This window comes from Hyperolius riggenbachi, chromosome 6 (genome assembly GCF_040937935.1).
Source record: "Hyperolius riggenbachi isolate aHypRig1 chromosome 6, aHypRig1.pri, whole genome shotgun sequence".
NCBI classification, from domain to species: domain Eukaryota; kingdom Metazoa; phylum Chordata; class Amphibia; order Anura; family Hyperoliidae; genus Hyperolius; species Hyperolius riggenbachi.
This window is the reverse complement of record NC_090651.1, coordinates 280,872,074-280,944,162: the sequence shown is the minus strand read 5'-3', so window position 1 is coordinate 280,944,162 and position 72,089 is coordinate 280,872,074.

The window sequence follows — 72,089 nt, the reverse complement described above, 5'->3', positions numbered from 1 at the left end:
GTGGTCCAACTACACGTCGCCTCCCAAGCTAGTTAGAGGCCGCACAGGACCATGTGATGCTGTGACATGCATATGCTTAGCTGCGCATACCCGAAACTTAAACCCAAAATAATATCCTACAGTGACTTGTACCCAGATTCCAAGAATTCATGTGTTTTGGAACCAGGCGAGTTTGTTTATGTTCGGCCAGCCTGAATGTCTGTACATAGAGTATCTCTATCTTGCACAGTGGCCTTCCCCACAGGCAACATGTTCTACTAAAACCCAGCACTGTTTCTTAGCTAGAATGTCTTTTATAGCAAAACTTTGCATATACAGTCCTCTTGCTGAAACAGTAAATTAGGGATTCTACTGTATACTGCTGATCCTCTCCCTCTAATACTTTTAGTCATATATTCTGAACAAGCATATCAGGTGTATCTGACATTATTGTCAGATCTGACAAAAGATAAGTAGCATGCTTGTTTCTGGTGGGATACAGACACTACTGCAGCCAAATAGATCAACAAGGCTGCCAGGCAGCTGATGTATTGTTAAAAAAGGAAATACATGTGGCAGCCTCCATATACCTCTCACTTCATTTGCCCTTTAACTGAAGAACAGTTTACATAAGAATCTCAAGAACCTCATATTACCTCATAACATTACATGCTGTTGCATAGTCCTTTGTTCATTAAAGATGGTCAGTGATATGCAAATAATTCTTAATTGCATGCAATTTTCATACATATCGTATGCAGCTTGGAATTGAAACAATCAAGAAAAGCAGAAAAGCAGGGGGCCGCATACAATTTGCATGGCATGCAGTCTGGAACATCAGACAATCCAATCAGCAACAGTATTCATTATTTCTGCTGTCAGCTGACAGGCCACAATGCCTGAATGTGACTAGAATATTCATAATAGTTGAACTTACTGGACAGCAGAGTCCAGTAAATACCTTGCTTGCAACAAAAAACCAAAACATAAATGGTTGAACACCCAGGTTTTTAAATAAAAGCTGTATATAAAATTTCAAGATTGTTTTTTTTTTTATCACAGACCTCCTAAGGGCTTGTACACACTGGGGCCCATATGCAATTACATGTTTCTCTTGAGTTTTCTCCTAGTAGATCATTTACATCTTCTATTTAGAATAACTTTTCAGCACTATGCAATTGAAAAAAAAACAAAAAAAAAAAAATAGGTAGAAAAGTACTGTCAAAACTATTTTAAGTATTTTCTTCTTTGCTGGTAATTTAAAAAACATTGTATTGACTGGTTTGCAAATATCACTTATGAAAAAACTCAGGAAAAAAAGTTAATTGCATATGGGCCTGGCTGTGTTGCACTGCATTTTTAAAATCACATGCATTTTTTTCTCCTGATTTTTCTCCTAGGAAAAAGTATTTCATCTTTTCTTTAACTTCCTTGCTGGTTCAATTCCTCCGGCAAGGAGGCAGCGCAGAACTTTTTTTTTTTTTCATCATGTAGCGAGCCCAGGGCTCGCTACATGATAGCCGCTGAGCGGCGGCATCCCCTACCAACTCCGATCGCCTTCGGTGATCAGAGTAAGCAGGAAATCCCATTCAGAACGGGATTTCCTGCAGGGCTTCCCCGGTCGCCATGGCGACGGAGCGGAATGACGTCACTGACGTCATGGACGTCGGGACGTCATAGGGAATCCCGATCCGCCCCTCCTCGCTGCCTGGCACTGATTGGCCAGGAAGCGCAGAGGTCTGGGGCGGGGGGGCCGGCTCAGCGCAGCGGGTAGCAGCAAATCGGCAGGTGGCGGCGGCGGTCGCGAAAAAAAAATATGCAAATCGGCCCAGCGCGGCCTGAGAAATCCTCCTGCGCAGGTTACCCCAAGCTGAGCTCGGGATAACCGGCAAGGAGGTTAAAATAACTTTCCATCTCTTTTCAACTGAAAAAGTACCAAGAAGTAGGTGAAAAATTACCATCAAAATTATTTTGAGTATTTTCTTGCTTTCTGGTTGCTTAAAATGCATTTTATTAACAAGTTTAAAAATATCACCAAGGAGAAAACTCAGAAGAAAAAGTTAATTGCATATGGGCCTTTTTCAATACAATGCCCCTTAACTCACCAGCAAGCAAGAGAACACTCAGAATAATGTTCACAGTACTTTTTCACCTACTTTTATTACTTTTTCAATTGCAGAGTGCTGAAAAGTTATTTTAAACAGAGAATGAAAACTTGGTCCCTATTAAATTAACTTTTGTCCTAAGTTTTCTCTGAGGAGATAATTTGTCATCTTCTCTCTGTCCTCTGCTCTTCCATCCTAGTCTGGTATGCCAGCTCCTCCGCTAGCGACAGACACAAATTACAGAGAGTCATCAGATCAGCAGAGAGAATCATCGGTAAACCGCTACCTGCTCTGGACCTCCTCTACCACTCAAGGCTGCGCTCCAGAGCTTTGAGGATTGCAAATGACCCCTCACACCCAGGAAACCGGTTATTCAGCCAGCTCCCTTTGGGCCGGAGGTATCGGTCCATCTACACCAGGACCACCAGACACAGAAACAGCTTCTTCCCCTCAGCTGTGAACTCACTGAACTCTCTCCACGCACTCCCCACTATAACGTGATTTTGTAATTATAGGAGAATTGCACGTTTTTTTCGATTGTATGCTTTCTCTGTATGTAATGTGTGATATAGTGTTGTTGATCCTTCTGATGTTTTCTGTGTGCCCTATCCTGCTTTCTCTGTATGTAAATGTGTGATATAGTGTTGTTGATCCTTCTGATGTATTCTGTGTGCCCTATACTACTTGCATCCTGTACGTGCCAAAACCAATTCCGGGCACGACCCAGTCGTGCTTGGCGAAAATAAAGATTCTGATTCTGATTCTGATTCTTTAAAAGAACTTTTTGGGTACTTTGCTATTCAAAAAGTACCAAAAAGTAGGTAATAAAGTACTATCAAAATTATGTTCAATATTTTTTTTTTGCTTGCTGGTAGTTTAAAATGCATTTTATTGAGAAGATGGGAAAATGTCACCTAGTAGAAAACTCAGGAGAAAAAGTGAATTTCATATGGGCCAAAGGTATAGTAAGGCAAATGCCTATATCTGCATAGCAGCCTAACATCCTCTTTAACTAGAATTAGTCTCATATATTTTGTGTTTGTCAGTAAATATATGCATCGTTTTAAATACAGGATCTTACTTGGATATTTTCTTTGCAAAGGAAAAACAGGACATACGTATAATTTAATCCTATAGAACATCTTGCCACCAATACTTGTTCACACTTTGTGCTTCAGCATACAGATAAGGTCAGATTTTTTTAACCTGCAGTGTCTTAATGCATGTCATAGCAGGTTTATTGTTGTTAGTGAATATTCATCACTATGGTGACCCAAGCAATCTGATCTGTGAACAAAGACCATAACGTTCTGTGAGCATAGCAGGGAAGAACAGCTACCTTTGTCAGGAAGAACCCATCACAGAGGTTATCTCATTTCACCACAATCTCCAAGAGCTGTGTCAAACTCAACAACTTCCATAGCAACCCTGCCAAGTGTGCTCAGCAGAAGACCTCACCTGACCCCTTCCCTTCACATCTAGCCACTCTCTGCTTCACAGGAAAAGGCTAAAATATATCTTCAAAGAAATATTATAAATTGTAAAAAGCCAACTTGCCGATTGCAACCCCGAAAACTTTTCTTGCTTTACATAAATTCCTCTCTGCAGCATGAAGAAAAAATGAGGAAATACAGTATAAGATGCGTAATAAAATCTTCAGATGTCTCTTCATCCTCCTCATGCAGAATGAAAGAAAGTCAGTGTTTTTGGTGTTAAGCAACACATGTGACAAGTGGCAAGAGCTGGATTTTCTTAGACTGTTGTACTGCTGTAAGGTATGAATTGAAGAATCTAAAACTAAGCAATGTTTTTTGCATTTCTCTGAATGGCAGGCAATGCAGAAAAGGTTTGTGCACACTATGACATTGCTGTACAATGCAGGTGACTGTGCAATTTACAGAATCACACATCTACATTGTCCAGCATCTCAGGGCAGGGCAGGACGGGGGGCATAGGGCTTAGCACTTTCGCCTTACAATGCTGGTTCCCCTGGTTTGAAACCCAGCCAGAGCATGATCTGCACAGAGTTTATATGTTCTCCCTGTGTCTGTGAGGGTTTCCTCCGGGCATTCTGTTTTCCTCCCACATCCCGAACACATATAGATAAGTTATATGGATTCCCCCTAAATTGGTTCTAAGCGACACTAGTGATGGGCTCAGGAGTAGTTACAAGAAGTTACCTACTCAAATTTGTGATTCAAATGAGGCTTATTTGCCTCAGCTGTGTGCATGGGAGACGGGGGTTAATTACCCAGAATTCCATCAGCTTCTATGCTTCCTAAACGTCTTGACCATGGGACACGATGCAAGAGTCCCTACCGCGCACTTACTCCTTCCGTGTCCCATAGGCCACATGCAAGATGTTTGGGACGCATAGAAGCAGACGGAATTCTGGGTAATTAACCCCCAGTCTCCCATGCACACAGCTAAGGCAATTAAGCTTCATTTGAATTATGAATCGAGTAGGTAACTACTTGTAACTACTCGTGAGCCCATCACTACCATACATACTGTACACTACATAATACATACATAGACATATGACCATGGTAGGCATTAGATTGTTAGTCCCTTTGAAGGACAGTTAAGTGACAGGAAAATATACTCTGTACAGTGCTGCAAAAGATGTTGGTGCTATATACATACTAAATATTATAATTTCAGTGCTGACCTGATTCAATGGAACAGAGCTGTATTGTGCACAGGAATGTATGCAGGTGAAATCAGCTCAGCAATGAGAGAAGCCTCAATTTAAAAAGACAAAAAAAGCAAAAAAAAAACCAACATTTTTTTCCGGAACAACCGATCATTTTTATCGATAAACAGAAATATTGAATCTTTTATTGTATCATGTGTGCCCATGTTTTGACTTATACATATCCCATCCCTTTCTAAACATGGTGAAACCAATAAGGTAATCTAATTAAAGGCAACCTAAACTAAGAGGAATGTGGAGGCTTTTGGTTGTACAGCACCGCGATCTAGCGCAGCGCTGTACAGGGGACAGCTTAGTGACATAGCTGTTTCCTTGAGTGGCTCACAATGTGATACCCTCTCATAAGCTGATGCCTATGAGAGGGGATCAGTGATTGGATCTTGGGGGGAGGGAGGGAGTAGGGAGGGATGTAAATAAAAAGAAAATAGCGACATTTATAAAAGAGAAAAAAAGGAATGCGATTTGAAGAAAAAATAATTTGCAGCAGCAATCAGATGCCACAAACAGAAAGCTCTGTTGGTGGCAAGAAAATGAGACAAGATTCATTTGGGTGGTAAGTTGTATGGCCGTGCAGCACACTGTTAAAGCTGCACTGTGCTCAATTGTAAAAAAAAATCATCTGGTCACTAGAGGGGTGTAAGCCTATGATCCTCATTTGGTTAAACAATACCAGATGCCTGGCAATCCTTCTGATCCTCTGCCTTTAATAGGTATAGCCTTATGCTTTGAACAAGCATGCAGATCAGATATTTCTGACAAATCTGACTGGATTAGCTGAATTCTTGTTTCAGGTGTGTGATTCAAACACTACTGCAGCAAGAAAGATCTGCAGGACTTCCAGGAAATTGGTATCACTTTAATAGGAAATGAATATGGCAGCCTCCATATATGCCTCTTGCTTTAGTTTCCCTTTAAGACCCCACCATATTTTACTGCAAGCCTAAAGTCACTCAAATTTTGAAAAAAGAAGCAAACTGGTCTAGATCAGAGAATTGACAGTACATTACTCGTTTTGTGTCCCAAATGTTTGAGTTCTGGGTCACCATGAGCTCGCTGGTTAGTCTGTACCGCTTTATATCTTCGCTAAATGTTTCACTTTTATTTACTTTCAAATTCAAATACCAGACTGAATTATTTATGAACTGGGGAGTCATAATTTTTTTCAGATGACACAGAAAGTAGTTGTAAGAGGAAAATATATACTGTGTATATTTCAATATATAATATTTTAGTTTATAGAATAAAGCTCCCCACTGTTGTTTCCCTGGTAACACCAAGTATTTCTTGCACGTTTCTAAGCAGTATTTTTAGTGTGGGTAAACCCCTTGAAAGTCATTTGGGTTTTGAATTTGGTGTACGTATGACATGTTTATTTACTGTGCATAAGTGTATCTGTACATTTAGTCATTTTATTACAGTATATGAATGCCGAGCCCAGCATTGATTAGTGCCCACACAAAATTGTATTCATTTAATTAAGCAGTTTAATGGTGTGAAATGCACAGAGTGAATAAAATGTTATTACCGATCATCTACTATTGAGTAGTTACATTTATTTTGGAGGTTCCTCCATAAAAGATTTAATTATATCAAACATTTTAATCCATTGGGGCACACTATTGAATTTATAAAAGGAAACGATTCTTAAAACAGATATTACTCATCACTATGGCTACTCAACTGGCAATTTCATAGCTTTTCAGCAGTTTGCAGTGTATTCTAACATGACCCAGGCAGTGGTTGCAAACCTTCTAATAATATACACACTTTTTTTTCTTTTTAAAAAACCACTTAAGGACCAGGGGTGATTTCGCTGATCTGTGCAGCGTGGGCTCTACAGCCCACAGCACAGATCAGCAAGGAGGCTGGGCGATCAGACTTACCCCCTTTTTCCCCATTAGGGGGATGTCCTGCTGGGGGGGTCTGATCGCCGGCGGCTCTGTTCGTTCGGCGGGGGGGCTCCTCAAAGCCCCCCTCCGCAGCGAATTTCCTCCTCAGTCCCCTTCCGTCCCTCCCCTTCCTCCTATGGGCAGCGCAGGACGGAGATCCATCCTGCGCCGCCTAGAGTCAATGCCGGCGAATCAGAATGCGGCGATCCCCGGCCAATCAGAGGCCGGGGATCGCTGATCTACGTCACGGCGCTGCTGCGCAGCAGCGCCATGTGATGTAAACAGCGGGGAATTCTTCCCCGCATGTTTACATTATGCGTGCGAGCCGCGATCGGCGGCTCGCACACTGTTCACGGAGGCAGTCTCCGTGAACTAGCATGGAAAGATCCATGCTATACCACTAACGACCCGCCGACGCCTATCGGCGTTAGGCGGTCGTTAAGTGGTTAAAAGTTCATTCTACTTGTGGGGTACCCTGGTACACAGGGCCGCTTATGTGAGTCTATTGGTTTAAATTTTTCTGGTACTTATGTATTATCCCATCTGAGAAAGTTTGGCAGCTTTTTGTTAAAGTTCTGTTTGATCCCCTAGCCAGATCTAACCATTTTTGGAAAGCTGAAAGTCCCGGCTTTCCTTTGAAATGGGCCCCGAGTCAATGCAATGCCCTATTCCTAAGTTAGAGTGTCCCCTGCACTTTGCTGCAGAGAGCACAGTGCAATTGAGTCTCCTGTCCATGCCAGTAAGACAGAGAGGAGATAAGGGTGCATAGCTGTGCTGCTCCTGCATCTGTAAGGAGAGACCCAGGGCCAGGGCTGGATTTACCATAAGGCACTGTGGGCATGTGCCTACAGGCGCCTGATGATGGAGAGGCAGCTCACTCTCCTCCCCTATTGCCTCCCTCCCTTCTTCCTTATGCAGAGTCCAGAGCAGAGCGTAAACTAGGTTACTTACCCAGCTCTCGGCATTCCACTGACAAGATCTCCTTTCAGTTGGGGGAACGAACTACTAGCTACTTAGCATCAGGTATCCAGAGGTACTCTCAGTGTTAAGGGATGCCTGTACCTATGACGAGCAAGGGAACTAAGGGAGAAGTGACAGCTGGGCCAGCCAGTACACTTGCAGTGTGGTTTGGGGGGGAGGGGGGTTGTACGTTCATGGAGGGCGATGTCTAGGCTGCCAGGACATCTTTGCCTATAGTCTCCTGAGAGGTAAATCTGGGCCTGTGTCAAGTGGGTCAAAACACTTGACATAAGTTTTGAAGACACAGATTTATGCTGTGAAGGAAGAAGGAGACCTACCGGGTGTGCTGCTTATCATCATGTCGGGTTTGTCTTGTACTTTGGTAATTGCACTTTCTGCAGCCAAGTTCAAGGGATGCCCCTGCTTCAAAACCCCATAACTTGGGAACTGAGCATCATACCGACTCGGGACCTGTTTGCAACAGAAAGATTGCATCTTTTGGGGTACCAATAATAAATGTATTTGTTTTATTCAGACAGTATTTTGAGTCTGCTTTCCGGAGGTAAGTCCACCACTGCCTCCCAGCAAATTTTAAAACTTTTATTACCTTTTATCCTGCTGGCGCCTCTGTTCACTTACTGTGTCCACCCCTGGTGGAGGGGTGACCTACCCCTACTTTTCTGATCTACAGAGAGCGACATCTTATTCCTGAGTGAGGACAGGTCTGATCTCCTCACCTGCATCTACAGTGGTTGCCTAAGAGGTAACCCATGTTTGTGAGTATATTCATCTCACACTTACATTTATCCACGGTTTCCAATACACACTACACTATATTGGGCTCTCCGTGTTTCCTAATTATCTCTCGACATATAGTATATATATTCAGCAATAGAGGAGAGCTGAGTGAGAGAAGATAGGTAGCTCTCATTAAGTGGAATGGACCCAATGAAATCAGTGATTTCTTGTATTGCATTTTGGTATAACAAATCCATAATCTGATAATGACCATCAGTGTTGTTTGCAAATTTTTGCCCAAATCATTTTAGCATCAAAAATCCTATTTTCGATATGAGAATTTTTTTTCCAAAAAAGCTTGTATTTTTGCTTTTATGCAAAAAAAAAAATCATTATTTTTTTATTGTATAAATGCAGAAAAATTATATTTTTACTGGGGAAAATTGTGAAAAGCATGAAAATAAAGAAAAACAATATTTTTACCGCAACTTTTTCCACAAAAACTCACTATTTTTACCTCAAAAATCCTAAAAAAATGCAAAAAATAACAAAACTTTTTTTCTATAGAATTTTTGCTCGAAAATAAATGTAACATTATTTTTTTGTGAAAATGAATGCGAAAGAATATTGTCATTTTTGCTCATCAGTGGAAACCATCAGTAATGAGCAAAAATGTTGATATTCTTTTGGTATAAATTTTTGCGACAATAAAATAAAATTTGACTTTCAAGTGAAAAATGCCATTGAATTTTTGCATTTTTCATAATGCAAATTTTCTTGAAAATGTTTTTTTGATTTTTCGCAAATCTTCACATTAGAAAGTAACATTTTTTTTTTTTTTACCATATTGGAAAAATACAGTTTATATTGATTTTCCACCTGTGCTTAGATGGACAGCTGGATCGCATACAATGTTCGCTTGCCATTCGCATTTACCACAAAAGTTTATTATGCAAATGTTCATGTGCACCTATACATGCTAGGATAAATCAATTTGCAACGAACACGGTAAATCCAGCGCTGGAGACTTGGGCGCAGCAGCGCAGGAGACTTGGGCGCAGCCGGCGCCACCATAGGCCGTAATAGGAACTACGGCTATCGCAGGCACATGGAGTAACTTCAGCGCCGTCAGAAGACGGATCTGAAGTTGCTTTTAAAACAATAATTCGGCTTCCAGCTATTGCTGGAAGCCGAATTATTTCATTCCCCCACTATCCATGTCGGCCTGGAGGGGGAATAGTAATTAACACGGCCCGGACTTGTGCGGCAGCAGGATTAGCCATATACTGGCTGTGTCCTGCGCCCAAGTCTCCGGCGCCGTTCTCTCTCGTACGCATTTGCAAGGTATGTTAAGGAGAACAATGGAAAAAGAGGAATAAGCTTTCAAAAAAGACTGTAGTTTTTGAGAAAATAATTTTTAAAGTTCCAATAGGAAAACAGCATTTAAAAAAACAAACAAAAAAAACCTGCCGTAACTTTAATATCCTTTTTCTCAAAAACAACAAGGTATTTTTGACCTTGTTTCCACTGTTCTCCTTAACATGCCTAGCAAATTTAGTGATCCTAGCATGTAAGAGGCTTTGCAATCAACCGCTAAAGTTTGCCTCAGCCTGCCATCAAAGTTAATCAGATCTGCCACAAATGCTTGGTTTGCAAAGTTTAGTGAAAAAATTGCAAATAGTCCTTAAATGTTTATTCACAAGGTTCATCAATCACTACAGCACAGATGGCATACCAGCACTGGTATACTGTCTCTGCTTTGGCCAAGCATCATCTCTACATAAAACAGCTGTTAGCTTGCTGGGATGTTCACTACTATCATCCTCTCATTTCCTTCTCTTACCTGGCTCCTTAACCAGTTCAGGACATTAGGCTTACACCCCCCTAGTGACCAAGCTATCTTTCCCAATTTAGTGCGCTGCAGATTTAATTATTATTATTATTGTTGATTTATATAGCGCCAGTAGTATCTTTAAAAGCTCGCTGCAGAGCCATACAACGCAGCACACATGCGAATCCCCCTCCCCTTTCTGCCCACCAACAGAGATTTCTGTTGGTGGGCTCTGATCGCTGCTGCTATTTTATTAATAATGTGTTTGTTTATTTTTTATTAATAAATATTGCTATTTTTTGTTTCTTTCCCCTCTGCCTCCCCCATCAGCCAATCAGGGTGATCGCAATTTGACCCTCTCCAGGGGACAGCCAAGTGACACGGCTGTGTCCAGTACAACGCTGCAGTAGATTTCAGTGCTGTACAATATAAATAGAATAAACAGTCTGCTAGCGTTGATAATGGAGACTGATGATGGAGCTCCGTCACTCAAGCAGGGATACGCGATCCCCTGTTAAACCCCACCCCAGGAGTTGACACCTTTCGGCGTTACATGGTCCTAGGGCTGCCTCCTTCCCGACGCGTATCGGCGTTAGGCGGTTGGAAAGGGATGAAGAGGGTGGAAGGGAAGGGTGATAGGAGGAAAATCCTTGTAAGCCTGCCTCTTGCTGTCTGAAAATTTTACTTAAAGCGGACCCAAACCAAACAATTTTTTAATTCAAAATATTTAGTTGCACCACTCTGACACATACAAAGATAAATAAACACTCCTTCAAGCCTATGAACATTTCAGTGCATGTTTTTTACCCTTCTCTTTCCATAACTAGGGTTATACAGGTGGCAGCCATTAGCAATTCCTCCTTTGCCGGACACCACCTACTCCACCAGTTTGCCGGATTCTGTCCCGGCAATATGAAAGGAAGGGAGGGGTTCCTCCAACAAATGTAAAATATTTTATATTTGTCAACATGCAGCTGAAAAAAAGGCTGCTATTTATTAATATAATTTAGAAAATAGATTTTATTTCTGAAATCTTGTATTTTTAATCTGGGTCTACTTTAAGCTTAAAAGTTAAATTTTTCACAGAGTTTTATGGGAACTGGGGTATTGAGGAGAGAAACTGAAAGTGCACAGATGATTGTGGATCCAGCATGACCATAGCTTTATGCTTATGTAGCTTTGCCTTGGTTCAGGTATACTTTGACAGTTAGTATTAAAGTGTACCGGTAGTGAAAAAAGTTGCCCTAGAGGCTACTTTCCTTTGGGAGGAGGAAGCCTCTGGATCCTAAAGAGGCTTTCACATTCCTCCTTAGCAGAGTGGATCCAGCGCTGGGACACCCTGAAGATCCTCTTGTCAGGAGCCTCACACAGGTGCACTAGCAGCGCTCCACTCGGGCTCTGAAGATGTTTGTGTTGGGGTGAAGATTAATTTCAAGGGTTAAGAATCATGAATTAGGATCAGCACAATGGGGAAAAGCATTCAAAACTCAACAAAGTTACCATTGCAAAGCCACTAGCAGGATATGGGTAACAGCCTATTACCAATATTCTCTCTATCGCACACAAAATATGAGGAGGCACCACAATGTGGTATGTAATGGGTTAACATGATTAATGAAATATTCTTACTTCAGGTGGAAGGTTAAAAGAATTATTTACTGGACACAGGAAAAGAGGAAGCATTTCACAGGACCTGCCCGCTTCCTCAGGTCTACAGTACCATATCTGATGCAGCCGTATGCACAGGCTGGAAGCACCTCCCACCTGAGGTAAGATTGTTTCATTACCCACGTTTACTCATTGCACACTACATTTGGGCACCTCCTCCCATTTTTGTGTACCACTTTCCCCTCCCCCAGGGGTGTCCCCTGTGATGATTATTCAGTTGTCCTTTTTTCTGGAGTGCGACCCAACCTATCCTAAAGGGTACCCAATCCGTGTGGAGAACGAATTCTCCACTTGCCTGATACTGTGGTTACCTCATAGCAACCCAGGTTTGTAAGTAGTATATATTTCACACATTAATTCTTTGGGGCTCCTTTTTATTTCTGTTTCCTTTTTCCTCCCCCAGTTCCTGAGGTTAGACACCTGAATTTCATCAACTGGACATTCCTCATTCTCTCTATTAGGATCACCTGGTGCCCAGGTTAACAGGTGCCTCTTATAAACATATGGATTTGACTATTGAGGTTACATCTCTGTGGCCATGATGCCTATTGATCTGCCTCAACAATTCAACACACAAATAAAGGCTAAAGCGCTGTACTTTGAAATCCCTTTAGTATTTCTTGTATTTGAAGATAATTGTTCATGTCTGACATCCAGCCTTGTTCAAATGAGCACAAAACTAGTTAAGTAAGCACAAGAGAACTAAGCTTTGATTCACCTTAACTGACTTACATTAGTTGTAGAACACTTGGAAACAAATTATGTACAAAGTGCACTAACTCTGAGACATCAATTGTATTAGTCAAGAGCAGTCAGAAAAATAGTGATAAATAATTGCTCTCTTTATGCATTTTACAATCTGTTGTTATCGTTACTGTGAAAAAACCTAAACATGTATCTGAAATGTTAAGTGATAGCTAAATATATAGAAGGCTAAAATGTAATGTAGAATAAGAAGGTGTAGAAGCTGAAATTATCAGAATCAGAATTATTTATTTCACCAAGTACAACAGAAGCTTTACCCGGAATTGTTTTTGGAACACACAGGGTCGGTGATGGTGCAGTTCAAGTAAGAAAATACATACAGTTTATGTACAGTATGGATATGCACAAGACATGCTGGAGAATTTAGCTGAGTAGGAACAGAGGGATGGCCTGATTGCTATGTTGAGCTAAGCTTTGAAAGTGTCAGGGATGCTTTAGACAATGGCATTGGGGCTCGTATTCTATATAGGACTAGTAGGAGGGACTGGAGGGTAGGGCCATCAGGAAAGACCAGAGGGCAGGACTGTCAGTACAAACTTAAAACCTCTTCCCGACTGCCTAACGCTGATAGGCGTCAGAAAGGTGGCAGCCCCAGCTCCGCTCCATCATCACTCTACCAGTGGCAATCGCCGCTAGGAGACTGTTAGACGGCAAAACTCTATTTAAATTGTACAGCGCTCTGATCTATGGCAGTGCTGTATTGGGGACAGCCGTGTCACTCGGCTGTCCCCTGGAGTGGCCCACAGAGTGGTTGTTCTCATAGGCTGATGCCTATGAGAGACGATTACAGGGATTGGCTGGCGGGGGGAGGGTTAAATAAATAGTGAATTTTATTATAAAAATAATAACAAGTAAATTAATAAAAAATAAGCCTGCAGCAGAGATCAGAGCCAAGCTATTAAAGCTGCAGAGCACTAAATTGTAAAACATAGCTTGGTTACTAGAAGGGTTTAACCACTTCCTCTCCCCTGGGATGAGTAACTGCGTCCCTGCTAAATGCCATAACTATGTGCAGGGACTAAGCTACTACATCCCTTTCCACCACGCGTTGCAGCTCGCCCCCCCCCTCCCCTGTGTGTGTTACCACCGCCGATCATTGCCCACTGGATCAATGAATGGGAACACAGTGCCCATTCATTGATCTAAGTCCCCGTGTGAATGAACGCAGCCATCTATTAGACAGCACCTTTGATCATAAAGACCGTCATCACAGTGTTTCCGATTTGCGTACTAATAGTATGCATACTGAAGACACCTACGAGGACATTTTGTGGCCAAACAGTAAAATTACATCTACATTTTTTTTCTTCAATAAAGGATCTCTTTTTACCTTATTTTTACATTTTAAATTAACCCCTGACCTCCCACACTCCCCAATAGTTACCATTTTTTTGTTTTTGAAAAAAAAATTACAAATTAAAAAAAATACATACATAGTTACCTTAGGGACTGAACTTTTTTTTATAATGTAATAATAATCTATAATATATATAATAATAAATAAAGAAGGTATATTACCATTACTTTATAAATTATGGGCTTGTAATTAGGGATGGATGCAAAACTGAAAAAAAATGCACCTTTATTTCCAAATAAAATATTGGCACCATACATTGTACTAGGGAAAAATCTTAAATGTTGCAATAACCGGGACAAATGGGCAAATACGATGTGTGGGTTTTAATTACATTACCATGTATTATATTAAAACTATAATGTCCGAAAACTGAGAAATAATGATTTTTTTTCATTTTATTCCTATGTTTCCTGTTAAAACACTTTTAGAAAAAAAATTCTTAGCAAAAAGTACCCCCCAACGAAAGCCTAATTGGTGGTGACAAAAACAAGATATAGATTGTTTCTTTGTGATAAGTAGTAATAAAGTTATAGGCAAATGAGTGGAAGGAGTGCTGACAAGTGAAAATTGCTCTGTTTTTTTACGGGGAAAAACCCTTTGAGGTAAAGTGGTTAAACCTATGGTCCTGAAGTGGTTAAGGGTAAGACGAGCAAGAAGGTAGGATTGATAAGATGAAGTAGTGGGTAGGGCTGGCAGAACTAACTAAAGAGTAGGGATGGCAGGACAGACTGAAAGGTAGGACTGGCAGAATGGATGGACTGGAGGATAACTGAAATAACTTATTGGCCACTGACAGGACTTACTGGCAACTGACAGGACTGACTGGTGACTGACAAGTTGGATGGAGCTATGTGAAAACAAAACAGCACTACACGCTGGTTGGCCAGGCTTTCAATAAACCTGGCCTTTGTGCCAATGCCCCAGTTTCACCCCCACCATCTGTACAAGAAGCAAACCCCAGCACCCTACCACAACAACAGGGTGTGACACCAGCAGAGGGACTGGAACACCCAGAAGGTGAGTGTTATAGTGTGATATTTGAACATCTGATCTAGTTGGCATTTCTGTCATCAATAGTCACATTTACTGTGCATTGCAGTTTTTAAATCAGTTGAGGGTAGCTTTTCAGTTTTTTTTAAATCATAGGGCTTTATAAACTAGAAAACCTGTTAATGTGGAAGTTTCTTTGTTAAGGTATTTTGCTTGCCATATGACAGAACAATTTTATTATTATATTCTCTACACCAAAGAAACTCACTTTTGATTTGCCTCCCAAAAATCTGATGACAGGTTCCATTGCATCCTTACATCTGCCGCATGTTCAACACTATTGCATCACTGATGATAGTTAAAACTATTGTACTTTATCAAAGGCTTGTTTGCCACCAAAGTAATACGTTTTCATCACAACTGTGGTAACAATCTGCATTTGGATTTAGCTTTGCAATGCATCGTATCATATGACATGTCATCAGGCAATCAGGCACACCTTCTGGCAGCTTTGATTTAATCCTCAGGTCTGTTGTGTGCTGATAGCTTCACCAGTTAAGTGAAAAATTCAGACACTTACTTCAATTATTGGGTATCTGTCACTCATTCACTACTGTACAACTTAACGGTATGACTATAACCTATAATTTGAGGTTACTTAGATGCATTTTTTTCAATGTGCAACATACACTCAAGTTGTGAACATATACAGCAGGACAGGAACATTTGCAATGGAATACAGGGTACAATGTACAGTCCAAATACCCAAAATTGAATGTATGCACTGAAGAACCCTATGCCACAGTGTTTTATGGCCTAGCATCTTCTACAACAGCCTTTGTCAACCTTTTTACCCTGGAGGAACCCTGAAAATACTTTTTGAATCTCAAGGAACCCCAACAAGTTTTTTGGGGATTTCAATGAACCCCTGCAAGTATTTTTTGTACACAAGGAACCCCTGAATCTTATTTTATTTGGTCTTTAATTTCTTGCTGACAGCTCCACGCCAATTGGCGTGAATGCGGCGGCAGACCCAGGACCACTCCACGCCGATTGGCTTCAATGGCTTTCTATGGGGCTTGAAGGGGAGTGCTCGTGCTAATGCGCACGCATCTCCTCTCTGATGACAGAGCTCTGCTCCGCCTTCAGTCTCCCAGCGACGATCGCCACTCGGAGACTGTTAGATAGCAAAACCACTGTCTAATGGCAGTGCTGTAGAGGGGACAGCCGTGTGACACGGCTGTCACCCGGGGGGACACAAAAGCAATCCGCTGTGATAGGCTGAAGCCGATCGCTGTGATCGCTGTGATAGGCTGACCGGGGTAGGGAGGGAAAATTAATGAAATTTATAAAAAAAAGAATAGAAATATTTACAAAAAAAAATAAACACTGGGGGAGCGATCAGACCCCACCAACAGAAATGTGTGTTGGTGGGGAGAAAAGGAAAGGGGGGAATCACTTGTGTGCTGACATGTGCGGCCCTGCAGCTAGGCCTTAAAGCTGCAGTGGCCCATTTAGTAAAAATAGTCTGGCCACTAGGGGGGGTTTAAAACTGCGGTCCTTAAGTGGTTAAAAGTTGGTGTGGCTGTTTATGTCACTACCCCCTATTACAGTGCTTTTCATTATAATGTCTCCTTATTCTAGTGCTTTTTATTAATGCACTCATTATTATTCTGACCATCAATATAAAAATTGACAATAATTGTGGCGCTAAGAGTCACATTAGCGAAGTAACACTCAGAACCAATAAGAAGGGACACACAGGGCCTTTAACTCAGCACAAGCTACTGTATAGCTCAGATAGATAGATAGATAGATAGATAGATAGATAGATAGATAGATAGATAGATAGATAGATAGATAGATAGATGTAGATAATAGATAGTTAGACAGGGATGAGCATACGTTTCACATAGACATAATTTTGGATCAAAATTCGCAATTACAATGCAAAATCGTAACGCACAATTTCATGAAAAATCATGATGAATTTCTACTGTAATATTAATCATTTGTAATGTTGTGTAATTTTTGCATAATGTTGTGCCAAATGTAATGGTTAATAGCAAAAGTGTTACCTTTGTTAAGGAAAATAGTGGGTAGAAGTCAAAAAAGGCCTTGTAGCTTTTGAGAAAATCAAAAGGAGAAAGAAAATGCAAAGGAAAAGAGGTTTTCAAACTGTTTAAAAAACATTTTTCCTTTTGCATTTTTAAAATAGATTTTCTCAAAAACTACAAGATCTTTCTGAAAATTCCTTTTATGACTTATACCCACTATTCTCCTTAACCTATTGGGGACCGCTGCAGGTTGAATCAACATCCGGCAGGGGGTGGTACAGTTCTGACCGGACGTTGATTGAACATCCGCGCTAAAGAACCGCTCCCGATGCGATCGTGCGCACCCGAGAGGGGAGATTAAGCTGTCATATGACAGCTGGCATCTCCACTCAGTGATCAGCACCCATCGCGTATGGCTGCTGATCACGTGATCACTACGATCGCCGTCGGATCGTAGTGATCACTTTGACAGCGGTGGCGGCAGGGGGAAAAGAAGAGGATCCACTCACCTCCCTGCCATTCCAGCGACGATCGGCGCCCCCCCTCTGCTCTGGCCGGCATCTCTGCTCTGTCTGACGTCAGCGCCGGGTCCTGGCTTGATGACATCATCAAGCCGCTACCCGACCTGAGCGTAAGTAATGGCTGCCAGCTACAGGGGGGACACTTGCCACCATGGGGGGTAACACTGCCCAGCCAGCCACAGACGGGATCCGGCCGCCCGCCCCCCCCAAACGCGCGCACCCCCCTCCACCGCAGAATGTCCTGGTCCTTAAGGGTGGTTAAATGGCCGGTCCCGAAGTGGTTAACATATTTAGCAATTTTGGGGACAATAGCATGTATGGGGGCTTTGCTATTCACCACTAAATTCTGGACGAAATTACACAGAAATTAAGCAAAAATGACTTGAAATTACAAATGATTACACAAAATCAGTTGAATTTACAAAATGTAACTATGTATGGACATAATTGCAAACATTTACCTGAAATTTCATAACTGATTATGATCATCACTATAGATAGCTATAGATACACGCACGCACGCACGCACACACACACACACACTAGTTAAAATGCCAACCTATAAAAAAACGGGTGCTAGGCCTCGGCTGCAACCCCCAGTGCAATCCACGAATATCCACGAATCAAGCATCGCTGCAACCCACAGGCGCACATGGCCGCGCACACTTATCCCCCTGCGCCCGTACTCCTCCACTGTGTGAAGTCCGCCCGCGTGCCACAGCTGCAAGGCACAAAGCACAAACAAAGGGACACAAGAGGAGGCATGTTATTACCGTATGTAGGATACACACATATCTCAAAAACATACAGATAAGTTAATTAGCTTCCTTTTTTAAAATTGGCCAACGACTATTATGAATATGTGAATATGGTAGGGATTAGATTGTGAGCCCCTCTTGGGGACAGTTAGTGATAAGACTATGTAAAAGCGCTAAATAAGAAGTCAGTGCTATATACAGTAAATACTAAATAATATATATCAACAGATTTCCCATCTGCAAATATGTAAGTAATGGCTTGTCACCTCTAGCAAGTGTTTATACGGTAGATTCTCATTTACCTGGCAGGGATTGCTTGATGCCCTATACGTGTTCTTGCCTAAAATTAACACTAACCTGATGTGCAGCGGAAATGACTTACAAATCCTCTGAGAGCCAGTCATCCTCAGTGCACATAACATGATGCAGGTCAGGTGAAATGCCAGGGAGCCATATGAGGATGAAGCAAAGCAGCTTGGAGCTGCAGGAGAGGAGAAGACCATTGCCCCAAGGATTCCTAAATTGTTTCCACCACTGCACACCACTCTCCAAACCTTAAAAGGAACACCCCCATTCTCTCCTTCCATTCATGCCGGGTAGTTTAGACTGCTGCTTGTCTGGTTACCCGGGACTTTACTGTATAGGTACCACGGAACCCCCTTCCCAGCCTGTTATCAGGGGCTAGATGTTAAGCTGACAGGACATTTCAACCCCGCTCAGTCCACGCATTTCAACTACCTCCACAGTGCATTTGAATTAGTGTATCTACACCTGGGGCCTGTGCTATACTGTTTACATGTGTACTGGGTCTGTGCCGGTGGCTGCGTGCCCCCCGCGTAGTATCGGCCTGCCTATTACACAACCTATTCTTATCACGCTCTGCATTACCCCCAAATAATCTGCTGGCTCAGAACAAAATCACATGGCTATCTGAGATGACCTGTTTATTATATGCTTTTATTATGTTTTCTATGAAAATGCTATCTCCCCTCACTCAACCCCTATGGGGTACCTGCTTTATTATGAGGTTATGTGATGAGTTAATTAGGTACCCTCCATCTCTGCTTATTCTCTGTACTGGTACAGCTTAAACAACGAGACTCTTTTAAAAGGCCTGCATTTAGAGTTGGCGACACAATGCCAATCTGTATACTAATTCTGTGGTGGTGGTGGCATGCTTAACACGTTTAATCCCTTTGCCTGTTCAAATCTTGCTCCTACCATGCTGTGTATCACCTCTGTATAATTCAACCTTTCCCTGAGGCGATTGACTCGGGGGCGCGGCCACCGGCACAAAAAAACAATTAAATGACCAACTGAAGAGATTATGCACTAAACTGGTTAGGCACCTCAACTCCCATCCAATCCCCTTATTCCAACAGCTCAGATTGCGTATATACCTGCATTTAGTTATCGCGATAGGATGCACATCTATATGCCTGGTCTGGGTCAGTGGCTGTGTGCCCTCCGTGCTGCATCTCTTTGTCCTTTAAACGATTTGGGTTACTTAATCTTTAATGGAGGTTTTCACTCGAGGGGCATGGCTGCTGACACAGATAGCAAGGGACAATTAGCGCTGATGACTTGCTTATCATTTCATTATGTTTTCCATGAAAATGTTAGCTTCTTTTACTCAACCCCTATGGGGCTTCTGCTATATATGACATCACTTTACTGTATAGGTGAAGTAAGTGGCATGTTTACTTTAAAGTGAATGTAATTTGAAAAACAAAACAAAAAACAAAACTAAAACTTACCTAAGGAGGAGGAAGGCTCTGGGTCCCATAGAGCCTTCCCATTCTTCTTACAGTCCCCACGCTCTGTCACCCCTGGTAGCAGTATTCAAACGATCAGTCAAATACTGCTCTTTGCAGCCACAGGAGCCTTCAGCAGTCTTCAGGAGCCCAAAGATGGGCATCTCCATACTGCGCATACTTGAGCGCACCTTCTTGCGCATGCACACTACGGAGCTGCTTGTTTTCAGGAGCACTCAGGCTCCTGAAGACTTCCGAAGCCTCCCGCAGCAGAAGATTCAAAAGGAAGTGACATTACTGAAATCAGTGGACCATAAGAGGAAAGGGAAAGCTCCATAGGACCCAGAGCCTTCCCCCTCCTTCCTTAGATAAGTATTCATTTTGTTTTGTTTTTTCTTCCCTTTACATTGGCTTTAATAAAAATAGTATACCAATGTAAACACATTTTAAATCTGCACAGCTAAGACTACTCATGCAAGGTCCTTGTAAAGCTGCAAAGCATTCCTCTTTATGTAACTTTTTTTGTGTGGATAAGAACAATTGGTGTGCTTATTTGGAACAAATAAGTAATATTTCAGTAGGTCTTGCTTGAAATAGCTGCACACTCCTGCTTGGCGCAATGCACAATGCAAGTGTCTTCATATGACACATTGCCATCCATTTCAAACAATCATCCAATCTATTATCTTTCCTCAAATGTATTTCTGTCCAAACCACCTCTAACTATTGATGTGCCTGTGAGATGAATGACACCTAGATTCCAGCGAATCTCACCTACAAGAGTGAGTTAAATCCTGCCAAGGGTCCGCACAGAAGGGGTGCTTCTTTTCACTTACAGCAATCATCCGTCTTTGTCTTTTCTTCCTAGATTGTTCTGATTTCCAACTTCATGTGTCTATGTTCCATTAAACTCAGAGAATGAAAAAGCTGCAAACAAAGAGCAGAGCATATGGGCCTGCAATCAAATACTCTAAATTATCTGGAGAAATGGTTTGCACTGGGCTCTGGCCATGAATGAAAAGGAGAGGAGAGATACTTCTGGGCATATTAAAGAATGGCATTATCAACTGGACCAGACAAGACATGTATATAATGTCTAAGCAGAGCCAGCTTTCTCCCCAAATAGACCATACATCATTGGGACTCACGCCTATAACAACAGGAAGCAAGAGTAATGGCAGTTAGCATCAGGAAAGACACACCATGCGACAGGAAAATACCACTGAAATCTAGATTTTACTTTGTGTAAAAAAAACATTTATCTCGTGAAGCCAATGATTTATTAGACAACTAAGAGTCAAGGCGTTTTTTTTTTTTTTTATCTCAGCTATATGGCAAACAGCACAGTACACCACAGTCCAACTCATGCATTAGGAACAGACATAGTATAGGTAACATTCTGCTAAATTTGCTGGAACTTGTAGTCCCTGTCTAGAATAAGCAACTGGTCTTGCGATTGATGTGCGGGCAGTGATATCAGTCCTGATGCTGATTGTGATTTGAGAAGTAGAAGGAAAAAAAAGGCAGAAGAGGTACACAGAGTACAGCAGTATGAAAAGAGATAGCTGAGAGATGAAGTGTGAAAGGAGACAGTACCAATAATTTGGACCAGAGAAAATACTGATGGGTCATATGTGTGTAGTTTTTAGAGAAAGAGAGAGAGAGAGAAGGAGAGAGAGAGAGAGAGAGAGAGAGAGAGAGAGAGAGAGAGAGAGAGAGAAGAGAGAGAGAGAGAACACATGTGTGTCTTCCTATATCTTGTGCTTTGGTGTTATACTGCTACAATCCCAGATGAGCAGAATCATTAGGCTCTACTCTGTGGAACTCAGATACATTTTAAACTCTGCATTGCAGTTTATGGAATCCACCCTAAACACTGATACAGAAATTCTGCCTGCCTTTTTGTACCTGTGATGTTAAGTGATATACCCCTGCTGACTTGTAGGTCAGTAATACATCTTGCAGTTGCACCAGAAAAAAAAAAATCACAGTAAAACATAAATAGATATATTTTTCATATCCATATACCCCATCAGTAAAGTTTACTAATTACTATCTTTTACAACAATGGAATGGGTTGTTTTCACTGCAGAGAGCAGTAAAATCTTGCTTATCTCTTTTCATCGGCAAAGGCAAGAATCTCCCTGTGCCTGCGTCTTCACTCTGCCACCTCCTTTTCTGCTAAAGGGACTCAGCTGCTGCAAGTGGGATGTGTCTATTCTGTGGGCAGAGTCTAGACACAAGCACAGGGAGATTCTTGCATTTGCCAATGAAAAGAGATAAGCAAGTTTCGACTACTCTCTGAAAATAAATGATTACACACACAGTGAATACTTGGAAATGCTTTCAAATGTTTTTATTTTTTTTATTTTTTATGTAACTAAGAGTAGTTACTGAAATGTTAGTATTGGGAATATAATCCCACTTTAAAAAAAGGAGTTGTATCGCATCCATTACTTCAACAGTCTGTACTCTTGGCCTAGAATATTTAATAAACTCTTTTGATTTCAGTATGGTTTAAATACAAATAACACCCAAATCTACTTCAGCTCCTGAATTCTCAACTAATCTATGTAGCCAGCTGTTTTTTCTCAACTGTTTCTTTATTCATGCCCTCCCACTTTCTCAACCTCAGCATCAGTAAAACTGAACTGGTGTTTCCATTATCTCACTCTGTTTTACTGCCTTTCATTACCACATGGGCAAACAATGCCTTGATAACTGCTACACATCTAGTCTGCTGCCACTGAGCCACATGAGCCACAACTGTTTATTATTATTAGTTATTATTTATATAATGCAGACATCTTCCTGCAGCGCTGTACAGAGTATTTTGTCTTGCCATTTAACTGTCCCTCAGAGGGGCTCAAAATCCCATTCCTACTGTAGTCATATGTAGTCATATGTTTATGTATATATTGTGTAGTGTATGTTTTGTAGTCTAGGGCCAATTCGAGGGAAAGCCAATTCACTTATCTGTATGTTGTTGGGATGTGGGAGGAATCCAGCATTCCCGGAGGAAACTGACACAGACATGGTGAGAACATACAAAATTTGTGCAGATAGTGCCCTGGCTGGGAATCGAACCAGGCACCCAGCGCTGTAAGGCAAGTGTGCTCAGGCACGTGCAGAGAGGGGTGCTTAGGATGCTCAAGCACCCCCCTGGAGAGAACTATAGCCCCTGAGGCCCCTTCTCATCAGGGTTACCACTGTCCATCTGTGGATTGCAAGTCCGTCCAAATTACATTACATGTGTCCTGTCTGTAGTGCCTGTCTGTTTGGGACAGGCATTTATCAAAATAAATTATCAATAGCTGGCTGCAATAGGGGCCATGCAGTGAGAAGTATTAGGCTTCTTCTCTTTTCCCCACTTCCCTCCCGACCTCCAATCAGGAGCATTCCTTTTTTATGCTGATGTCTCCCCCAGCCTATAAGAGAGAGGCAGCCGGCTGACTGAGCCCGCCCCCAGTCTCCCGTGCAGAGTGCTGAGTCAGACCAGGCAGTAGCAGCCAGCAACAGGAGAGAGAGCTGCATACATTTGTTCAGGAGAGCCCCTCTTCTCCCCCAGCCAGCCAGGTATCAATGTGCTTCTCAGTGAGACTGTGTCATCTGCTCTGGGGTTCAAATACCTCCTCTGCAGCCAGGAGCAGATGACCCAGAATTCCTGTTTATGGTGCTGTGTGTGTATAGTGCAGAGCCCTGACAGGCAAGGCAGAGCTGCATGTCACACACAAACTGCTGGCTCGAGTAATGGATGGAGTTTTGACCAAAATGAATGCTGATGCTGTGCAGATTAGTATAATGCAGTCTGGAGTTGCACACAAAACTTTTGTTTTATTGTGAGATGCATGTACTGTATTTTCTTTATATAATTTACTGAGAAACAAGCATGTCTGATCTCCTTTGTGGAACTCATTGGTGCACAATGCAGACTTCTATACAGGCGATCCATAAATTAGATCAGTTATGCTTGTTTCTCAGTAATAAATATGAAAGACACCTTGCAATAAAATGAAGGTTTTGCGTACAACACCAGACTGCACCACCATAGCAAGCTTTGACCATAAGAAAGATGTCATAATCAACCCCACTGAGATAGATAGCCGACGTTGATTTTATAATATGATCAATCTACAGACTAGCCCCTCTTCAGCAACAGCACACTGCTGTTGTCTATGTGCGAGACATCTCTGAAGACAGCAGCCAAGTCAGGAGGGATGGGGGAGAGCACAGCACCCAGTAGCCCAAGTAGCAGAAGATTACAGATTGGGGGAGGGGGCTAAGAGCCAGTGTCACCCTCACTACCAGCAGCGCACAGTAGCGCCTAGACTCTAGAGTCACCCTCTCACACAGTAGCGCCAGTGTCACCCTCCCACCCAGCGGCGCACAGTAGCGCCTAGAGTCACTCACACAGTAGCGCCAGTGTCACTCTCCCACCCAGCAGCGCACAGTAGCGCCCAGTGTCATCCTCTCACCCAGTAGCACACAGTAGCGCCCAGTGTCATCCTCCCACCCAGCAGCGCACAGTAGCGCCCAGTCTCACCCTCCCACCCAGCAGCACAGAGTAGCGCCCAGTGTCACCCTCCCACCCAGCAGCACACAGTAGCGCCCAGTGTCATCCTCCCACCCAGCAGCGCACAGTAGCGCCTAGAGTCACCCTCCCACACAGTAGTGCCAGTGTCACCCTCCCACCCAGCAGCACACAGTAGCGCCCAGTGCCATCCTCCCACCCAGCAGTGCACAGTAGTGCCTAGAGTCACCCTCCCTCACAGTAGCACCCAGTGTCACCCTCCCACCCAGCAGCGCACAGTAGCGCCCAGTGTCATCCTTCCACCCAGCAGCGCACAGTAGCGCCCAGTGTTACCCTCCTACCCAGCAGCACACAGTAGCGCCCAGTGTCATCCCCCCACCCAGAAGCGCACAGTAGCGCCTAGAGTCACCCTCCCACACAGTAGCGCCAGTGTCACCCTCCCACCCAGCAGCACACAGTAGCGCCCAGTGTCATCCTCCCACCCAGCAGCGCACAGTAGCACCTAGAGTCACCCTCCCACACAGTAGCACCAGTGTCACTCTCCCATCCAGCAGCGCACAGTAGCGCCCAATGTCATCCTCCCACCCAGTAGCGCTTAGAGTCACCCTCCCACACAGTAGCGTCCAGTGTCACCCTCCCACCCAGCAGTGCACAGTAGCGCCCAGTGTCATCCTCCCACCCAGCAGCGCACAGTAGCGCCTAGAGTCACCCTCCCACACAGTAGCGCCCAGTGTCACTCTCCCGCCCAGCAGCGCACAGTAGCGCCCAGTGTCATCCTCCCACCCAGCAGCACACAGCAGTGCCCAGTGTCATCCTCCAAGCCAGCAGCACCCAGTGTCACCCTCCCACTAAGCAGCACACAGTAGTGCCCAGTGTCACCCTTCCACCCCACCCAGTAGCAACCAGTCCACACACATTGTTACATCACAGTTAGCTACACCCACATCACGTTCACACCCATTTTTCGCCACATCGTGCTACATAGTCATGTCACCGATTGTCCTCAGAGGAGCTCACAATTTTATCCTGCCATAGTCATAGTCTAATGTCCTACCATATTATTATTATGTATTTATATAGCACTGACATCTTCTGCAGCACATTACAGAGTACGTAGTCCTGTCACTGACTGTCCTCAGAGGAGCTCACAATCTAATCCTACCATAGTCATAGTCTAATGTCCTACCATATTAATATTATTATGTATTTATGTAGCACTGACATCATCTGCAGCACTTTACAGAGTACATAGTCAAGTCACTGACTGTCATCAGAGGAGCTCACACTCTAATCCTACCATAATCATAGTCTAATGTCCTACCATATTATTATTATTATGTATTTATATAGCACTGACATCTTCTGCAACACTTTACAGATCACATAGTCATGTCACTGACTGTCCTCAGAGGAGCTCACAATCTAATCCTACCATAGTCATAGTCTAATGTCCTACCATATTATTATTATGTATTTATATAGCACTGACATCTTCTGCAGCACATTACAGAGTACATAGTCATGTCACTGACTGTCCTCAGAGGAGATCACAATCTAATCCTACCATAGTCATAGTCTAATGTCCTACCATATTATTATTATGTATTTATATAGCACTGACATCTTCTGCAGCATATTACAGAGTACATAGTCATGTCACTGACTGTCCTCAGAGGAGATTACAATCTAATCCTACCATAGTCATAGTCTAATGTCCTACCATATTATTATTATGTATTTATATAGCACTGACATCTTCTGCAGCACATTACAGAGTACATAGTCATGTCACTGACTGTCCTCAGAGGAGATCACAATCTAACCCTACCGTAGTTATAGTATAATGTCCTACCATATTATTATTATGTATTTATATAGCACTGACATCTGCAGCACTTTACAGGGAACATAGCTGGAGTGGGAGGGATGGAGGGCCGCACTTTGGTGTCTCAGCATTGGCTTCTGGAAGACCTTGTCCCAGCTCTGGCACTGACATTTTCTGCAGCACTTTACAGAGTGAGTAGTGGTGTCACAAACTATCCTCAGAGGAGCTCACAGTCTAATCTTATTTTTGCTATAGGAATGTTTTGAGGGAAACCAGTAATTAGTATGTTTTGGGTTGTAGGAGAATATGATGTGTCTGAATGAAATCCAGGGGAAGATTGAAACTTCATGCAGATTTTGCCATGGCCAATGTTCAAACCTAGGACTCAACACTATTATACAATAGTGTTATCCACTATGCCTCTATTCCTGTAATATCTATCTGCACATCCATGTCATCAATTCTGACCCTCTACTATCCTTCCTCCCTCCATTCTACTTCTCTTATCTGGTCTCACTCATACTACCAACACACTGTGCTTATCAACAGAATGGGTTATGAATTGTTAAACTATTGTACCATCTCACTATGTCAGCCCTTCAATGTCATGATATACCCACTCCAGTCCTATTCTAACAGGCGGTAACTTATTTACATATCCCAAAATGTTTGGGGAAAAGTATTCTGAAATGAGACTGTCTTGTTTGATAATCTGATCCTGCAATTAGAGGACATGATACCTGAAATTGTTCTGTGGGGACATGACTTCAGAACTTGTGGTGTGGGTGCTGTTTTTATTTGAGATGCATAGTGGCAGCATATGCTGTTTGGCATACAGAGCTGGATCATCCACAAGGCAAACCTAGGCAGCTGCCTGGGGTCTGGAGAGAGTCTAGGGGCCTATTGAATGCTACCCCCCACCAAATCTAACTAAATAAGCCAGGTGACCATCAGGGAAGGGCAAAAGGTGTTATCTAGCTCTGGGCCCCATTTTGGTGTGGAGTGGACTGGAGGGTTGAGGCAGAGTTGTAGTAAATAAATTATACTCACTGGTCGCTTGGTATCTCCATGGCAACCATGCGTGTCATGTAATGTTGTTGCCATCTTGATGTCATGACAGCGGAGACGTGGCTGCCAAGGAGACAGAAACAAGGAGAGGGGGGGGGGGGGACATGCGGCCACCGGTATCAGGTCCGACTGACTCCACACCATTGATTGCAGCCATCACTTTTGTGGCTGAATGTGTGTGTCAAGCAGAGGCAATAAGATAACAAAGGCGCCAAAAGGATAAAAGGGACTAAACGAGCTTAAAAACCAATTTGGTAATAGAAGAGACAGTGGTGGACTTACCCCCTCCAAACAGAACACACAACTGTAGGTTTTCAGTCAAAAAACGTGTATTGGGTACTCCAAGATAAAGTGCAATGCGTTTCTCAGGTTAAACCTGGTTCCTCAGGCAATACAGATAGGAGTAAAAAAAGCATCTGCTAGTAACATCAAAGCTGAGCTACTCTGAGGCGCTCAGCTTTGATGTTACTAGCAGATGCTTTTTTTTTTTTACCCCTATCTGTGTTGCCTGAGGAATCAGGTTTAACCTGCGAAACACATTGCACTTTACTTTAGAGTACCCAACAAATGTTTTTTGACTGAAAATCTACACTCGTGAGTTCTGCTTGGAGGGGGTAAGTCCACCACTGCCTCCTCTATTACCAAATTGGTTTTTAGGCTCATTTAGTCCCTTTTATCCTTTTGCCTCTGTTATCTTATTGCTACATTGAGTCCACTCTGGGTGGAGGGTTGTACCCACTTTCTTCTTCTACTATAGAGAGTGTCTTCTTAATTCTGAGTGGGGTCAGGACGATCACCTGCCTTGACAGTGGTTGCCTAATGGTAACCCTGGTTTGTATTACATTTTTAATTACTCTATAAATCTTCCATTACCAGTACATACTACACTATATTGGGCTCTCGGTGTTCTCTTCTTCTCATCATGTCAAGCAGAGGGGATCAGGGAGATGGTTTGGGACAATTGTAGAGCCGGGGGATGTGTGGAGGTCACATGTCACTACAGGCCAAGGGAGTTAAGGGGGTAAAGTCCGCCACCACTTGTTGGTACTATGTGCATTTTGGGGGGGGGGGGGTGAGGCCCCTTTTTTAAATTTGAGCAGCCCCCACTTAAGGATTCTCTGCACGGCTCTGAGGGCCCTTTTCCACCAGCGCGTTTGCGCTGGCTGAATCGCAAAACCGCAAACCGCTAGCGATTTTACAATCGCTACGGTTTGCTTTTTAACATAGGAATCGCGGTAGGTCATTTCCACTACCGCGATTCGCTTTTGTCGGGAACGCGAACGCGCGGCGGAGCGATAATTGCCTCGATTTTGCTATGCAGTGCATAGCATAGCAAAATCGCGGCCGCAAACGTCGGGGGAATCGCCGGTTTTGCGATTCAGCAATCGCTAGCGTTCAGCGTGAACGCTAGCGATTGCAGGTGGAAAAGGGCCCTTAGTGTGCTAATCACTGGGCCACCAAGCTGCAAGAGGTATCTGCTGCCTCTGAAGAAGCGGGTTTTCCCATGAAACAGCTGTAAGGCTAGATTTTTTGCATGTACGGTAGAAGGTGTCGGGAGTATTAATAAAAGGTGACATTTTTGCAATTGGTGCCCGGAGAAACCTCTTTTCCTCTTTTTTTTCTTTGTTGATATCATTATCTGCTGGAGGCACAATTGCTTCACTGCACCTGCATCTCCTAATCTGCCAGGTCCACATCTAGTGCCGATTTTTTCTCAGCTTCTCCAACAAACACTGATAAATAAGCACATAGACATTATTTACAGTGTAGTTACAATGCATACTATTCACGCACTAAACATTAGTTATGCAAGCACTGTATATTATGTCATAGAATATTTTATATACCGTGTATGTTATGCAAATGTAATATATATATATATATATATATATATATATATATATATGTGTATATGTACATATATATATATATATATATATATATATATATATATATATGTGTGTGTGTGTGTGTGTGTGCGTATATATATATATATATGTGATATATATCAGGGGATGAGCAGCACAAACCAAATTTTATGCACTACTATGCAAAGCATGCACGCAGCTTATATATATATATATATATATATATATATATATATATATATACATGAGAAGGTGTGTCCAAACTTTTGGTCTGTACTGTATGTATATATATCTATATATATCTATATATATATATATATATATATATATATATATATTGAACGGTGTAACTGTAAGTTATTGGAGCCAGGGCTGCAGTTTTCAACCTTGAAAAAAGTCATTGCTGAAGTGGGACATAATGTTTCACAATTAAGAGTCCAGGTTATAGATGGGGTTCCTATTGGGTGGGGGGGGGGGGGGGGTGGACGTGATCGGGATAAGGAATTATCTAGACGTGAAGCTTTATGGATTAGAAAGTTGGACGTCTTGGGTAATGGGGGCCTCAATTTGGATTATGATTTGTCCTTCTGCATCTGAAATATGCTGATATTTGAGTGGCATTCTTTTCTCTTTCTATGATTATATATAAAAAAACCCTTTTTTTAAATGTTTTTATTATACCATTATTGCATTTTAGTCAGTGTGAGGCATTTGATTCTCTTTTAGTGGTAGTTTTTGGATCATTAAATGGGGGAATGGTTGCCAGTTGATAGCCAATAGCTGTGTTTTATAGACATCAACATCACTGTTCTGTGTCCAGCGGGCGCCGCTATGCCAGAGGGAGACCTTATTGTTGTGAGTGGTTACTATAGTAACCATGCCAGAAAGCTACACTTTGAATAGGGGAGTGAACTTTTCATTCCTCCCCTTGACTGAGAGCGTTCGCATAGTACATATGTAAACACACCGTCACGCCGCTCTGGCATTGGAGGGTGTGGTTTTCTATAGAACACTATTGGCCGCCGCACTGACACATAGTGTCAGGGATTGTCCGGCGGCGTACGCACTGTCTATTGGCCATAGTGAGAGGCCGCGGTGACGTTCGCGCCGTCATTGTGTGGCCACGATCACGGGCTCTGATTGGTAGTTACAGCTCCATGCGGAGACTTCGATTGGTGGATGGCGGGGACTGCCGATTGGCTAGTGGCGTCGATGTAGCCTACAGCTCTTTCTGCTGCAGAGACGGAGTCGGGATCTCCCTGGGGCATGGCGGTACTTGCGGTGAGGAGGTGGCAACCAGTTACACATGTTAGGTGAGCTCCTTAGTGTATTTATTTTTACTTTTTAGGGATAGTGGGAGTGGTTTTCTCTGAGGGGTGGGACTAGGTTTGATACAGTTCCCCATCAGGTCCTCCTAGCTATAGACGTGCTACCATTGGACAATTCAAACGCCGACCACTGATAGGTTGTTGTATTGTATATAAGGAGTGGTGATAGGTTGACATTTGTATTGCAGTTTTTGACAACTTGACAAAGAGCACTTTGACTTGAAACAGCGGTCGTTGTAAGCACTGCTTTTAACTGATGTAATCAATAAAGAGACGACTATTTAGATGGTGCCTGCTTCAAGTGGATTTCCTTAAGCAACAGCTCCAGTGGTGTGGAATGCTGTAAGCCTGGGCACACGCCTTTCTCCTTTCATGGGTGCTGATCCAAACCCTTTGTGTATCTATATCTATATATATATTTAAATATATATATATACATATATATATATACATGAGAAGGTGTGTCCAAACTTTTGGTCTGTACTGTATATATATATATATATATATATATATATATATATATATATATATATAATGAATGTGGTATCCGATTAGACTATAAACATAATGAGAATGGCCTTGGCCCTGAGTGCATCCTTTCACATACATATTGAACGGTGTAACTGTAAGTTATTGGAGCCAGGGCTGCAGTTTTGATCCAAGTCAACCTTGAAAAAAGTCATTAGATTTGAAGAATTCCTCTCATCTGGTTAAATGTAACTGGATTGATTGTGTGATTGATGATGTGAATGAGGAGTCATTATTACTTTCTGCTCCCAGTGGCTGTGCTTTCACTGCCACAATGTCATCATAGTTAACACTGGAGTCAGGTGGAGGTGGCTGGAAATCGCCCTTGTCATTTGGTGGAGATTAATCAATGTTTCTTTTCTTTTTTTTTTTTTTTTTTTTTTTAAAACTCTCTCTCTTTCTCCTTATCTTGCTCAAGCTGTTAGTTTCTTCTGAAACAAAAATGTATACAGAAAAAAAAAACATTTTCATTAATAGATATGAACGGAGTTTGAATCATTCCTGAAGCATGGAACTTGGTGGTTGTTATAAATATAAAAAGAATTTAAATACACCAGTGTTAACCTGACATTTTCTAGTATTAAATCACAGGAAAAAAAGGAAACAATAAAAGGGTTATCATATGTCCTTACAGAGGATGATGTTTCTTTCCATTATTACATTTCCAGTTTTAATGAGCAGTCGCTTTGTTTCTTTTAGCCTTTATTCTTGCTCAATCTATTCCTAACATTACAAAACATAATTAGGCATTTAATAAAAATGTTTGAAGTCCTTGTACTTCTGTGAGTCTTTAAAGAGACACTGTAATTACATATAGTAAAATGTACTACATTTTTTATGATACCCAATTTTACATTAATTATCCTGGTTTTAGCATCATAACATTTCCTCTATCTATATATTAATGTATACATAACCCCGCCCTGCCAGCAATTTTATTGTCTCAGCAGCTTGCAAATATAATACCATCTAAAGTGATCCCAACAAACTGGAGGTGCCTGACCACATTCTAATATTACAATCGCACACACATACATCAGAGTAAACTACAACACCACTATGACACTAGACATCTCAGTGCAATATCCTATTGACGGTGATAGGTAACTTGCAGATGCGAGTTACTTCTTACCTTGCCATCATTCAAGGATTACCGGCAAATCTGCCGATTTCCATCGTGCGATAGCCTATCGTTAGGGAGTAGAGATGGCCCAAACCTCCGATTTTAGGCTCACAAACCGGGTTCGCGAACCTCCCGCAAAAGTTTGGTTCGCGCAAACTTTCGCGAATCGCAAAAGACTTCAATGGGGAGGCGAACTTTGAAAACTAGAAAAATGTATGCTGGCCATAAAAGTGATGGAAAAGATGTTTCAAGGGGTCTAACACCTGGAGGGGGGCATGGTGGAGTGGGATAGACGCCAAAAGTACCGGGGAAAAATCTGGATTGGGCGCAAAGCAGCGTTTTAAGGGCAGAAATCACATTGAATGATAAATTGCAGGCCTAAAGTGCTTTAAAACATCTTGCATGTGTATACATTAATCAGGGAGTGTAATTAGAGTACTGCTTCACACTGACACACCAAACTCACTGTGTAACGCACCACAAACAGCTGTTAGCGTAGTGACGGCTGTGCTGGACTGGTGCACACCATGGCGAGGATTGCTCTTCCTCACTCAGTGATGTCAGGTAATGTCTGACTGCCTTATCAACTTTCGATGGTTCTTTCTCTACCATTGTTAAAGCTTACATCTATTTTTTTAAATATGTTTTTAAATATTTTTTTCTGCTTGCTGTTCAGTACCTGCATTGAGAATCTTTTATGGAGGGCAAGTCTGCCATTGCGAGTGACCACAGGTAATGGCTGGGGAATCTTGGTTCGATTCCGGTCCAGAGTGGGAGCCTAAGAAACGGCTACCACCACCACACATCCAAGGAAGGCTGCAGGCACACTGTGGGCAAAGGAGCAGGAACGGCTACCACACACATCCAAGGAAGGCAGCAGGCATGGCATGCACATCCCGAGGTAGTGACCAAACATAACAATACAGGAGGACTTACAAGGCCCTGCTGTATATGTGAGATTAATCAACTTTAAATCCTTTAAAGAGAATCTGTTATGGAGGGCAAGTCTGCCATCCATTAAAGTGAAAGGTATGCACTGACTGCCAGGTATAATACTATGTGCAGTCAAAGATGCAGTGAAAGGTATGCAGTAACTGCAAACAGCTGTTTGTGTAGTGACGGCCATGCTGGGCTGGTACGCACCATGAGTGCAGGTAATGGTGGCTTTCCAGCCCATATGGTCACCGGGCTGAGGTAGCTGAATGACAGAACAATGACTGTCCAGCTGATCAAATATGGTCTGTCCACAATGAAGCAATGACCTTATTATCTTTGGTGTGCCACCCCCCAAGACACTCATAGCCGCCGGTCATTGCTTCATTGAGATACGCAAGCCCTTCACCGCGGCAAGGTAATGATCACGAAGGGGAATGGGCACATGTACATACCTTTTGTTTTGTGGTTGCAGCTGCACTGCAACCAGAAAAATTAGGCAGGCATGTACACGCACCAGAAAAATTATTATAGCGGACACCGCTACCATGGGGACTGACTTAGTCTTCAGGCAGGCAGTAGCCCTCCGGGATCCATGCCTCATTCATTTTGATAAAGGTGTGGTACTGAACACTTTTGTGAATTAGGCGACTTCTTTTCTCAGTGACAATGCCTCCATCTGCGCTGAAGGTCCTTTCTGACAGAACACTTGAGGCAGGGCAAGACAGAAGTTGGATGGCAAATTGGGACAGCTCTGGCCACAGGTCAAGCCTGCGCACCCAGTAGTCCAAGGGTTCATCGCTGCTCACAGTGTCTACATCCACACTTAAGGCCAGGTAGACGGCTACCTGCCGGTCCAGGCGTTGGTGGAGGGTGGATCCGGAAGCGCTAAGTCGAGGAGTTGGACTAAAGAATGTCCACATGTCCGACATCACCATGAGATCACTGGAGCGTCCTGTCCTTGCCTGCGTGGACATGGGAGAAGGATTACTGGCAGTGGTACCTTTATTGCGTTGTGCTGTGACATCACCCTTAAATGCATTGAAAAGCATAGTTGCCAGCTTGTTCTGCATGTGCTGCATCCTTTCTGCCTTCTGGTGAGTTGGTAACATGTCCGCCACTTTGTGCCTATACCGAGGGTCTAGTAGTGTGGCCACTCAGTACAGCTCATTCCCTTGAGTTTTTTTATATGGGGGTCCCTCAACAGGCTGGACAGCATGAAAGACACCATTTTCACAAAGTTGGATGCAGACATACTATCCATCTCCTCTTGCTCTTCCTCAGTGACGTCAGGTAAGTCCTCCTGCTCACCCCAGCCACGAACAATACCATGGGAATGTCGAGCAGCACAAGCCCCCTGTGACGCCTGCTGCGGTTGTTCTTCTGCCGCCGCCTCCTCCTCCTCCAAAGAAACACCTTCCTCATCATCCAAGTCTGACTCCTCTTCCCCACATGACACTTCCTCCTCCTCCCCCCTTTGTGCTGCCGCAGGTGTTGAGGAAACATCTGATTCTGATGTAAATTTCTCCCATGACTGTTCCTGCCATAATTATTCTTCTTCATGCTCCTCCACAGCTTGATCCACCACTCTACGGCACGCTCCAGGAAGTAAGGGTACGGGATTAATTCGCTGATGGTGCCTTCACTGTGACTCACCAGGTAGGTCACCTCCTCAAACGACCGCATGAGCCTGCATTTCGCATCAGTGTCCAGTTGTTGGGCCAGAACATACCCATCTCCCCAGATTGTGTCCTTTTACTGTAATTGTACAGGTACTGGGTGGCGGCTTTCTCCTGTTCTAGCAGGCGAGAGAACATGACCAGGGTTGAATTCCAGCAAGTCGGGCTATCACATATCAAGCATCTCACCGACAAGTTGTTTCTCCACTGAATGTCCGCAAAGCGTGCCATGGCCTTAAATGCCCACACAACTTCCTGGCCTGCCTCAGGATGTCCTCTAAGCCTGGGTACTTTGACACAAATCTTTGAATGACTAGATTCAGCACATGTGCCATGCAGGGTACATGTGTCAGCTTTCCCAAATTCAAAGCGGAAAGGAGATTGCTGCCGTTGTCACACACCACGTTGCCGATCTCCCGCTGGTGCGGGGTAAGCCACTGATGCACCTGTTTGTTAAGAGCAGCCAGGAGAGCTGGTCCAGTGTGACTCTCCGCTTTGAGGCAAGACATGTCTAAGATGGTGTGACACCATCATCGTACCTAGCATGCAGCATAGGCCCTGGGGAGATGGGGCTGTGTAGCTGGAGAAGAGATCACAGCACCAGTTGAGTTGAACTGCCACTCAGCCAAGGAGGAGGAGGAGGATGACAGCAAAGAGGATGTAGCAGGAGGAGAGGAGGTGGCAGGAGGCCTGCCTGCAAGCCGTGGAGGTGTCACAAGTTGGTCCGCTGCACAGCCACATACTCCCTGCTTGCCATCGGTCACCAGGTTGACCCAATGGGCTGTGTAAGTAATGTAGTGGCCCTGACCGTGATTGGCAGACCAGGCATCTGTGGTCAGGTGGACCCTTGACCCAACGCTGTGTGCCAGAGATGACACCACCTGCCTCTCAACTTCATGGTACAGTTTGGGTATCGCCTTTTTAGATAAATAATTGCGGCCTGGTATCATCCACTGCGGTGTCCCAATGGCCAAAAATTTACAGAAGGCCTCAAAGTCCACCAGCTTGTATGGTAACAACTAGCGAGCTAACAGTTCCGCCAAGCCAGCTGTCAGACGCCGGGCAAGAGGGTGACTGGCAGAAATTGGCTTCTTCCGCTCAAAGATTTCCTTCACGGACACCTGGCTGCTGTGGTCAGAGGAGCAGGAACCGTTTAAGGGCAGAAGCGGAGTGGAGGAGGGTGGCTGTGAAAGTGCAAGGGAGAAGGCAGCTGAAGATGCTGCACCTGAAGGAGGAAGAGGAGAAGGAGGGTGGCTGTTATTTTGTGTGCTGCTTTTGCTCAGGTGCTCTTCCCATTGCAGTTTGTGCCTTTTCTCCATGTGCCTTCGTAAGGCACTTGTCCATACGTGAGTGTTGGCCTTTCCACTGCTCAACTTTTGGAGGCAGAGAGAACAGATGGCATTGCGCCGATCTGAGGGAGACACATTAAAACATTTCCAAACCGCTGAGCCCCCCTGGGGTGATGGCACTATGGTGGTATCAGCAGCTGACGTTGAAGGGCATGTTGGCTGGCTGTATATAGGTGGCAGTATATGGCGCCGGACACTGCCACCAGCTGTTTCTGATGACAAGCTCTCCCCCTGCTTCTTTCAGCAACTCGTCTCCTTCTACTCCTCTCTGACTCCCCCTCTGAACTCTCCCCCTGTTCATCTCCTCTATTGGGAACATACGTGGGATCCGTATCATCGTCATCATCATAATCATCCTGCTCAGCTTCGTTTGCCTCAGACACCTCATAAACTGCACCAACAGCAGGTACTTCATCATCTTCACACGTTACGTCCATAGTGTCGCCGCCTAACTCAGACATATGAGGTGCTTAGCGCCTTCATCTGGTTGTAACAATAATGGCTGTGAATCAGTTAATTTCCCATCAATTAACTCCTGCGAAGTGTCAAATGCAAGGGATGTGGTGCTTGTAGTAGCGCTGGTGGCTGCAGAAGATGAGGTGTTCTGTGTTAAATAGTCAACCACATCCTGACAATTTTGGGAGTTCATGGGTTGTGCCTTCTTCTGAGCACTGTACTTTGGGCCAGGACCACACAAAATCACATCAGCATGACCTCGCACAGACCTACCGAGTGGCCTTCCTCTGGATCTGCCTCTACCTCTGCCTGTTTTGTCCGTTGTGTCCATATCGGAGGGGATGAAGTGAAAGGTATGCACTGACTTGACTAATACAATGTGCAGTCACACAGGTGCAGTTAACAGGTATGCATGGAGTGGTATATCACGCTGCGTGCACTAACGTAGGTAGGGGGGTGCACTGTACAGAACAGGTATTACAATGTGCAACTGGGTATTACAATGTGCACCTGTCACACACAGACAGGTAGCAGACAGGCACAGTGACATTTCATGCGCTCAACTCACGTAGGTAGGTGGGTGCACTGTGAACAACAGATAGGTAGGTATATGCAGTAATGGATATTACAATGTGCACCTGTCACACACAGACAGGTAGCGGACAGGCACAGTGACACTGCGTGTGCTCACGTAGGTAGGTGGGTGCATTGTGAACACAGGTAGGTAGATATATGCAGTACTGAGTATTACAATGTGCACCTGTCACACACTGACAGGTAGCGGACAGGCACAGTGACACTGCGTGCGCTCACCTGGGTAGGTGGGTGCACTGTGAACAACAGGTAGGTAGGTATATACAGTAATGGGTATTACAATTTGCACCTGTCACACACAGACAGGTAGCGGACAGGCACAATGACACTGCGTGCGCTCACGTAGGTAGGTGGGTGCACTGTGAACACAGGTAAGTAGGTATATGCTGTACTGGGTATTAATATGTGCACCTGTCACACATGGACAGGTAGCGGACAGGCACAGTGACACTGCGTGCGCTCACATAGGTAGGTGGGTGCAATGTGAACAACAGGTAGGTAGGTATATGCAGTACTGGGTATTACAATGTACACCTGTCACACACAGACAGGTAGCAGATAGGCACAATGACACTGCGTGCGCTCACGTAGGTAGGTGGGTGCACTGTGAACAACAGGTAGGTAGGTATATGCAGTACTGGGTATTACAATGTGCACCTGTCACACACGGACAGGTAGCGGATAGGCACAGTGACACTGCGTGCGCTTAACTCACATAGGTAGGTGGGTGCACTGTGAACAATAGGTAGGTATATGCAGTAATGGGTATTACAATGTGCACCTGTCCCACACACAGGTAGTCACTGAATGTGCTGGGCCTGGCAGTGGCACACACACAGTATGAATTATCAAGGCTGTCTATGCAACTCAAGTGTCAGTGGGACACACAAAAAAAATAGATCACAAGAACAAGTTTAGCTCTCAAAAGAGCTGTTGTGGGGTGCTATTTTAGCAATAAGAATCAGCAAGGAGCAATCTAACAAGCCTACAAGAGCCTAACTAATCTTTCCCTATGAGAGAGTCTGCAGAAGCTGCCCCTTCTCTATTTACTGCAAGCACACGGTGCCTGCCTTTTGTAAGGGGGAGAGTGGCCCCAGGAGGGAGTGTAGCCTGATTGGCTACAATGTGCCTGCTGACTGTGATGTAGAGGGTCAAAGTTGACCCTAATGGTGCTTTATGGGGGCAAAGCGAACTTCCGGAAAAGTTTGCGGTTCTCCGCGATAGCGAACCCCCGGAAGTTCGCCGGGAACCGATCGCTGGCGAACCGTTTGGGCCATCTCTATTAGGGAGGATCACCCAGGTGAAAGCCTGAGCAATGCTCCCATGTTACAGGCAATTGGGAGCGAGGTTTTATGCTGCAGTGCTGTCCTTCAGCACCACAGCCTCGTTCCCCAGAGATGCGCGTGCACCCACGAACACCCGCCGTCATCTTCCACCGCTGCATCTAGGTTTCTCCTTTAATAAGGAGACCCCCTGAGCTCCCCACTGGGTGGCCGCTTATCGCCAAAGCCCCCCACAGCTATGTCAGTCACCCATCAGTAACTTATCTACCGCCGCTAGACGTCAGCCGCCTCTCGCCAGAAGTGTTGACGATGTAATTACAGTGTCTCTCACTGTAATTACTGTCTCTCGGAACCCCAGCAAAGCATATTTGAAGCTCCCACCAGGGCTCCCCATTGGTCCACTGTCTGGACCAATGAAAATGGTCCAACGGGGTGCCCCAATGGGAGCTTTAAAGGGATACTGTAGGGTAGTCGGGGGAAAATGAGCTGAACTTACCCGGGGCTTCTAATGGTCCCCCGCAGACATCCTGTGTTGGGGCAGCCGCTCACCGATGTTCCGGCCCCGCCTCCTGTTCACTTCTGGAATTTCTGACTTTAAAGTCAGAAAACCACTGCGCCTGCGTTGCCGTGTCCTCGATCCCGCTGATGTCATCAAGAGCGCACAGCGCAGGCCCAGTATGGTCTGTGTCTGCGCAGTACACTCCTGGTGACATCAGCGGGAGCGAGGACACGGCAACGCAGGCGCAGTGGTTTTCTGACTTTAAAGTCAGAAATTCCAGAAGTGAACCGGAGGCGGGGCCGGAGCATTGGGGAGTGGCTGCGCCAACACAGGATGTCTGCGGGGGACCATTAGAAGCCCCGGGTAAGTTCAGCTCATTTTCCCCGACCCCCCTACAGTATCCCTTTAAAGATGCTTTGACAGGGCTCCATGAGACAGTTATTACAGTGAGAGATACTGTAATTACAGCATTGGAACTACAGCGAGACGTGGCAAATGTCTAGAGGCGATAGATAAATTACTCATGGTTGACTAGCATAGTTGTTGGAGCCTTCCACAATGTGCAGCAGCCCTACGGGGAGCTCTGGGAGTCTCCTTATTTAGGGAGACCACCAGATGCAGCGGCAAAACACATGCATTAGTTGGTTTAGACCTGGTCTTTGTAGGTCTGAGCTAACGCTTATGTCTGATGGGAAGCATTGCTCCCCGGCTGCATGAAAACAGCAATTGGATAGGGTGTAAAGAAACCACTGGACGATAATAATGCCCAAGCAAGTTCTTTACTGCCAGGGGAAGTGATACATTTAATTGGATTAGCCAATGCTTCCATCTCCAAATTTAAAGAAACTTGGTATCAAAAAAAAGTTCCCCTGGGGGGTACTCACCTCGGGAGGGGGAAGCCTCAGGCTCCCAATGGGGCTTCCCCCTCCCCTGTAGCTGCAGGCAGTCCAGCGCTGGCTCCCCTGAAGTGTCCCGGAATCCTCCCTTGACAAGCCTGACAAGCACTGATACGTGCTGATTTATTTACCTTTCCTGGCTCCAGCGGGGGCGCTGTTGCACACGGAGATAGGTGAAAATAGCTGATCTCTGTCGGGTCCGCTAGAGACGTGCGCCTGCGCAGTAGAGCGGCCCAACAGCGATCAGCTATTTCCGCCTATCTCCGAGGCGGAGAGCCGATACTGCACCTGCGCTGGAGCTGGGAAGGTAAATATTTACATCCCTGCTGTTTGGGGAGCTTTATCTCCACCGCCGTGGGACCGAGGAGGAAGGGGGGATGCCTCAGTAGGATCCGGAGGCTTCCCCCACCCCAGGTGAGTACCCCCTAGGGGAGATTTTTTTCAATACAGGTTTTCTTTAAGAACTCACCAGTGCTTATCACTGGTAAGCTTTGCAATTGGATATGGCTCTTAGTCTTTGATTATGTTACAAGGCTAGCGCCTCACAGCAATGCAGTACAACACTCACACCACAGTAAACACTGGGTACCCAACTATAGGAAGGACAGCAAATCAAGAAAGATATAGTGAGTGCTGTAAAGGAATGTTCACTTATGAACCAAAGCCAGGTCACCAGAAGGTGATCTGAATTGTTCAATGGTTCATTATCATACAAAGTTGGGGGGGGGGGGGGGGTGTATGAATGATAAGGTTTAAAATGTTGGGTTGCAATAACTTGGAACCGCCATCAGATCCTGCGGTAGATAACCATCCACACTCCGTTTTCTAGGTGTGCTGTGCAGGTGCAGGTTGCTTGGTTGCTCTCCTTGGAGTTTATTAAGGCAAAGACTAAGAAACTATAACCCCTAAAGGGGTATGGAGACTAAAACAAAACACTGATGGAGGCGCTGGTGTATATAAGTACTAAAAGAAACGTGACTAATGAGAGTCAGTATACATCTTACCTCTCTGGAAGAATGACTCAATATTAGTGGAAAATTATTTATTCATTAGAGCACTTTAAAAAGGACAATGTATTTCATGGGTGCTGGCCCACTTCTTCAGGCCAATACAGTGCCTATATCAAATATATGTAGACATATATGTAGTGATGCCTAATGTTTTCTAACATAGCTACAATGAATTTCAATAGCATTTACATTTCAAACTTAAACCGCTTCAGAGAAAACACATATGTGTCTTGGGGTTGATTGAACAGCAGTTTGCACAGCATTAAATGTAGACTTGTGTCATATGTGTGCATGTAATACATACATTACTGATAACTGAAAAAAACATTTTGTGTCACTGTTTATAAAAAAAAAAAACTCAAAAATCAAAAACAAAAAAACAAATTTTTATGTACCGTAAAAAATGTGTACATTTGAAGTTACACAGTTTGCACAGTTCTAAAATGGGAACTGTCATGTCTTTGTGAAATCACATTTCAATGCAGAACCACTCTGTGATCTAATACAGAGGGGAGAAAAAAAACCAGAATCCCACATAAGTGTTAAAAAGGTTGGTTAATTGGAACATCTAAAAAAAGCTTCAGTCAAATAGACAAGGTTAAAAAGCTGCCTAGATCTGACAGTTGTATCACACAAACATGCACTTTGGCAAAGATCAAGATGTTTGACAACCCACACAAGTGTGTATGTGAAACACTGTCAGATCCAGGCAGATTTTTACCCTTATCTGTTTGTCTGAAGCTTTTTCAGATGTTCTAATTAACCAGCTTGTTATACAGTCAGATGAATTGCAGAATACTGTTTTTACTCTACTGTATATTGGATCATTATTGTTGTTTGATATGGAGTCCTGCACAGTAAGCCTGCCTTGTATTCTGGAACAGTGAACTAAGTCCTAAAACAGGTCACCCAAGTCCAGTGGCATATTAAGAGCATTTGACACTCGGTGTTGGATATTAAGGGCCCGAGCCCACTAACGCAGTTGTGTCCGCTTCTGTCCGCTTTTCAGCATCTGTAACATTGATGTGTAACTGTAAAGCGGACACAACTGCATCAGTGGGCACAGGCCCTAAATGACACCCCCCCCCCCCCAAAAAAAAAAGAACGGAGTTAGTGTGGTGTGCTAAGCGGGTCATGACAGGGAATGACTACAGTGTGACCCTCACTGATAAATTCAAACTATAAAACACTTTCCTAGCAGAAAATGGCTTCTGAGAGCAAGAAAAGGTGGTAAAAAGGGGAATTTCTTATCAGTGAAGGTCACACTGTGTCAGCCACTTACATAACTGATATTTAACTCTTTCAGGCAGAGAAATAAAAAAGGAACACAGCATAGTTATTTTTGTGCTAAGCACTATACATACACATGGCTATCTGATCATGCCACATGTCACTTTGGGTATCCTTTAAACTGACCCTGCTGGTCAGTGTCATTATCTGATCTAAAATAAGAAGTCTCTGTTATTTGCATTTTGAGATTAACTTGTAACTGTACCTATAAATATATAAATAAATAAATACAATTTGGCACAGTTCAGCAAAGGCACACTGGCTAGGTAAAAAAATATATTAGGGGACATATAGGGACCTATTTAACCTCTAGAGGACTGCATCATGCCGATGGCCATGAACACGGTGGCTCCCCCAGGACCGCCTAATGCCGATCGGCGTAAAGTCCTGGGGGGTGTTTTGCAGGAGATTGCGTGTGCTAATGCGCGTGCATCTCTGCTTGGATGACGGAGCTCCGCTTCGCCTTCAGTCTCCCAGAGGCGACCACTGTTTGGAGACTGTTAGACAGCAAAACTGCCATCTTTTATTGCTGTACAGCGCTGTGATCTATAACAGCGCTGTACTGGGGACAGCCTTGTGACATGGCTGTGCCCCTGGCAGGCTCAGGGCTGATCCGCTGTCATAGGCTGAAGCCTATGACAGCAGATAACAGTGATTGGCTGGCGGGGGGAACATAAAATTAAATTAAAAAAAAAACTAGAATTTATTAGCAAAATAAACATAAAAAATATTTATTAAAAAAAAAAAAAACATCCTGGGAGCAATCCTTGCCCACCAACAGAGAGCTCTGTTTGTGGGCAGAAAAGAGGGATCACTTGTGTACTAAGTTGTGAGGCCTTAAAGCTCAGTGAGGCCTTAAAGCTGCAGTGGCTCAATTTGTGAAAAATGGCCTGGTCTTTACGGGGGTTTAAGCCCATGAACCTCAAGTGATTAAAAAAATAGTTTACCTTTATATTTGGGGCACTAAGTAGTTTTAGACAATATTTTTATTGTTGATGTTACAACTCTGTTTCAATGTGTTTTAGCCTTCAAAATTGATTTTCTCAAATACTATAAGGTCTTTTCCAAAATTAATTTTTGACATGCCCCCTGGGCAGTGATGAACAAAAATGCCAATATCCTATTCACGTTTCTTTTCACTAAAATAATATAAAATAATATAAAATAATATAAAAAGTCCTGAATTCTGAGCAGATAGTTCCAGCACTGTGAGCCCACGTCATTGCTGCTGCCCATCAATCTTGTCCCATATTGATAGCGTTGAGCCAAAATTTTAGTCATTTTGCGTTTCCTTTATTACGGATGCCTCTACGACATGAGTTCATAATTTTGTAATTGCCATACAAAGCGTAATTCAGAATTCCGCAAGCAAAATTTTGGTTACGTAATTTTGCGTTTTCGGCGCAAATATGCGTTTAACACGAAATTTCCTAATTTCGTGTTTTCTATAGAAACAAAGTTATTTTAATTACAAAACTGGACATGATTTTGTTTCTAATACTAATTATGATCATTTAGGGCTTGTTTCCACTGTGCTCGACATGTGTCTTGCGAGACACGATGCCGGCACAGCTGTGACGTGTCTTGCAGCCGAATCCCTCCAGCCTCGCTATGCACGGCTATGGGATTCGGATGGGTGACGCGATCAATATGCTGCAGGATTTTCCCCCAGCCACGAATTCGGATGCTCTACATAGAGTTCTATAGGCTGGCAAATTCCATCCAAATTCGTGGCTGGGGAATCGGCTCGTTTTAGCATAAATGGAAACCTAGCCTTAGGTAATGACTAAACTCAGGAAGGTCACTCATTGGGCTTGATTCACTAAACCGTGATAACTAATATCATGGCCGCGCGGCCGTTATATGCATTATCACGGCTTAGTGAATCAAGCCCTTTGTTTTCAATTCCTGATTGCAATTACTGATACTGCAAAGGCTCCTGCACATGTTGTTTCTTTAAATGTATCAGGGGGCTCTATCTGCAGCCACTTCTAAGACAGGTGCTGTTTGCCATGTTGCACTTATGCACTTAGCGATCATGGATGCTGAGACACTTGGTTTTAGGCCTTGCAATATCTGATAATGCAAAGGTCCTTGCACATGCTGTTGCCTTCAATGTATCAGGAGGCTCTACCTGCAGCCACTTCTAAGACAGGTGCTCTTTGTCAAGGTGCACTTAGTGGTCATGCATGCTGAGACACTTGGTTTTGGGCCTTGCAATATTATTATTATTATTTATTGTATTTATAAAGCGCCAACATATTACGCAGCGCTGAACATTAATTTAGGTTACAGACAATATTTAGGGGTGACATACAGCAATATGACAATACAGGAATACAAGAAAACCAGATCACACAGCACAGTATGAGTACAAGGTAATGCTTAGTCAGTCACTGGATGGGAGCATGGAGATTAGGCAAGTTAGGTTCACTCAGATGCGAAGCATGGGTTCACAATAATGGAGGTGCATGATCAGGTAGGACACAAAAGGAGGAGGACCCTGCCCAAAGGCTTACAATCTAGAGGGAGAGGTAAGGACACGAATGGTAGGGGACCAGAGTTCAGCTGTAGGTTTAGAGCACTTGTGAGGGGTAGTAGGCCAGAGTGAAAAGGTGAGTTTTGAGGGCTTTCTTGAAGATGTTGAAGGAGGGGGCTGCCCTAATGGGTGGAGGTAGGGAGTTCCATAGTGTTGGAGCAGCTCTTGAGAAGTCCTGGAGGCGTGCATGGGACTGGGTGATGCGGGGGGTGGTTAGACGAAGTTCATTATCTGATAATGCAAAGGTCCCTGCAATTGCTGTTGCTTTAAATGTATCAGGAGGCTCTGGACTGGAACACAATTTCGAGAATGGATGAATTTCCGTGTTAAACACGAAATTCTGATTTATTTGCGAAATGTAAATGATTGTAATTACGAAAAATGATCGTAATTAAAAAATTCCCTATAAATGTGAAATTTCACAAAATTTCGGTTATGGCCACCACATATGAATATAATCCCTTTGGATTCTCCATGCCTCTATGTCTTTTAAGGAGATTTTATTGTTATATTTTTACAGTGTTGCTTGCGAATTTTCGCCCAAGCCATTTTCGCATCGAAAATCCCATTTTCGAATTAGGCGAATTTTCACGAAAATCTTCAGAAATATTCTCATTTTCGACCAACAGTGAAAATTAAAGAAACTTCGCTGTATGCGGACGCTTATGCTCTTATGCGGAAAAATTTCCGCAATAATCCGCTGTATGCGGACGCTTATGCCAAAAAATTTCTGCAATAATAACCCGCTAAATATGCGCATGAACTAATACATGCGTACATTCCACCTTCCAATGCGGAATTGTATATTTATAGAAGGGCAATAATATTTCTGCGCATGCGCAATGATCCGTATAGACGTAGTTACCGCATGCGTAGTTGACTTCGCAATACATACGTCAACTATGCATAGCGGGCGAAGCTTCGCATAGCAGTATTACAATACGTGGAAATACGTACGCGATAAGCTATGTATTTAACGTAAAAAAAAGAGGCATTAGGCGAAAATTACGTGAAAATATTTGATCGAAAATTCGCCTGTCGAAAAGAAATTAGTGCTTTTTTTGGCGAAAAGAATATTAGCATTTTCGCTCCTCGCTGTATATTTATACTGTGCAGCACCCAAATCTTTTAACCCAGTGGACTGGTGAGTAATCTGCACCCTATAGCAGATATGGTGGATTTGTAGCAGACTAAGTTCATAAAGATTTGCTCATTAGTGATAAAACAGAAAGATAACTTTTTTTTTTTTTTGCTTTAAAGGAATACAATCGAACTTTAACACATTTCTGTCAGTAGCATACATCAAAATTGCATTAACAGCTAGTGCAAACACAGCATATCTTTTTGCTGTGCAATGTTTCTTTTTCTTTTAATTTGCCTCTTAAACAGACCCCCTGACAAGCTGACGGCGTCAGCTAATGGGGCAGCTCATTATGACAGAGGGGATTCCTTTTTACAGTGCGGTAGTGTATTATACTATTGTCACGTTTCCCCATGCTATTTATTACTATTACTATGTTTCCCCGACACTATTTAGCATGCCAGGCATCTGTCATGTAGCCTGCTATGAGGAGCGAGACTATTCTGCCCAGCCAATCCCCGCAGAAGGAGACTTCCGTGTGTCGGGCTCGGGCTGCCGCCGCATTAGTTGTTTTGTCATCGCTGCGCATCGGAAGCAGGAGCCGAAGGGAAGGAGCAATGATGCGCCCTCCTCCAGCTCATATGGTTGCCGTTGCGTAGCGATGACAAAACAACTAATGCGGCGGCAGCCCGAGCCCGACACACGGAAGTCTCCTTCTGCGGGGATTGGCTTGGCAGAATAGGAGCGAGAGCGTTTGTCTCTCGCTCCTCATAGCAGGCTACATGACAGATGCCTGGCATGCTAAATAGTGTCGGGGAAACATAGTAATAGTAATAAATAGCATGGGGAAACGTGACAATAGTATAATACACTACCGCACTGTAAAAAGGAATCCCCTCTGTCATAATGAGCTGCCCCATTAGCCGACGCCGTCAGCTTGTCAGGGGGTCCGTTTAAAAGGCAAATTAAAAGAAAAAGAAACATTGCACAGCAAAAAGATATGCTGTGTTTGCACTAGCTGTTAATGCAATTTTGATGTATGCTACTGACAGAAATGTGTTAAAGTTCAATAGTATTCCTTTAACTATATAGCAACATTTCCTATTGTGTACCTTTTTTAAACAAATTGTTCAGTTCTCGTTTAAGGTGTTCTGCTTAAATTGGCACTGTAATTACAGCAATAAAAAACGCATTGGATATTTAGGAATATTCAGCACAATATGTTCTTCTAGGTCTTTTGAGGTCTAAGTAATAAAATATTGATGTTAAACATATATTTTGACACACACAGGGTGCATGTCAAGCTAAATTCATCACTGTGGCTATGAATAAAACTGAAAAATAAGTATTGATGATAATAACAATGCAATCACAGTACCTTATATTAGCTGAGTTTGGATCTGAGAGTGTAAGGTATACCAGATTAACAAGTAGAATGGATTCTATATCGCATTCCTCAGTGCCTACTTTCTTTACTGAAAAGAAATAATAATAATGAAGGATTCATGCTGCCGGTATAAAGATCAGGTCATCATGAATTAATTCCACCCAGATTTCAACTGCAGACAAGGTAACTTACTTATAAAAGTCTGAGATCTCAGACTACCAATTCTGCCTGACAGCCAGTTCATCATCAGCAATAAAGAATCAGCATCAATCTCATCTCTATGGGAGTAATGGCTTAAATACATTTACAGTGTGCTCTCACAAGTAACACTATGTACTACAAGCTATATCTACACTAATAATATATACCAGTAAAAAAATAAACACAGAGTATACTCCCTCAGGGGTATGCAGCAAATGTAACTGTTGCTGCTCACTGACCCATGTATGTAGGCACAGAAACCACGGGCCTGATTGACTATGACTAGAGAGAAGAGATTCTGGAAAACTGAACTTTAATTGATCAATTTTCTGCTATTACGTAGTTAGGTTTTGCCACTCTCACCAGTCCAGGACAATAATAACCACCCATTGTGCAAGACTAGAACTCTGACTTTGATAATTGGATAGATTGGGTGGCTACAAATATATACACACTACATTTTGGCATCTATTTATGTATTTTCAACAAAAGTAATACAATTGTGTAACAAGCAAAAGCTGCATTTAGTTGTACAGCAGCCTGCTTGGTTTAATATGACATTAATGCTAGGTATGGTCCAGTGCAGAAAGCAATGAACAAATAGTAGTTAATTACTTGGTTATATTGTGCTGCAGTGCTGGTCGTAATGGAGAAAGCTACGCTTACGGATCATTACGCGTAATTTTACGCTATTACGCATTATGAAATTACGCTTACGGCACAGACAATCAATTGCCAGACAATCAATTGCGGTACATGTCTATAATTACGCATAGCACTTACGCAATTACGCGTAAGTATACCGTAATCCAGGTTATTACGTTATAGGCTTACACGTAAAAACCTAATAGCATAGCAATTAATGCGTAAGGTCATGCTGCCAAGCGGAAAAGTTGACGCATGGATCAATGTTAGGTAGCCGCCGACTTTACGGGTTAATAGCAAAGCCCCCTTAAGTGCTAAGAGCCTCAAATTTGGAGAATATATTAAGGAGATCAGAAGGAATAAGAGGAAAAAATTTTTTTTCAAAAAGACCTTATAGTTTTTCAGAAAATCGATGTTAAAGTTTCAAAGGAAAAATATATACATTTAAAAACCCGCCGACTTTAACGGTTAATAGCAAAGCCTGCTTAAAATTTAGGAACACCAAATTCACAGGGTATATTAAGGGGATCAGTGGGAATAAGAGGAAACAATTTTTTTTCAAAAAGACCTTATAGTTTTTGAGAAAATCGATTTTTAAGTTTCAAGGGCGAAAATGTCTTTTAAAAGCGGAAAATGTCAGTTTTTTTTGCACAGGTAACAATAGTGTTTTATTTTCATAGATTCCCCCAAGTGGGAAGAGTTTTACTTACTTCGTTCTGAGTGTGGGAAATATAAAAAAAAACGACGTGGGGTCCCCCCTCCCAGACCTCTTTAACCCCTTGTCCCCCATGCAGACTGGGATAGCCAGAATGCGGAGCACCGGCCGCGTGGGGCTCCGCACCCTGACTATACCAGCCCGCATGGTCCATGGATTGGGGGGTCTCGGAAGGGGAGGGGCAGCCAAGCTTTCCCCTCCCCCTCCGAGCCCTTGTCCAATCCAAGGACAAGGGGCTCTTCTCCACCTCCGATGGGCGGTGGAGGTGGAGGCCGCGATTTCCTGGGGAGGGGTTCATGGTGGCATCTGGGAGTCCCCTTTAAAAAGGGGTCCCCCAGATGCCCACCCCCCTCCCAGGAGAAATGAGTATAGAGGTACTTGTAGTACCCCTTACCCATTTCCTTTAAGAGTTAAAAGTAAATAAACACACAAACACACAGAAAAAGTATTTTAATTGAACAAAAAACATAACCACGAAAAAAGTCCTTTAATATTCTTAATTAACCATTAATACTTACCTGTCCCTTTAAAAGCCAGTTCCCACGCAATATCCTCGGAAATATACTAATCAGTTACAATGTAACAAAGTTATTACAATGTAACAACTTTGTTACTTTGTAACACCACCGCACCCGACGTCACTCGCCGCTCACCCGCCGGCCGCCGCATACACGCTAGTCCCCGCCGGCTCCCGCCGTCCACTCCGCCCACACCTGTCACTCATATACATGCTGGCACCCATGGGTGCCAGCATGTATATAGGTGACATGTGGGAGAGGCGGGGAGGGCAGCGGAGCCGGCGGGGACTTAGCGTCCCTTCACCCGACAGAGCTCTGAGCTATATTAGCTCAGAGCTCTCGAAAGCATCTTTGTATTTGGGCTCCAAGGAGCCCCATTGGTCCTTAGCAGACCAATGGGGTTCCTTCAAATCAGAAGGAACCCCATTGGTCTGCTAAGGACCAATGGGGCTCCTTGGAGCCCAAATACAAAGATGCTTAGAGAGCTCTGAGCTATAGCTCAGAGCTCTGTCGGGTCCTGCAGCACAGACGCGGAGGCGGCGGCGGCGGTGAGTGACGTCGGGTGCGGCGTAGTTACAATGTAACAAAGTTGTTACATTGTAATAACTTTGTTACATTGTAACTGATTAGTATATTTCCGAGGATATTGCGTGGAAACTGGCTTTTAAAGGGACAGGTAAGTATTAATGGTTAATTAAGAATATTAAAGGACTTTTTTCGTGGTTATGTTTTTTGTTCAATTAAAATACTTTTTCTGTGTGTTTGTGTGTTTATTTACTTTTAACTCTTAAAGGAAATGGGTAAGGGGTACTACAAGTACCTCTATACTCATTTCTCCTGGGAGGGGGGTGGGCATCTGGGGGACCCCTTTTTAAAGGGGACTCCCAGATGCTAGTGTTGGGCGAACACCTGGATGTTCGGGTTCGGGAAAGTTCGCCGAACATGGCCGCAATGTTCGGCATGTTCGGGCCGAACCCCGAACTCCCCGAACATCCCGCTTTTGGGGGCCCTATGGGGTCGCAGGCATAAGGGGGGAGCATGCCCCGATCGCGGGGGGGGGGTCGGAAATTCCCCCCACCCCCTCCGCTAGCGCTCCCCCCTCTGCCCGCTTCCCCATTCAAAAGTTAGGAAGTGAAACTGTACCTGTGCGGCCGGTAGTGGGTGACTGGCAGTGGGCGGCACTATGGAGAGACTGAGGAGGAGGAGGAGTCCGGAGAGTGACGCGTTGAGGGAGGCCGGGCAGTGGGCGGATCAGCAGTAGTACCGTACTTCTGCTGATCCGCCCACTGCCCGGCCTCCCTCAACGCGTCACTCTCCGGACTCCTCCTCCTCCTCAGTCTCTCCATAGTGCCGCCCACTGCCAGTCACCCACTACCGGCCGCACAGGTACAGTTTCACTTCCTAACTTTTGAATGGGGAAGCGGGCAGAGGGGGGAGCGCTAGCGGAGGGGGTGGGGGGAATTTCCGACCCCCCCCCGCGATCGGGGCATGCTCCCCCCTTATGCCTGCGACCCCATAGGGGGCCAGTATTCGGGCGAACAGGGCCCTGTTCGTGCCGAACAGGGGCCCTGTTCGGCCAGGCAATGAGCCGTTCGGGCGAACCCGAACAGTTTGGCCGAACACCACCAGGTGTTCGGCCGAACGCGAACATCACCCGAACAGGGTGATGTTCTGCAGAACCCGAACAGTGGCGAACACTGTTCGCCCAACACTACCAGATGCCACCATGAACCCCTCCCCAGGAAATCGCGGCCTCCACCTCCACCGCCCATCGGAGGTGGAGAAGAGCCCCTTGTCCTTGGATTGGACAAGGGCTCGGAGGGGGAGGGGAAAGCTTGGCTGCCCCTCCCCTTCCGAGACCCCCCAATCCATGGACCATGCGGGCTGGTATAGTCAGGGTGCGGAGCCCCACGCGGCCGGTGCTCCGCATTCTGGCTATCCCAGTCTGCATGGGGGACAAGGGGTTAAAGAGGTCTGGGAGGGGGGACCCCACGTCGTTTTTTTTTTTATATTTCCCACACTCAGAACGAAGTAAGTAAAACTCTTCCCACTTGGGGGAATCTATGAAAATAAAACACTATTGTTACCTGTGCAAAAAAAACTGACATTTTCCGCATTTAAAAGACATTTTCGCCCTTGAAATTTAAAAATCGATTTTCTCAAAAACTATAAGGTCTTTTTGAATAAAAAAATGTTCCTCTTATTCCCACTGATCCCCTTAATATACCCTGTGAATTTGGTGTTCCTAAATTTTAAGCAGGCTTTGCTATTAACCGTTAAAGTCGGCGGGTTTTTAAATGTATATATTTTTCCTTTGAAACTTTAACATCGATTTTCTCAAAAACTATAAGGTCTTTTTGAAAAAAAAAATTTTCATCTTATTCCTTCTGATCTCCTTAATATATTCTCCAAATTTGAGGCTCTTAGCACTTAAGGGGGCTTTGCTATTAACCCTTAAAGTCGGCGGCTTTTTTATATTATACGGGAGCGTAATATTACGCGATTACGGCAGACTGTGTAATTTCAATGGGAGTTTACTGTCTTACGCGTAATTTGTTACGCGTAAAACGTAACCCTACGGTCTACGCGTAATTAATTACGCGTAATACCGTAACCTTACACGTAACACTTACGGTGCATTTGTAGTGAATTACGATGCGTAATTACGCTAATGCGTAATTTCGGCCCAGCACTGTTGTGCTGACCATCCAACGCTGACATTTGGAACCTGGTCTCATAGACTGCAAATGTGGTATTATAGGCCCCATAGCACCAAGCAAGAATAAGTAATTTATAGTGATATGCAGACAGGCAGCACTGCTGCTCAATACCTAGTCTAATATGCTGCAGTTACTAAACTAGTAGAAGCCCTACAGCCTAAAATAATTATTTCTGAATAGTAAAGTTAGTTTATACATATACAGTGGGATGCGAAAGTTTGGGCAACCTTGTTAATCTTCATGATTTTCCTGTATAAATCGTTGGTTGTCAGTTAAATAAATCATATAGGAAACACACACAGTGATATTTTAGAGGGGAAATTAAGTTTATTGGATTTACAGAAAGTGCGCAATAATTGTTTATATAAAATTAGGCAGGTGCATACATTTGGGCACTGTTGTCATTTTATTGATTCCAAAACCTTAGGAACTAATTATTGGAACTCAAAGGCTTGGTAAGCTCAGTGACCCCTGACCTACATACACAGGTGAATCCAGTTATGAGAAAGAGTATTTAAGGGGGACAAATGTAAGTTTCCCTCCTATTTTAAATTTCTCTGAAGAGTAGCAACATGGGGGTCTCAAAACCACTCTGAAATGACCTGAAGACAAAGATTGTTCACCATCGTGGTTTAGGGGAAGGGTACAGAAAGCTGTCTCAGAGATTTCAGCTGTCTGTTTCCACAGTTAGGAACATATTGAGGAAATGGAAGACCACGGGCTCATGGCTCGAAGTGGCAGACCAAGAAAATTCTCGGATAGACAGAACCCACAGACCAGCATCAAAGATCTACAACATAATTTTGCTGCAGATGGAGTCACTGTGCATCGTTTAACCATTTGGCGCACTTTACACAAGGAGATGCTGTATGCGTGAGTGATGCAGAGGAAGCCTTTTCTCTGCCCACAGCACAAACAGAGCTGCTTAAGGTATGCTAAAGCACATTTGGACAAGCCAGCTTAATTTTGGAATAAAATGCTGTGGACTGATGAAACTAAAATTGATTTATTTTGGCATAACAAGAGCCGTTATGCATGGAGGTAAAATAACACAGCATTCCAAGAAAAACACCTGCTACCTACAGTAAAATATGGTGGTGGTTCCATCATGCTGTGGGGCTGTGTGGCCAGTGCAGGGACTGGGAATCTTGTCAAAGTTGAGGGACGCATGGATTCCACTCAGTATCAACAGATTCTGGAGACCAATGTCCAGGTTTCAGTGACAAAGCTGTAGCTGCACCGGGGTTGGATCTGTGGTTGTACTCGATGGACGTATGTCTTTTTTCAACCCAAATAATTATGTAACTATGTAACAAGACAACTATTTAACAAGACAACGACCCTAAACACTGCTCAAAATCCACTAAGGCATTCATGCAGAGGAACAAGTGCAACGTTCTGGAATGGCCATCTCAGTTCCCAGACCTGAATATAATTGAAAATCTGTGGTGTGAATCCAGACTCTCATTGGAACCTACAGGAAGCATTTAGAGGTTGTAATTTCTGCAAAAGGATGCTCTACTAAATATTGGTGTCATTTCTTTTCTGTGGTGCCCAAATGTAAGCATCTGTCTAATTTTGTTTAAACAATTATTGCACACTTTCTGTAAATCCATTAAACTTCATTTCACTTCTCAAATATCACTGTGTGTGTCTCCTATATATTTAAATAACATTTTTTATTGTAACAACCAACGATTTATACAGGAAAATCATGGAGATTAACAAGGTTGCCCAAACTTTCACATCGCACTGTAACATGTATTCCTATTGGCCTATTCATGTGGAGGGGTGGTTATGAGGGAAATGTCAACACAAAAACGACAAGCGTGCATAGATCAGAAGTAACAAATACACAGTATAGATGGCAAAATAAGTACACAGTCCAGATATAAAACATGATTTTTAATGGCTTTTAGAACACTACTTTATCTTTGTGTGTTTATTTTATTAAGAATTAGCTAATAACCTGGCATTGCCTGGGTATGTCTTTGGGTGCTGTTGGCTCTGCCCGCATTTTCTAGCTCTAACACACAAACACTCAATGACCACGTTTTTGAGCTTTGGGGTCCTTTGCATCAATAATTTGCATTTTTTCATTGAAATTAAACAAATCTATCTTTGTGGCTTCACCCCTTACCAGAATTTGAACCCCAGTCACCCAATGACAGTCTGTAACAGGTCTGAAGCCTCTGCCATTAACAGTATAAGAATAGCAGCAATGTAAATATTCCCCATAAAAAATCAATAGCTGAATTTTGATTGGCTGTTGTAGGCTCCTCACACTTTCCTGAATATTAATCCCAGTCACCCAGTGACCAATTGTGTCAAGTTTGAAAACCCTGCCATTCTGTGTAAGAATGTAAGGGCCAGATTTATCAAGAGTGTCTGAGACAAAACTCTGGTAGGTTTGTAGAACTCCGTGCAGAACTGTCTCAGGCACCTTAAGAAGCCACTAGATGGTGCTGTTTCACAACAGTGTATGACTTGTTTGTTTTTCCATCTGGGACACAAGCAGCCAAGGCTATAATATCTCTACTAAACTTTCATGCTCAAATAATCCCAATGTCTGCTCTGTCTTTTACACACATTTTTAACATGCTCTAAGCAGTCAATTCTCCACACACTCATCCACAATTCCCCTCCTTTTCGTAAACAAATAAACATCACCAGGGTGAAGGGGAGTTCACCTTAGTAACAAATGAGTGTGGGTAGATAGCAGTAAATTAAAAAGGAAGCTATGAGGTGTCGGCGTAAACCTGCTCTGCGGGATTAAGAATTGGTATTAGCCACTTCTTATTCAGGGACAGTTCTGCGCTGTTCTTAATCTAAGGAAAACTCTCAGAACTGCGGCAATCTCCCTTCACTTAAGAAAGCATTGGGGAGCTTCTTACAAATGTGCAGAACACTCCCCCTGATGGTAAGGACAGTTTAAGAAGAAACAACTGTCGGTAATGCTTTGATAAATCTGTCCCTAAGAGTGTAATAATGGCTGCAGTTTATATTTTGCTATGTAAAAAAAGTAGTTGGCCCCGTCCACTTTTCCTAACCTTGACATACAGTCTCTATGAGCTTTGGGGTCCTTGGTATCAATTTAGAAATTCCCACAGAAATTAAACAAATCAGATTGGCTGTTTGTGGCTCTGTCCCTTTCCAGAATTTGAACCACAGTCACCCAGTGACCAACTGTACCAGGTTTGATGCATCTGGCAGTAATTTAAATATTCCCTTTAAAATCAACAGGTGAATTTTGATTGGCTATTGCAGGCTCCATCCACTTCCCTGAATATTAATCTCAGTCACCCAGTGACAAACTGGGCAAAGTTTGAGAACCCTGCCATTAACAGTGTAAGAATGGCTGCAGTTTATATTTTCCCATGTAAAAAGTTTATATTTTCCCAGTGAAATTTGTTTTGGCTCTGCCCACTTTTTGTCACCTTGACACACAGTCACTCAATGACCAAGTTTGTGAGCGTTCGGGTTCCTGGCATTAAAAATGTGTGAATGGAAGCAGTTTATCCAGCAAATGAATCTGAGTGGCTGTTTGTGGCCCCACCCCTTTAGTGAATTTGGACCCCAGTCACCCAACCACCGACTGGTTCAAGTTTGAAGCTTCTGTCATTAACAGTGTAAGAATGGAAGCAATTTTAATATTTACCTTGAAAATCAATAGGTGAATTTTGATTGGCTGTTGTAGGCTCCACCCACTTTCCTGAATATTAATCCCAGTGACCCTGTGACCAAGTGTGCCAAGTTTGAAAACCCTGTGATTTACAGTCTAAGAATGGCTGCATTTTACATTTACCCATTGAAAATAAATGGCTGAAATTTGATTGGCCCACTTTTCCTAGATTTGTAACGTTCACCAAGTGTCCATCTGTGCCAAATTTGGGGACTCTTGCTTGATTACTGTAAGAATAGGCGTTTACATTTTTTTCCATTGACTTGAATGGGTGAAATCTTAACCTCCTTGCCGTTCCAATTAGGCCGGCAGGGGGGCGGCGCAGCATTTTTTTTTTAAAATCATGTAGCTAGCCTAGCGCTAGCTACATGATAGCCGCTGAGCAGCGGCATCCCCCTCCGATCGCCTCCGGCGATCTGCGTAAGCAGGAAATCCCGTTCAGAACAGGATTTCCTGCTTGGCTTACTCCGTCGCCAGGGTGACGATCGCGATGACGTCACTGATGCCATCGACGTCGGGACGTCAGAGGGAATCCTGATCCACCCCTCAGCGCTGCCTGGCACTGATTGGCCAGGCTGCGCAAGGGGTCTGGGGGGGGGGGGGCGCGGCACGGTGCGGTGGGTAGCGGCGAATTGGCGCGTATCGTTGGCGATCGCATACTACACGCAGCTAGCAAAGTGCTAGCTGTGTGTAGAGAAAAAAATTGTGAAAATCGGCCCAGTAGGGCCAGAGCAATCCTCCTGCGCAGGTTACCCCGAGCTCAGCTCGGGATAACCGGCAAGGAGGTTAAATGGCTGCTTGTAGCAGGTGTGCAGGGGGGACGCAAGACCCCAGAACATATCAATCCAGGAAGTAAGGGATCTGTATACCAAGTTTCGTTGAAATTGGTCAAGGCAGTTTCGCGTGATCGCAGCACACACACAAACACACACACACACATATACACACATCCGATATATATATATATATATATATATATATATATATATATATATATATATATATATATATATATGTATATATATATGTGTGTGTTTTTTTTATTTTACTTTGAGGGTGTTTTTTTCTTCATTTTACTTTTTATGGTTAACAGGCAATGGGAACATAGATAACCCCTTTTATCTATTCACCTAGAAAAGCGGTAAATATTTAGTGTTCTTTTTTAGGAAGATTTTCCAGATTATGCCTAAGTTGACTGCCCCATGCTATTAACACACCCCCACCACCACCAATGCTCCTTGGGTGCCAATGATGCCAATAATCCTTCTTCATCAGGGCAAGGGTGCTTTGAAAATAAAGGGGAGCCCCCCTCCCCCCCCCCCTGCAGTGTATCCCTTGTTATGAACTGCATAGCCAGATGTGTTCATGGGGTGAAGCCCAAATTCCCTGATAAAAAAACATCCTCCATAGGCATCATGGAACAAAGAACACAGCGGAAGGGAGGGAGAGCTTATTGAATACAGAACAATGCCAAAGCTTGCACTGTTTATTTCAGTTGTGCCAGGCACAGATGCAGCAGCTTGGCATGCCTCCTGGCATACAGAGGAGTGAAATAGTGCACTGTTGCTGTATACTGCTACAACTTGCCAGTTGTCTGTCCAAGAACAAATTCAATTTATAGTTACATTCATAGTTTTTATTTCCTTTTTCAAATTTCAGTTTTTTTCCCCTTCACTCCAGTTCATTTTCAAAGTAGAAATTGCTTTGCCACTCTTGTGTAATCTAGAATTCCTCAGCAAATTAAAAAAAAATGTACGGCAATTCCTCTCCTACAAATTTGCTCCAGTCCGCAAGTACAGTTAGTTCTTTCTGAATGAAATTGATACTTAATGTAATCAAGTCAAATGAGCATTTATTTAAAATCTTTAAAAGAGTCTTATAATTCTCATAATCAGAGAACTGTGTCGTAACCAGTCGTACTCTAATGCATCGGGATGATTTGCCTGCTTTAATACTCAACCAGGGTTAACTCATGCAGTTCAAGTGCAAATATCATCTCTGAAGTTCTTTCTAGCTTTAGGAATCAGGAGCTAACATGACACTTACAGTAAATCTCTTGATCCAGTCACCTGACTAATGATCCTGTAGGTCTCTTTGGTGTAAAATAAAACCTTGTATGCATTTTGAATGCAGAGCTTATAATTTGGCGCAGATGCTCCAAGAGGAAATAGCATGCATCATAGAGTTATGTGGTAGCTAAAAAACACAGTAATGATATAACACACTACCAATCATAGAAGCTGTCCTCATTTGTAGCTGCTCTCTGGAAATTAACTATTTAGCTGAGCACTTTATTAGAGTGGCAACAAGTTAGTGTCCCAAATGTGTAATTATGTAAACTTCATGTTCGTCCATCGTTGTTATCAATGCCCAAAAACCTTATACAAAGGAACTTGACTTGGCATGGGCATGATGTGTCTGGCTGTGGCTTATGACTCATGAGTCCAATGCAAGCTTGGAAAGCTCTGCCACATGTAGGGCACAAGTGGTTTGCTGGAATGTTTGGCAAAGCAATGGCTCTAAAATTGCACAGCTCAGGCTTCGGGTGGGCCTCTACAATCCTGCTCTGATTGTAGGAGATAGCACCTTTGCAAATTAGCTTCACCAGGTGGGACAATCTTGTTCTAAGCTCACTGAGGAATCTGGGTCAATGCCAAGGATTTTTATGGAGACTGTTTCCTTCAAGCATTTTTTCCTGCCCACCTCTTGTGTGTTTTCCTTCAGCCAGTTCACCATAGAATAGTCTCTTCTGGAGACGTGTGTCTGGCATACTAACAAGGTGGCCTGCCCACCTGACTTGGGCTCTCCCCGAGAGGGTGTAGATACTTGGCAGACCAGCTTAGGAGAGGACATTTATGTCTGCAACCTTGTCATGCCAGGTAATTTTTAGCACTATACATTACTTAGAAATGGGCAAAATCTAGACATTTCCTTTAATTTCCAATTTTGCTAAATCATAATAATTTTTTACAGAAATGAGTTTACTCTGTTTGCTAAAAGCACATAGATTCAAATATGCAAAGTATATTTATTGTATGGATGCAGCAAAATGTTTGTTGAAAACAAGTTATTTGTTTTCCATAGGGATGAGTAAAAACTCCTTGTGAAATTTTTCTTGAATTTCAGATGTTACTGCAAATGTTGAAAATGTAATTAAAGTCAACGGGTTGACTTTAATTGGTAATAGCAAAGCCCCTGTACATGTTAGAACCTCTACATTTGTGAGGTATACGGTAAGTAAGAAAACAACGGCAACAATGGAAAATTAAACAAAAAAGTCCCAAAACACCTTGGGCCTTCACTTTTTTTGCTACATTTTCTCCTAGATGATATTTTCACATCTTACCAATAAAATGCTTTTTAAGCCACCAGCAAGTAAGAAAATAATCTTGACAATACTCTTTCACCTACTTTTTTAGTTGCAAAGTACTGAAAACTTATTTTAAACTGAAGATGGATTGTTCAAGCATGGGAAAATTCAGTGCAACCAATGCACTGTTTTTTTTTGTTTTTTTTCAGTGGCATATGCAGTGGGGGATGTAACTCATCTTCTGTTTTATCCCCCCCCCCCCCCCACTAAGCAATGCAAGGTCACCAGTGATGGAAACATAGCCTCCCACTTCATGCCTGTTTGTCAAGCTGTCCATGGTGACGTGGATTTGGCTTGACACACATATTTCCAATGCTGTGAAAGGATCTCTATAACATGAGCATGTAGTGCAGGCACAGCTGTGCAGGTAAAGTAATGCCTGCTTGGTATAGTCCAACGTTGCTCAGCACAGGCCATAAGGTTACAGAAGGGATTAGGGAACTAAGTCCACAATGGTGAGTGGCTCGGCTGTAACTGCAAGGCAAGCACTTTCACTTGATGGGAATTGAGATCTTTACGTTGGTTGGTGCCCTACTATGTTTCTTTGCACATATATCTGGTAGAGTGAGCCGAGGGGGTTGGTAGCTAGGGGAACTTAAGGGGGTCACTGGAGTACCCAGCTTGCATCAAAAACATCTGATGCCCCAAAACCTGCCACCAGAACCTGGAACTTCCTTGTTGCCAGAAGTCAGGCTTGCACTGAGGCTGAGATGCAGTAGCAATAAGTGTTGGTGGAGTCAATGGTGGTGGAGAAGGTGAAAGATAAAATTATATGGTTGCATCTCCTTCAAGAGAACATTAATACTGATACCACTTTATTTTGTGGTTCTTGCGCACATGGAAAAGCATGGATGTTATACCCGAATGTGATCCGGCCTGTCCTCTAAGAATTGGCCTTCGGTAGAGGATAAAATGTGTTACACACTCATCATCGGCTTTCAGTGGGAAAAAGGCCTATACTGGAGAGGTGATTAGTCTGCTGCTCTTTTTCCTTGCCTTCATCTGCTGGGTGCCATGCATCTCATCTCCACTTCCCTGATGGTTACTTCATGTTTCCCAGACATCATGGTTATCATCATCCCATTTTCATCTATGCCTACCTCTTCTTCTTCATTGAAAGCAGTTATCAGGTCCTGGCTACTTCATCCAAGGGTCTTTAAGTTACTGACAGACCTCCAGGCTTTCCGTCATACAGTTATGCGAGATCACAAGTCGGTATTCATGATTAAAAAACCTGCCGACTTTATAGTAGACCAATGGGGAGACTTGGAGCCAAAATTCAAAGATGCTTTTGCTCTAGCTATACAGGGTATAGCTAGAGCTATGTGCTGTGCTTTGAGGAGGGGCACTATGTGTTGGCAGTTTTGCGTGGAGATCGATAATCAATGTAATGAAGATCGCAAGATGAGAGGATATTGGCGTGGGACCTTTCTGAGGATATTTGCGTGGGAACATTTTTTTTTTACAGGTACAAGTATTTCTGGTTAATTAAGATTAATAAAGGACTTTTCTTGTGGTTGTGTTCTAATTTCATTTAACCCTTTGTGAAAATGGTTAAGGGGTATTTTGTACCCCTATACTCATTTCTCCTGGGAGGGAGGGGGGGGCATCTGGGGTCCCCTTCTTAAAGGGGTGTCCCAGATGCCACCATGAACCCTCCCAGGGAGTCATTGCCCCTGGATTGGACAAGGCCATAAGGGGACAAGGGTGTGGGGCATGAACTGTCTTTTTTATGTTTTTGAGGTGCTTTGGAATTGAAGATTGGATTATGTAGCTGGCATACGGTTCTCTGGTGGACTTTTTAGTGGACTGTAAGACAGCGCATGGACTTTGTAATATTTGTAATCTTGATGTTGATGTGACATTTATGTCTATGCAGAAAACCTACAGTATTGAATGTAATAGGAGTTATTAGAGTTGTGGAGCGCACCAAAAACTCTGTTTTTATCTCATGTTATATATACACATACATCACTTCCTGGCTAGCGGCCATGTTTTTTGTTGGTAAACACTGCCTAAAACTGGCAATTAAAAGCCAGAATCACGTTGGGGAGCGGCGGAAACGGCAAAGAGGTATCCATGAGATCACAGTGACTCGATTGGTATATTTTTATTGTACAAATCGGACAGTAAAGATTCTCTTTAAGATATCCTGCAAATTTGATGTTTCTAGCATGTAAGCGGGCTTTGCTATTAACCGCTAAAGTCGGTGGGTTTTCCTACATTAACCGTCATTTATCGCATTTAAATGTATACTTTTTTCCTTTGAAACTTTAAATTGATTTTCTCAAACACTATAAGGTCTTTTTGAAAAAATATTTCCCCTTGTTCCCACTGTTCTTCTAAACATAACCCGCAAATTTGTTGTTTCTAGCATGTAAGAGGGCTTTGCTATTAGCCGCTGAAGTCAGCGAGTTTTTTAATCATGAATACCGACTCGTGATTCATGATTACATGCAGTTATTCGACTCAAAACTGCACTCGAGTCAGATATTCCTTTCTACTCGTGATTGTGATCACAAGTCAATTCGGAAGTGGGCGGAGTCATGCTCGTGATCACTTATATTCACGATCAGGGCTATCCGAGCAACCCTGCACAGCTGTGCTTGTTCCTGCTGCTACAGAAGAAGAACCTGCTACATTTGTACACCCAGACTGTGTTAAATCCAGTCAGATTCAGAAAATGTGGACATTGCCACTATTCCAGTTAAGACACCACTGCTTTAACCACTTTGAAACCCTTGCTACGCTTATCTACTCCCCACAAAACTTCATCTGAAGCTCAGGGGAGTAGATAGGCGTACTTGTGGTAAACAGTGTGCTGTATGCCGAATAAGCTATCTGATTATGTATATAGGGTATCATTTTAACCGTGACAAGTGAGAGAATAGATTTTGTGGTGTTTGACAACTGAGGGATAAGTCATGTGATTTTTTTTACCAGAAAACTGAATGAAAAGCAATAAAACTGTTATTTTCATGTACTCTATACCCCCAAATAAATACTTGTAAAAACAACAAATGTGACAGCATTGAAAAGAGAATACATAGTTACCCTAGGGACTTAGCTTTTAAAATATGTATGCCATGAGAGTGCATTACTGTTAATCATGAAGATAAGGGCTTTTAATTACTGATAGAGTACAATGAGAAATCAAAAAACACAAACCAGAAACTAATATATTATCGCCATACATTGTACTAGGAACATTATTTAAATGTTGAGATAACCAGGACAAATTAGCAAATACAATGTGTGTGTTTTACCTATGGTAACATTGTTTATTTGAAAACTATAGTGGATGGAAATGGAGAAATAGTGTATTTTTTCTTTTTTTTCTCATTTTTCCCTTTAAAATGCACAGATAATAACATACTTACTAAAAGAAAATATCACCCTCACAAAGCATAATTTGTGGCAAAAAAAACAAGATATAGATCATTTACATCTAATGAGTAGCAATAAAGTTATTGGTGAATGAATGGGAGGAGCGCTGAAATGTGAAAATTGCTCTGGTTTTTAAGCAAAAAACCCTGTGGTGCTGAAGTGGTTAAAGAGGTAATCCAAGATCTCCATAATATTGACAAGAAAAAAGTGGGAGGGAAATTACGTGTGCAGGAATTGTAGCGCATGTTGCTCCATAAAGAAAGTAAATTGTGTCCAAATAGGAACATTCACTTGGAGGGCCAAACAATTGATCAGTTGTCACACGAAATACGTAGTTCATTGTACTTGGTGTCCCTGCGGACGATATTATATTGGCAAAATGATGCAAACTTTAAAAGGAAGAAGAGTTTTCTTCAACATAAAAGATCCATAAAGAACTGAGTTGGTGCCACACGTTTGATCGAACATGTTAGGGCCACACATAATGCCAATGCGAATTGTTTATCATTTGCGGGGTTGGAGATGATTGAGAACAATAATAGGGATGGCATGTTCCTTAGGAAAGAAGCTGTCATGATTGCATGTTCAGATGCTCTGGGATATCTGGGTCTTAATGAGAGGAATAAGGTTAATGCTTTTTTTTAAATATTTATATGCTTAGATAAAGTTTGGATAGATTCTTATTTATGGCTATCTTCCCCTTTCTTCCCCCCCTTAGGTGGGTGGATCTATACATGCACCTGTATATAGGTAGTTGGAAGGTTTGGGAGTCAGGCCCCACATGTCCTGAGGAGGCGTGTTGAACACGTGAAACAGCTTTAGACCGGGGGCATTTGTGTACCTGTTCAATCGTGGTTCAATAAAGAGGAACTGTAAGAAGAGTGCTGGAGTCTGTCTGTTCTTTCTGGAAATTTCCATAATGTGTGTTCTTAATCCCAAACACCAATCATATACCAAATGTTTAGCAGCCTCTGCAATCCGGCCATGGATTTTCATTGCAATATTAGAAAGGCAAATCTAAGACATGGGGAATAGGATTAGATGGTTTACAAATGTTAGTAATTTGTCATACATGTCTTTACCTCTTGATTAAAGCTGTCATTTTTTATAATTACTAATTTGTACTTAGAGCCTATGACCTGTATGTCACTAACCTTTGACAGTCTTCAATTTTTAAGGAGCTAAGGGAATGTTTTCATCATTAAGAACAAAGCAAAAATTAAAGCACTCATATTACTTAGTAAGGAAACCCACACATGCTGTACTGTCTTTAAAGTGTACACCTGTGACCACTCTGAAGTGATGTGTAATGTCATGGAGTGTTTGTACAGCAAACCTAGTGAGCAACCCTAAGTAATATTGCACCAATTCACTTCACATTGTTTATGCATTCAGCTGCAAGTACTATGTTCTGTATGTCCATGTTTTTAGTTTAATTTGGGTAAACCTACAAGATTAAATTGTGTAGCTTGTTGGCTCCAGGGGTTTAAAAAATATATATATTAATATATACAGTGGGGTGCGAAAGTTTGGGCAACCTTGTTAATCGTCATGATTTTCCTGTATAAATCGTTGGTTGTTATGATAAAAAATGTCAGTTAAATATATTATGTAGGAGACACATACAGTGATAGTTGAGAAGTGAAATGAAGTGTATTGGATTTACAGAAAGTGTGCAATAATTGTTTAAACAAAATTAGTCAGGTGCATACATTTGGACACCACAAAAAATAAATGAAATCAATATTTAGTACAGTATATTCTGGCGTATAAGACTACTTTTTAACCCTTGTACATCTTCTGAAAAGTTGGGGGTCGTCTTATACGCCGGGTGTCATTGATGCCAGGTGATTTGCCCTATCCTGTTACCGTCTCTCAGATTTCGCTGCTGAGGACTGTAGTGAAGCAGTGCAGGTGCACATGTGCAAGATCTGAGAAGCAGAAAAGGAGGTAAATAGGATACAAGGGTGGGCCAGATGGATGAAAGAGGCGTGTCTTATGGGCACAGCGCAATCTATTCCTCCATACCACTCTGATAAACGGTAGACAAGGAGAGCTGATCAATTGGCTTAGGGAGAGTTTACCAATCCAACCAGTCAATCGCCTATATACTCTTACATACTGGGTACCACATACAGTACAGAACCAGTATCTGTTCATACATAGCACCAGTATATGATGTACTTTTCATTTTTATTTGATGTGCGTTGGAAGATGGGTAGTATTATACGGCGAGTATATTTCAAACTCTATATTTTAACTGGAAAAGTTGGGGGGTCGTCTTATACGCCCAGTCGTCTTATATGCCGGAATATACGGTAGATCCTCCTTTTGCAGAAATTACAGCCTCTAAACGCTTCCTGTAGGTTCCAATGACAGTCTGGTGTCATGATCGCTTCTGCAGCATGTACTGCTGGCTGCAGAGGTACTGCAGCCAATCAGTTCTGATTCCTTTACATGCATTTGCTTGCATAGTTCTGCTTGCACTCACGCTGAGTGTTCATTCCATCTGCAATCGCTCTGCAGATCTGGACTGCTCAGGATTGAGTGATTATCATTCAGCTGTGTGGGAGTTTGCATGCTTGCATCCATTGGCTGATGCTGGCATAAAAGTCTCCCTCTCCTTTCAGACTCCGCCCGTCATAGTTTCACTCTTAGTCTGTCTAGCTGTTACTTCTGGGCCTTTGTTCCTGGTTCCTGTTACCTTGCGTGGATTGCGCTCACTCCTGCGTAGGAGTAGCGAATCCTTCCTAGTCCTGTTCCTGTTACCTTGCGTGGATTGCGCTCACTCCGGCGTAGGAGTAGTGTTGGGCGAACAGTGTTTGCCACTGTTCGGGTTCTGCAGAACATCACCCTGTTCGGGTGATGTTCGAGTTCGGCCGAACACCTGATGGTGTTCGGCCTTTTAGTTCGGGTTCACCCGAACTGCTTAATGCCCGGCCGAACAGGGCCCCTATTCGGGGAACAGGGCCCTGTTTGGCCAAATACGGCCACCCTATGGGGTCGCAGGCATAAGGGGGGAGCATGCCCCGATCGTGGGGGGGGGGGGTTGGACATTCCCCCCACCCCCTCCGCTAGCGCTCCCCCCTCTGCCCGCTTCCCCATAAAAAAGTTTGCGTAAAGTTAAATAGCACCGGTGGTGGCTGCTGCAGTGGCTGGCTGGCAGTGGTGTGAGTGAGGAGGAGGAGTTCGAGTAGGACGCGTTGAGGCTGGGCAGCGGGCGGTTCAGCGGTAGTACCCTTGTGGTACTTCCGCCCTTTCTCTGACCTCACGACGTCCTCTACGTGATGACGCATACCCTCGTATGCGTCATCACGTAGAGGACGTGAGGTCAGAGAAAGGGCGGAAGTACCACAAGGGTACTACCGCTGAACCGCCCGCTGCCCGGCCTCAACGCGTCCTACTCGGACTCCTCCTCCTCACTCACACCACTGCCAGCCAGCCACTGCAGCAGCCACCACCGCTACTATTTAACTTTACGCAAACTTTTTTATGGGGAAGCGGGCAGAGGGGGGAGCGCTAGCGGAGGGGGTGGGGGGAATTTCCGACCCCCCCCCCGTGATCGGGGCATGCTCCCCCCTTATGCCTGCGCCCCCATAGGGGGGCCGTATTGTGGCATGTTCGGGTCCCCATTGACTTCCATTGAGTTCGGGGTTCGGGCCGAACATGCCGAACATCTGGCTCATGTTCGGCCTGTTCGGCCCGAACCCGAACATCCAGGTGTTCGCCCAACACTACGTAGGAGTAGTGAATCCTTCCTAGTCCTGTTCATGTTACCTTGTGTGTTGGTCTGTGTGTGAACGCTTGCTTTTGTTGGGTCAGTGACTGGATTAGCAAGCATTCATTCTGTTTGTCTCAAGTTCTTGTTTATGTTTAGTCAAACCCATGGTACATTTGAACTGGCAGTTAGTAGTTCTGTTATACTGTTTAATACTACCTGTGATTATCTGTGTTTGACCTATTGCCTGTTTATCTTGCTCTGTCTGTCCTGCCTTGTGGATTACGCCATCTCTGGTGTAGGAGTGGTGAATCCTCAAATCCTGCTCTTGTGAGGTACGCCATCGCTGCGGTCACGATTGGCTGCCTCATTTCAGTCTGTCTTGCATCTGTCTGAATGTTTGTTAATGCAAGTACAGCGCAACATCGCACTGCGCTGCCATTGCGTTTTATCAGAGGCCCAGAGCTGCAGTTGCTCTGGGCAGCCTGTGTAGCCTCTTCCATTATCCAGCTCTTAGGCTTGTTGTGCTGGGTGGTCAGACAGTATGCCCCCCCAGCATTACATCTGGATTCTGGTTGAAGGTATTTTGGACTATTCCTCTTTACAAACCATCTCTAGTTCATTTAGGTTTGATGGCTTCCAAGCATGGACAGCTGTCTTTAACTCACACCACAGATTTTCTATTATATTTAGGTCTGGGGACTGAGATGGCCATCCCAGAACGTTGTACTTGTTCCTCTGCATCAATGCCTTAGTGGATTTTGAGCAGTGTTTAGGGTCGTTGTCTTGTTGAAGGATCCAGCTCGGTGCAGCTTCAGCTTTGTCACTGATTCCTGGACATTGGTCTCCAGAATCTGCTGATACTGAGTGGAATCAATGCGTCCCTCAACCTTGACAAGATTCCCAGTCCCTGCACTGGCCACACAGCCCCACAGCATGGTGGAACCACCACCATATTTTACTGTAAGTAGAAGGTGTTTTTCTTGGAATACTGTGTTATTTTTCCTCCATGCATAACGCTCTTTGTTATGCCCAAATAACTCAATTTTAGTTTCATCAGTCCACAGCACCTTACTCCAAAATTAAGCTGGCTTGTCGAAATGTGCTTTAGCATACCTCAAGCGGCTCTGTTTGTGCTGTGGACAGAGAAAAGGCTTCATCTGCATCACTATTGCATACAGCATCTCCTTGTGTAAAGTGCGTCGTATGGTTGAATGATGCACAGTGACTCCGTCTGCAGCAAGACTTGCCTTTCTAAGAGTCTAAAAAGCTAATGAAGTGCAATTTTAGTAATGAACAGCATCTGCATGCTAAAATGTCTATAATATATCCAAAATCGTCCTGGTTTTATTACAAAAAAAAATTCTCATTGTAGGTGCATTTATGCCACTGCAATTGTACAACCACTATTTCTTTAACCTTTTAGCAATCATTATTATAACCTGATACGAAACAGGTGAATGTTGCAAATGGTCTATCACTATAACTGTCCAAGAATAGGTTAACAGCTGCATGTGGAACAGAATGGGAAGAAGAATGTTATTGATAATTACAGAAGAAAAAATAATTACATAAAATATGACATCTGAAGAAAGAAATATACAGGTTTAAAAAGAACACACATTCCAGTCATGTAGTCGTAAGCCCCCTGGTTTTATGTATATAGAGAATTACTTTGGCTCTGGTCAGAGCCGGATTAAGGCTAACTGGGGCCCTAAGCAAAGTAACTGATTTGGGCCCCCTCATCATGTCGTAATAGAATCAGAAGATGCAGCTGCACAGCAATATGCCGCACACACCGGGCAGCCAAGCTACTGGTTGCTATGGGCAATAGCCCGCTTTCCTCTGTGGGTGCACAATGCAGGGAATAGCGGCGGCAAAATGCAGAGTGAGAGATGAATGGCTGGGACATTTGCACTCAGGGGCTGGAGCACCCCTGTGAAGAGGGCGCCAGATATCACAGCAGCAGCAGTTTCTCCCTGCATCTCCAGCCTGGCAATAGCAGAAAGCTCTGGACACCACCAAACCGGAAGCCGTTCCCCAGACAGAATTCTATAACCACCCCCACCACCGAACAACCGATTTCCTCCCAAACTAGACAGCCACCATGCAGCCTCCATCCCAGTGAATACGAGAGTCCAGCAGAGAAGGCAGCCGCAGCGAGGGAGAATGACAGCACCAGATGACTCACATTCACCTATTGCGATCCAAACAATAGAGGTCCCGTCATCCGGAGCCCATCTGTCTCCTCTAGAGTGCTGTCGCTCTGTTACTACTACTATTACTACTTCCTACTTCCTGTCTGATCTGAGAATCAGAAAGTTCAGAGCGAGCGGCTGCACTGTGGAAGAGACAGATGGGCTTCAGATGATGGGATCTCTATCGCTTGGATCATGGATAGGTGAGTGAGCGTTTGCCATCTGCTGCTATCATTCTTGCTGCAGCTGTGGTTCTCTGTGGCTAAGGGAGGGCGGAGTGGGCAGCGGCAGAGCGCACAGTAGAAGGAGGGGGACCTAGGAGGAAAGCCTGGCTCTGAAGACAATCAGCAGTGCACGGCATCATTTGACAAGACATGACAAATATCATTTATATTGCGCTTTTCTCCTGGTGGACTCAAAGTGCCAGAGATGCAGCCACTAGGACGTGCCCTATAGGCAGTAGCAGTGTTAGAGAGACTTGCCTAAGGTCTCCTACTGGATAGGTGCTGACCCTGGTCTCCTGTGTCAGAGGCAGAGCCCTTAAAGGGGCTCAGAGCAGTGCCTGTGGGTATGCCTTTAAACATACCCACAACTAATTCATTACATCCTCACACCTACCAGCATGATGTTTGTAATTATATCCCCCTGGGTTCCTTATATTTCATTGCATTGTGCTGAATCGAGCTGCTGACTTTGGAGAAAAGTCATCCTGTGTAATACAATGTAACTATGGAAAGATGCATATCATTTTAAAGCTCTCTTTCTCCTCTTTCCAATGATAGATACACTGCCACCCTACGCCTTTTAGTTTTCGCAATCGAAATTGCCATGGTCGTGATTTCGATCGCGAAAATAGAGAAAACTAAAAGGCATAGGGCAGCGGTTTATATATCATTGGAAAGAGGAGAAAGAGAGCTTTAAAATGATATGCATCTTTCCATAGTTACTGCACTGCTTAGAGTCCCTTTAACCATTATACCATCCAGCCACTGCTGACAGGATGGCGAGGGCTGGTTTATATGCTGATGGGGCCCCTTTGACTCTGAATGGGGCCCCAAGCGACTGCTTTTGTTGCCTGGTCGGTAATTCGGCCCTGGCTCTGGTGGTCTGTGAAGTTTCCAGGTCCTACAGGTTGTCCTTGGTAGCCACCGTTTGGTTTTCTTTGTTTTTGTTTTACTTATTTGTTTTTGTTTTTTTTCTTCCTTTTCTACTGATGTACGGTTTTACAATGTGTTTTAAATGTATATTCACATGTGTGCATTGTTCAGCGAACCTATTAGCCATTCAGGGTTGACTGTATAATCCATATATCCATATATCTTTCTACTATTGATACTACTGTGTACTTATCAGGTTGCACGTCCCTGTATAATTCGCTTTCTGCATGAAGATATTTATCCTGTTCATTATTTCAAAGAATTGTATATTTAATATGATGCTTTATTATGCATGTTTTTTTCTGCTTTCAATAAAAAGATGATTGATTAAAAAGAACACACATGGAAAAAGGGTGTTTTTGAGTTTATTGTGTCTTGTATAGTTGCATTATTTCTTTGTAACGATTGGTGTCAGCAAATACAGATGTCTGTTTATTAAGTGATCTGCAGTATCACCAATAATCCAGACACTATACCTGATTATGTGGTTATCTGCAGAATCACCAATAATGCAAGTATAGCAAGACACAGGAGAGATACTAATGTATTGTGCTTGGTGCAACAGTAGTACTTGATAGATTTAGATATACCTCACCAGAGGAGGTGGTGGGTACTATCAGTACAGGAGTCCTCTCCAGAGATCAGGGCTCTCTGGTAGGGAGGCGAGGTCAGACAGGCAAGGTCGGCAACAGACAGGTAATAACAGTACAAAATCAGAAGGCGATAGGAAGGAGGTAATACAGGCAAAGTCGGCAGCAGGATCAGATGGGCAGAAGTACAGAGACAGTAAACGAGAGAGAGGTCAGAAGCAAGCCAGAGTCATACACAGGTTATCAATAGAGAGTAATATAAAACAAAAATAATTCCTATCTAGTGTGAAATCCCCGGCTTCCCGGGGGAGAGAGGAATCCACATGCACAGCCGGTTTTAACAGATACACATGGAATGACTTTACACCTCTCATACTGGAAGGCAGTGAAATGACATAGGTGACATTATTAATCTTTTTGGACACAGGGTATGGGCCTATAAATCTGGGACCCAATTTAGCTGAGGGTTGTTTTAATGTCAGGTGCCATGTAGAAACCCACACCATGTCCCCTGGAGCAAAATCCCATTCTACAGACCGTCTTTAATCTGCCTGTTTCTTTTGGGTCTGAAAAGCCTTTTCTAGGTTCCTTTTGATCATCACCCAAATCTCCTTCAATGCTCCCTGCCAATCTTCCAGGGCAGGAAAAGAAGATGACACCACTGGTAATGGGGAGAACCTGGGTGATCTCCCCGTTACAACCTGAAATGGGGAGAAACCTGAAGAAGAACTCTTCAGGTTATTATGTGCAAATTCTGCGAAGGGTAGGAACTTTACCCAGTCCAACTGGGCATCTGCCACATAACACCTCAGGAATTGTTCAAGGGACTCGTAAACCCTTTCAGTTTGTCCATTGGTCTGAGGGTGGTAGCCGGAGGAAAATGACAAGTTCATACCGAGATGATGACAGAAGGCCCTCCAAAACTTGGACACAAATTGGACTCCCCTATCTGACACTATATTTTCTGGTATCCCGTGCAACCGGAAAATATGCTGGATGAAGAGTTCCGCCAGTTCCTGAGCTGAGGGGAGTCCGTCCAATGGGATGAAATGGGACATTTTTCTGAACCTGTCGACTACCACCCAAATGACCGTCTTACCCTCAGATTTAGGAAGCTCGCCCACAAAGTCCATGGACAGATGAGTCCATGGCAGTTCCGGTACAGGCAATGACTGAAGCATTCCTACAGGAGCCTGTCTGGACAGCTTACTCCTGGCACAGACCGAACAATCCCTGATAAACTCTTTACAGTCTAAAACTATGGATGGCCACCAGACGCATCTGTCCAACAGTTCCTGCGTCCTAGCAACCCCTGGATGCCCCGCGTTCTTATGAGAATGGAAAACATCCAAAATTTTCAGGCGATAATGTAGTGGCACAAACAGAACCCCCTCTGGTTTCCCCTTGGGACCGTCCTGCTGATAGGGCCTCAAAGCAGACAACCAATCCTCCCAAGTCTCTGTAGCTGCAAGGACAACTTTCTCAGGAAGAATGTTCTCAGGGGTTGGGGGCTGTGCTGTCTTGGGCTCAAAACATCTAGATAATGCATCTGCCTTGATGTTCTTACTACCTGGTTTGTAGGTAATAATGAACCTGAATCTCGAGAAAAATAACGACCAGCGAGCCTGTCTAGGACTGAGTCGTTTGGCCCCCTCAATATACTCTAAATTCTTGTGGTCAGTATAGACCGTAACAGTATGTTCTGCCCCTCAAGCCAATGTCGCCACTCCTCAAACGCGAGTTTGATGGCCAACAATTCTCGATTTCCGATGTCATAATTTCTCTCGGTGGGAGAAAACTGCAGAGAGAAAAATGCACATGGGTGTAATCTGC